The sequence below is a fragment of the Callospermophilus lateralis genome, unplaced genomic scaffold (genome assembly GCF_048772815.1).
Source record: "Callospermophilus lateralis isolate mCalLat2 unplaced genomic scaffold, mCalLat2.hap1 Scaffold_143, whole genome shotgun sequence".
Lineage (NCBI taxonomy): Eukaryota > Metazoa > Chordata > Mammalia > Rodentia > Sciuridae > Callospermophilus > Callospermophilus lateralis.
In genome coordinates this window covers 2158525-2230613 of record NW_027512573.1, presented here as the reverse complement: position 1 = coordinate 2230613, position 72089 = coordinate 2158525, and the positions used below count along the sequence as shown (strand labels likewise).

Below are 72089 nucleotides of genomic sequence, written 5' to 3'. Positions count from 1 at the left end.
TATATTGTACAGCACAAATATATACAATCTTCATCCGTTCACTATTTGTCAATAAAACTGGAAAAAAGGAAAAAAATGCAGAATAATTTTCCTTAAACATCCATGTAATTTGAATCCAACATAAAATCAAGTTAATGTCATGATCAAATGTACTTCATTCCAGGAATGCAAGAATGGGTGAACATTATTTAGATCAATCAATCAATGCACTTTATTGTGTTAATAAAGATAAAATTAAATATATAATTATCTCAATAGATGTACTGTCCTTTTGTCAAACTTGAACAAATATTTATATTTTAAAATTCTTAAAAATTTTGGAGTATAAGGAATATTTCTTATCAAGCAGAGAATATCAACAAGTTTTTTAAAATCATCAAATGGGGAAAATCTCAATTTGTTTTATTTTGCTTAAGGGTGTGAACAGAATGTTTTTCAGCTATTGCCTCTTCTCTTCAACTTTTACCAAAATGCTTAGCTAGTTAATTAAGGTAAAAGAGAAATAAAATCTTAAGACTAGAAATAAGTAAATAAACTTTCTTGTTTTTGAATATAATTATGTACATATAACATCTACAAGCATCTACAAATTAGAAAGTACAAGATAAAAACAAAAATATTATTTTTTATCTTTTTTAATATTTGGGGTACCAGGTGTTGAACCCTGGGACACTGAACCATTGAGCCACATCTTGAGCCTTATTTTGAATTTCATTTAGAGATGAAATCTCTAACACTTTCATGAAAGTGTTAAGGGGACACGTAGATGGGAATGGTGGGAACACAAGGTTAAGAGAATAATTGTATAAAATAAGCCCACTGTGCTAACCCTTACTAACACACACGCATTGTTTGCCTACTGCAATCTGCTTGCAACACCACCTGACTTAAGCACAAGTAAAGGTCAGTGAGTGGGTATGTGCAATTAATTTTTTCTATTTTTTTTTTAAATTATATTTGTTCTAAATCATTATACATGAAAGTATAATGCATTTCAATTCATTATACACATATGGGGCACAACTCTTCATTTCTCTGGTTGTACACAATGTAGAGTCACACAACTAGTGCAATCATACATGAATCTTTCCTACCCGCATGCCCCCTCCCCTTCCTTCATTCCCCTCTGCCCAATCTAAAGTTCCTACATTCTTCCCATGGCCCCCATCCCGTAAATGGATCAGCATCCACATATCAGAGAAAACATGTGTCCTTGGGTTTTGGGGGAATGGCTTATTTCATGTAGCATGATATTTTCAAACTCCATCCATTTACCTGCAAATGCCATAGTTTTATTTTCTTTTAATGCTGAGTTATATTCTATTTTGCATATTTGTATTTTTTAATTCCCTTATCTTTTTCTGGCTTCCTTAGAATTTTTTTTAAAAGGATAAAAACAAAACAGCATCTATTGTTTTATTTAATTGAATATATTTCTCGGGCCATGTTAGCTTTTTAAAATTATATTAAATGAGTTGAATTATTTTGAAAATTTTAGTGCTATATGATATAACTTTGTCACTTCAATTCATTCAATTTTTAAACCTTAAAGATTAAGGTTTTCACAGTATTTGGTGAAAGGAAAGTGACCACAACACTCCAAGTGACCAAGAGTTCTTTATTGCAGCAACACAAAAGAGGAGAAGAGAGAGGGAGGGAGGGAGGGAGGGAGAGAGATAGAGAGAGAGAGAGAGGAAAAAAGAGCAAGGGAGAGCAAAAGCAAGAGAAGAGAGAGCAAGAGCAAAAGAGAGAGGCCTGGTAGGAGGGAATTTTTATAGCCAAAATCTAATGGGATCTCTGGGTCTGCAAGCTGCTTTGTTGGTGTACAATGATTGGATCACACAGTAGTTGCTAAGGGTGTCATCTTCTGCCTTCAAGAAGATGGGGCAGGGTCAGATGTGGGTTTCTATTGCACCAGACTGGTGGGGGTCGAGTGTTCAGCCTTGAGTTGGGTTGGGTATTCAGACTTAATGCAAACAGGTGATAAAGGACCAGACAGAGAAGGGTTTGAGTTTGTGGGTTACCCTGCAGGTAACATTCATTCAGCCTGCCCTGCAGACCAACATAGTTCAGCCTCTTCTGCACCTAATATTTGGGATCTGGGGAAGACACGTTAGTACAACTTTCATTTGCAGATCAAGACTTGGAGGTCAAGAGAAGTTAAACAATTCATACAAAATTAAGCAGCTCATTAGTGGCAGAGTCAGAAGTGGAAAATCCACACCTGGTTTTCTGTCTGTTGTACTTCCTATAACACAACTGCATCTCCTTTTAAGGTGTCATTTGTGTCCAAATGACATCAGCATTTTTATATTATATACATTCTTTCTTTCTTTCCCTCTCTGCAGTGTTTGTACGTGGAACACCCACAAAAGGAAACAGACTCCCTCCTTCAATGTCCCTGAAGGTCCCTCAAATTTTTTCCAGTGGATTGGGCAGTAAAAGTCCCTAGGTTTTATTTTCAGTTCTTCTGCTGACTTGGTGTACAACTTTGGGGATATTTGCCCCTTGGGCCCTCCTAATGTGTTGAAGTCTAGCTAGAGACAGACTCTGTGAAAGAACTTTAATTAAGATAATCAAAATGAGATGAGCAGGATCATTTAGGACATGGTATTTGGGAAAGTACACTTATTTTTGATCCAGAAATTTGATTCGCATGCCTCTAATGCTAGTTAGGAGTACATTTCTAAACCTCTCTTACTAAGCCCTAAGCCTAGGTTTTTGGAGCACTTTAGACTTTTTTAAAAACTGTTTTGGTGAAATTGGAAAAGGAAGTGTTGTTAAAAAAAAAGGCCTACACCTGTTATGCAACTTTTCTCTACTCAGTGGGATGTGGCCATGGCCAATCTCTGAGATCAAGTCCTGCTAAAGCCTCATGAATGATCTAAGGTCATGGGAATTTACTTGTCTCCAGGAAAACTGAGTTGAGAGCTGTGAGCCTGAGACATCTTTAGGATGTCATTAGAAGGAGTGGCCTGCTTCATCTCTCCAGAAGAAGTTTGAGTAGCCTCCCTGATTAAGTGAATTTTTTTTTATCTTAGTAAGTACCTGCTTGGCTGCAAGTATCTGAAACCAATTTGATTCTGCTCAAACAAGAAAGACAAATCTAAACTCAGGATGTGGTCTGTGTAATATAGCTCAGGGAAGACACAAGGCTAGCCCAAGAAGATGTAGATCAGTGCCTAGAAAATCCCTGGGAGGGAACCCAAAAGGAATTCTCTCCACCTCTGGCTACTTTGCTGCAAGAATCAGCAAGAATAGGCTTCAGGCTCTCCAGCATATAAGTTCATGCAGCAGTCCTAAGGTTACAGGCAACATAGAGGTCCCCTTTCTCTGTTTTGATTCCAAATTTCCTGGAAGAGTGTCCTATGTGAGTCTGGTGCCCATCCACTAAAGCTTACAATAAATGGAGGGGAAGTGAAATTAAATGCACATGAGTTTTTCTATGACTCTACTCTCATTAAAGAATAAATGTGCAAAGGGGCATAGCACACATACCCATACCCTCACATATTCTCATATAGTCTAAGCCACACTCCCAAAGGTTTTAAATGATTATGACATACTTTGTTTTCAGGGTCATGCTCAGTGTTATGATTCTCAGGCAACTCATAAATAAAATTCACTGATTCATGCAAAAGAAAAGAAAATATGGGAAAGCAGGAAGAAATCTATCATTTAAATGAATTATTTAACTCAGTCAGAAAACAGAGGCTCTGGAATAGCTGATGTAAGCCTTACGGAGGACCAAGTGACCTGCTCAAACTATGAAAATAACCATTTCTAATTAGAAAATAAATAAATAAAACAAGAAAACTTCCCACTGAAGTGGGTTGGACACTCATCATGTTACTTTACAAAATTACAGAAATGATTGTAGATGAACTTTTGTTTTAAAATCAAGGGACTTAAATACACAAGGAAAGAGAGTGGGGAAGAAGAGGAGAAGTAAACAAATTTTGGAAGCTGGAAAGCAGAAGACTGTGTGCATGGCCACACACCTGGCTGAAGCTGAAGGCCAAGTACCTCTATGAGCCAGTGACAGGAGCAACCTGAAGACCCTTAAGAATGGGAATCACCTTGCTGAAGGGAGGGATGAGGGTAATAGTGAGATCAGGGCCCCATCTCTACATATGGCAGCCTCATTTTTTCTGGTCCTTTATGCCAAAAACCTGGCAATTCTTTATCCACCCTAAACCTTATGTGCAGTCCAACAGCAAACTCTGTTGACTCAATTTCAAAACCATCTTCAAAGTCTGCCTATTTCTACAACCTCCATTATGACCAGTGTAGACCCAAACTGACATTACCTCTCACCTGGATCTGTCCACTTCCTCTTCTCTCATTTCTATTGTCAATCAAGCTTTTGTTCCCACTTCTCTGCAGAACTTACCCAATAGTGACCTCCATATTGTCAAGTCCAGTGGTTAGTCTCTTTATTCTCTTTATTTGAAACATTCCTCCCTTCTGTTTTTTCAGAGTTCTACAATCTTTTCCTTTTTTATGCCAGGGAATGAACCAAGGGGTGCTTATGAACAGATCTTTTAAAAACATTTTATCTAGTGAATGGGCCTCACTGAGTTGCTTAGGGCCTCTCAAAGTTGCTGAGGCTGGTTTTGAACTTCTGATCCTCCTTGTTCAGTTCCCTGAGCCACTGCAATTACAGACAAGCACCACTGTGCACAGATTCCCTTTTTTTCTTTTTTTCCATTGACATTGCATGCTTCTAAGCTTCCTTTGCTAGTTCCCCATCAACTTGACAGCATCTATGATTCAGAGTGCTCCACATTTCAGTCATCAATTGTGTCTTCTTATTCTCTAATTGATTATATCCAAACAAATAGTTTTAAGCATAAACTAAGAACTCTAAAATGTATATCCACAACTTGGACATCTCCCCAGACTCTCCAAACATCTAACTGCTTATTTAATATTTACTTGTATATCTCATGGATATCTCAAACTTAACATGACTAAAGCAGAATTCCTTATTTCCACCCCATTCCTAACATGCTCTTCCCTAATTCTTCCCCACCTGGCTGCCATAGGGATTCTTTTTAAAAGCAAGTCATATTAGACATCACCTCTCTGTCCAAAACCCTTTGATGGTTCTATCATACTTGACATAAAAGAGCAGTGAATGATATAAATGGCTTTCTCCCAGTCTACTCCCCCAACTCTGACATCATCTCCAATAATTCTGGTCCTTGTCACTGTTTTGTAGCTTCATTGTTCTTAAATATTCAGGCATATTTCCACCTTAGGGTCTTGGACCTCACAGTCTCCTTTGCCTAGAAGTTGCTTCTTTGAGAGACTTGCAAGAAATTTTTCCAACTTTAAGGGGCTCCCATTGGCAAATCTGAGGCAATTTGTACATCATAAAGAATTATAGTTGATTGAAGGATTGTAATAGTGTAATAAAAATATATGCCTCTATTAGAAATTTCAAGAAAATGAAGGAAGAATAAAGAGAGAAATAAAAAACCTATTTACTATCATTGGAGGTTATTATTAGACAACACTTTTCTGTATAAAATATTAATTAAATATAAAGCATGAAACATTTGCCCTGATTTCTAAGGAGAAATTATAATGTAATAAATACACCCCTGTGCAAAAGGGAAGTTACCTTAAAGAAGAATGCTAGCTAATAAACAGAAGGGATGATGGAATTAGGAAAAACATTCTTTGAAACCTAATATAATGGTTATCTCAATCCAGGATCATCAATAGAGACTGAAGATTAAAGAGAATAGTGTCTTGGTAAAAATATTTTCACCCCACAGCTTACACAAGTGGAAATGCAGTTTTACACCTAATATATTTGACTGCCATTACCAAGCCAAGTGACCAACTTCGTTATCACTAGAGGCAGGAAAATCTGTATTTGCCAGAATGGTGGAAATTGAAGTATACGTCAGTATTATGAAGTATTGTTGCCAATGTGGAATAGGAAATGAGGAAGTGACAGTGTCAACCTGATTCCAAAATTTGAGAAGTGATAACATTGTCCAAAGGACATACTTGCCCCATTAGCAATGATGGTTAAGAACAAAATTAAAATATTATTTTTGTTTTCATTTTATGTGTTGTAATGTTTTTCAATTAGTTACCAAGTTGTTAGGTCAAAAATACTTGTTTTATCCTATCTATATAAAATGTTAGGTATTTCTTTTGGCCTAGGTTTGATGGAGGGAAAAAGACAATAAGGATTCCATGAACACAGAAAGTTTGGAAATCTCTGCCAGAGGGCCATCATTGTTTTAGAATTAAACATATTAGATGATATTCACTCCTTTGACCTAAAGTCATCAAAATGGTGCTCTGAATCACTGTCCCTTTCTCTAGAGGGTCTTTATTCCTGATGATTTTGACATGTACAGTAATGATCTTTTTCTACTCTGCCCCTTCATAACCTTGAATTTCTCCCTTTCAATGTCTTGTCCTTCCTCTTATCACAGTTCCAATTTCCCTCTGCAATCTTGTTATATCCACATTCTCTAAGTATGGGCTCCAAAAATCCTTTGAAAGTTCTCCCACCACCCACTGACACCATCTTTTTACCAATTCCCACCCACCCTTGGCATGTCCTCTTCCCTCCTCTGTTTAGGTTCCATGTCCTCTTCCTTCAATGCCTTCAACTTCCTTTCCCTTTTCTCTTATCATTATAGTTGCTTTGCAAACCCCTACCTTAGTCAACTCTATCTCCCTTTCTCTTCTGAGTTATACCTGAGCACCTGGACAATTACAAGACCACGTATCACTTCTCAATCCCATTCTCCCTACAGCAGCTAGAGTGACTTTGTAATGTCACTTTGTTGCTTGAAACTTCATTGGTTCTTGCCCTTAGAAAAGTCAAAACACATTAGCCCTTCATGCTCTGACCTCAATTTACCTCTAAAACTTCCTTTATTAGCATGCACCCTTCTCCACAGCCCATGTCACACTGTGTGATTCCTGAAATATTCTCTGTCTTCTCTCCCTTCTCTGCCTTTCTCTAAGTGGACTAGTCTCTCAGCCGTTACTGTGATCTCACTTTTCCAGAAAGCCTCCGTGATACCTTTTATACATGCTCCATAGATTACTCTTAGGTGGTAGTCTTGAACCTGTACTCCAGGTGACTCTTTACCTCATTTTCCTTTCTCACAACATTGAAAGATTTTTGATGACAGAAAATGTATATTATCCACTGGCACAAAAGTTCTGGCACAGTGAGTAGCATATGGAATGTACACCATAACTAGTTGTGGAATAATGCTGAATTCTGTGAATAGTATCATTTAAAAATATACACCTCTGCATGTCTGAAAGTATTCAGTCTTGGAAAACCAATTCTGATTCCAACTCCCTAAGTGTCCATGGGCTTGAGCTCATTTTCCCTTGTTATTTCATCTTGCAGCATAATGTGCAGTATGCCTTATAACAATCAGCATGATGACATGAGTTATTGTGACAACATCACCCCAGAAACTTGAGTAGTAAAAACTTTTTTTTAATGGTTCCATGCTCTTATTCTCTTTTTTGATATTTTAGATACTAGCTTGGATGTTTCCAAGGTAAGTTAACTGTCAGATATCGAGGTGAAAGGGTTTCAGAAGTCAAATCCTTATCTAGAGCTGTCCCATTAAGGATCACTGGTCTTTATGTACATATGCCCCCTTGAGATGCCAGTAGTAAATTTTAATGAAGTTCAGAAAAGAGGGAAAAGGGGAAGTTCCCTAAAGCACTCCCCTAAGGTGGGGGTCAACGTTGGTCATCTCATTTCCTTTCTTAAAAATTAGGCCTTTTTGCCTTAGATGGGAAAAATAGTCCTTTTGAGAATAACTGGAAATAGATAAATGAATGAACACATGAACATAGGTGACTAGACAAAGTTGAAATAAAAGGTTCTTCAGATATCATGAGATGCCAAAAGACAGAATATTTTGGAGCAGACAAAAAATAAAACCTCAGGAAAATTGTTCATACCAAGGACTCTAGTGATTGTATACATCTAAACATATTTTATTTCTGTACTTTTCATATTCAGTTTTTTTGATCTAGAAAGCAAGGTAGTGTCTTCCCTCCTTACTAGTAGAAGACACTAATTACTAATTACTAATTTGCCCCAAAGTGCAGATTATACCCTTCTATATTTTACAAGGGTACTACCAGGGTCAGTTAGTTCAACATTTATTTCTTGCTTGAGAAAATACAGAGAAAAAAGTCTTTGACACAAATAATAGTAAACAACACTGAAACTGAAGTAACAATGATGCAGTTTCTGTAGAGTTCACAGGTTATTTTTCAATTTCAAAATCACATTTTGCCATTTATTTTTTTAGATTTTTTTAAAGTTGTAGATGGACACAATACTTTTATTTATTTATGTGGTGCTGAGGATTGAACCCAGTGCCTCACACATGTGAGACAAGCACTCTACCACTGAGCCACAAGCCCAGCCCAAGTCTTTCCATTTCTAAATTGATGGAAATAATTCCATTTAGAGAGAGAGAGATTTTTAAGCCTCATAATGAAGCATGTGTTGTACTGTTTTTCTTTGGCATCTCAGCACATGACCTCCTGGTGTTGGAGTTGGCAAGCAGTTGAGAGCCTACTGAAATTACACCATTTGTTTTAAATTGTGGCATTTCAAAAAAGCATGCAATCTGAATTTGCTAGGTTAGAAAAAGAGTACTGAAGTTGAAGGTTTATAGCATGGCAAGGAAAAAAGGGAAAAAGTAACAAACCATATTTGAATATTTTCTCACCAGTAATTAAGTACCAGACTTGTAAATCAGTTAAAAAAAAAAATCCATTGTTTCCGAAGTACTCACAAACTCTCTTGAAATATTTCAGGTAAATAAATGAGGGAAAAATATTAAGCCTTTGGAAGGAATGTTGGCTTTATTTGGGGGCATTAAGACAGTAAAGATTATTGTTAACAATGTAGGGCCTCCTGCTGAAAAAACACTGCAGTGAAGGGCGACTGGGGGATGGCGGGGTTGGGAGGTGGTCCTTATGGTACGCTTGATTTTTGCTGGAAGGTCCCCATTAGAATTGTATTTAAGCATACATGACTAGTATATTAATTTTTTAAAACTATTTAATGGAAAATTGCTTCCTGTGTAACCCAGGTGCTGCATGTGGGAAGAAATAGCTGTTGGAGGTTTACACATATACAAGTGCAATGCGGGACTGCACTCAAAAAACCGGGAATGGTCAGTGGGCCCTCCTGGTACTGGCATGATCCCTCAACCCGAGTAGTACCTTGTGCATTCCCTCTAACCCATGTGGCCAAGGATTCTCCAAGCTCACTAATATGGGCACGTGTCTATTCATAAGTGGCCCTTTTTCCACTAGATGTCACTGCAAATCAATTACTAGTGCTGGATCCTGTACTTTTCTTTCTTTCACTTTTGTTTTTATTTTATTTTTCTAGTTACTAGAGGAGTTGAGTATTTCCTTGTATTGTTCTTTTTTCTTTGCTCGTTACTTGAATTTTCCCTTTTTTTTTGAATTTCCAATGCATTACTTTTTCTATTTTACCTGAGTTTCCCATTTCTATTGTTTATTAGCAATGTTTTCTGAAAATTCTAATATTCTAGACATTAATCTCATTCGCTTTTGAAACTGGAGTATCTACCCTCAATTTATTACCAATAAGACCTAATATTACTATTCAGCTTTTTAACAGTGTCCTTGATGGAGCAATAATTCATATTTTCACACACAGTCATCATTTTTTGTTTTATAACACCTGCTTTACAAAATTGACTTCAATGAGCTATCATTTACATACAGCAAAACACACCTTTAAAGTATAGAGTTCAAAGATTTTTTAAAATCTTTCATCCTCCATTTTCCTTTTTTATTGATTTGAAAAATGACAGCGGAATGCATTACAATTCTTATTACACATGTATACCACAATTTTTCATCTCTGTTTGTATATAAAGTATGTTGACATTCAATTCATGTCTTCATACATGTACTTTGGATAATGATGTCCATCACATTCCACCACCTTGCTAATCCCCTCCCACACCTCTTCCCATCTAGAATTCTTCTATTCCTCCCAAACTCCCCCTCCCTACCTCCCTATGAGTCAGCATCCTTATATCAGAGAAAACATTTGGCATTTATTTTTGGGGGGCGATTGGCTAACTTCACTTAGCATTATCTTCTCCAATGCCATCCATTTACCTGCAAATGCCATGATTTTATTCTCTTTTATTGCTGAGTAAAATTCCATTGTGTATATAAGCCACATTTTTTTAATCCATTTATCCACTGAAGGACATCTAGATTGTACCCTCCTCATACCATATTATCATTGTAACTGCTGTCAGTGTCTGCACTTGTGTCCTCTGCCTCTATGGCATAGCTTGCTCACCTCCACTGCAGGGGAACAGTAAGCCCACTAGGTTTTCCCTACCTGAGAGGGCAGGGCAGGGCAGCAGAGTGATCCAGGGGCTGGCCTCCTTGGTGCTCGCCATGCCCGATGCAGGAGATGGTCAGGTGAAGCCGAGGCATTGCCCCCATCCCCGCCCCCGCCGTGAGGCTGCAGGACAGGAGACCCGTGGCAGCGCCAAGCTATGCCACACCAGACGCGCAGGTCATTTTGGGCTGGGAGCGCGCCCACCGCGCTTTCCACAAGAGACTGAGCTTCTCGCAGAGCCCGGAAGTGGGGGCGGAACTAGCGCGCTCTAGAGTGCTGGAGGAGGAGGGACAGGTACACCGGGACTCGGGGGAGACCGGTAGACATTACTGTGGGGCCCCTGGACCGCCACGCTTTCCCCGGCTACCTCCCGGGAGGCAAGGGCACTTGGCAGCGGCGCTGGACCCTGCGAGTACAGAGTAGTTGGCCAGGCTTGGGCATGGTGGTCTGGGGCCACGCATAAGGTGAGCGACTTCCTAGTTGGCGGTTGGGTGGGGAGGGCTGCAATGGACAGGAATCGCCCTGAGACTCCACAGGCCCCAGCTGCGGCTGCTGCCTGCCTGAGGTGCGCATGGTGGGGAGGTCTAGGGCTCAGATGCCTATGGCAGTGCTCTCCCAACAAGGGCGTCCTGCAGCACTGGCCCCTCGGCCAGCAGCCCGTGTAATCCAGCGTAATGCGTGACCTTCCCTTTCCCCTCACTAGTGGCCCTTCCCTCCGCTCTAGCCTTGAACGCCGCCGGCCACGCGCACAGTAACCTCCTAGGTCAGGTGCCAGCCCTTGGCTGGCCCTTGAGTCCCGAGCCACTCATTGGTGCGCGTGTTTGGGCGTCCACTCCGCAAGCGCTGGCAGAATGTTGGCGGGCGCCAGGGTTCTCTGCCTGGCCTCGCGTCCACCGCTTGTCCCCGCACATCCCGGACACCCGCAATCCTTTTGGGAGAATCCCAAAGCAATTTTTTATCACTTGTGTTTCCTTGTTACTTATCTGCCCCCTAAATATGAAGCGCACTTTCCCGTAACTGTCCTTAAAAGTGCCCCTTTCACACGTGCTCACACTGTTGAAATGACTCAGCCCAGTATGGATGGAAAGTAGCATTTCTGTGTGTTTGACTGCTCTTCCTACATATTCCCAGTTTGAAAAGCAATAATCTTAACTTAGCATAGCTCCTTAATTGAACTCCCTCGTTTGATCAAAAAGTGACATATGATATAGGTCCAACTCTTTATCTTCACATCCTCTCAGGTCATGTACTAGTAGAGATGGTATGTAGATGAAAATAGTGTAGGCTGACATGCCATAAAAAGCGCTTGGAACTGTAAACTATTAGGACTTCATGTAACATTTCTTAATTCTGTGTATCTGGCTGGCCTCTCTGGCTCCTCTAGTCTCCAACAACAACCCATTTGCTCCCTTGGTAGGGTAAGACATACCTTGGCCTTGGTTCTTGCTGTGGAGTACCCAGTAACTTATCTTTTGTTGTTGTTATTATTGTTTTTAAGAGCAAATTATATTCCATGATTTTATTTTATTTATTTTTTATTTATATATGATAGTGGAATGCATTATAATTGTTATTAAACATATAGAACACACATTTTTTCATATCTTTGGTTGTATATATAGTATATTCACACCAATTCGTGTCTTCATAGTTGTACTTTGGATAACAATGATCATCACATTCCACCATCATTCATAACCCCATGCCCCCTCCCTTTCCCTCCAACAGCTCTGCCCTATCTAGAGTTTTTCTATTTCTCCCATGCTCCTTCTCTCTATCCAACTTCGAATGTTTTCTTTGATATAAGCCTCCTTATATCAAAGAAAACGTTAGGCATTTGTTTTTTGGGGATTGGCTAATTTCATTTAGCATTATCTTCTCCAAGGCCATCCATTTACCTGCAAATGCCATGATTTTAATATTGCTGAGTAATATACCATTGTGTATATATGCCACATTTTTTTAACCATTCATCTATTGAAGGGCTTCTATGTTGGTTCTACAGATTAGCTATTGTGAATTGTGCTGCTATAAACATTTATGTGGCTGTGTCCCTGTAGTATGCTGTTTTTAAGTTCTTTGGGTATAAACCAAGGAAAGGGATAACTGGGTCAAATTGTGGTTTCATTCCCAATTTTCCAAGAAGTCTCCATACTGCTTTTCATATTGGCTGGTAGTCTACCAGCTTTCCAAACTTAGGTCTGCAATTTCTTACTGCTTTGGCTTTGTCCTTGCAAATTTAAGACTTAAGACTTCTGTGCTGGAAACTTGGAAGCTCACTGAAAGTCCCTCTTCCAAAGATCCAGTCTAAAAAGCTATCTTCCCTTCAGTGGGTAGGATATTTGCTGTTTGTCAGGTATTGTGATTATCTTTTTACCCCATCCTGTTTTTCTTTGTTTTGTAAGTCCTCTAATGCTAGACTGTACCAAACACATAGAACTTAACCCTAATTTTATAGTAAATATTATGTATCTGTTAAGATATTTTTAAGAGATGGAAATCGCTCTTTTAGGATTAATTTCCATGCACTCTCAATCATAAAGTATAACTTTTTTTTAAAAAAAAGTGAAACTCCATTTCCCTTATTCCCAAATCAAAACTCAAATTCAACGTAAGAGAATTAAAGAAACCATATCCGCATCAGCAACAGTTAGTCATTGTTAATAAGTTGTAAAAACTTCCTATTTATTCTTGATAGTCTGATCTTTGATAGCTTCTGTGGCAGAAAGATAAAAACTTAGAGGAGTTAGATTTGGGTTTGAATTCTGCCTCTGTTCTGACCTTGGGCAAGTTAGATTAGTAATATTGATTTCCCCCGCCTCATTCATAGTATGAAGACATTTTCCACTGTGGGTAGCTGAGGATTAAATGGGGGGACCTGGGTACACATTAGTTACTCAATAAGTACTCCTTTGGTTTATATCCCTTTATTGCAGTTACTATCTAGAATGAGTGTGAGAGGAAAACTAATTACAGGAGGCAGTAGGTATACCTCTTATTTCCAAATAAAAGGAGTTCTAAGAAACATAATGGTTATTTCCGCCTCTGAATGTATGGGTATCTGTGACATATTATAAATCACAGGGTAGATTAAGCAGAGCTTTTTAAAAAATGAAGAAAATGCCTGCTTTGTATTTTTACCCTTCCTCTGAACCATTAACCTGGATATTAAATATGAATCTGATTTTTCCCCACAAATGCAACTGGAAAAATGGGGTGTAATCAAGAGAAAAGGATATTACTGTCTTTGAAAAAAAATAGAGACAGTGAGGTTGCACTCTCCTGTAGTATCTCATCTACTTGTAGACCATGCACAAAGTCTAGTCTTAAGTTCTGTTATCTTATGATTGGACTGTTTGATTAGTACCTTCACTTGTGTCCCTATTTCTTTTGCTCCCTGACTATCCCCACATAACAAAATGATTTATTTTTTGGATACTGGGGAATGAACCCAGGGCTGCTTTCCTGTTGAGCTACATCCCCAGCGCTTGTTATTTTTATTTTGAGATAGTCTTGCTAAGTTGCTAAGGCTGGCCTCAAACTTGTGTTTCTCCTGCCTTTGCCTCCAGTTGCTGGGATTACAGGTATGCCAACACGCTTGGTCAGAGTGATTTTTTAAAAAAACAAATTAGATTGTAATTTTCTTGCTCAAAATCCTCTGAAAGCTTCCTGTTGCATATAGAATCAAATTCAAACCCCTTACCCCAGTTTATCAAGGCATTGCCTGATTTGGCAACTGCCATCTTCTAATGTTATTTCTTGCTCTAGAACTATTCTTTACCCTGTTTCACAGGGTACTTAAACTGTACCTTAGAATGTCATCCTCGATGTTCTTTTTAGCTGAATCACCCCTTCCTCTAAATGGTCATGCCTCTTATCTTCACATCTTCTATTTGATGCAAAAAAAAGTCATCACTTAAGAGAGGTTTTCTCATCACCTCTAAAATAGAACCTGACCTCCTCTTCTGTCACTTGATTTAATTCGATTTCTCCCTAGCATTTAACACTAGGTAAAGATACATTGTTCACTTATTTATTGATCCTCCCCGCCATCGCTGTTAGATTTGTTTGCTCCCTCTTCCCAACTAGAGGGCAGAGATCTTGTCTATTGCATTATTCCTTAGAACTGTGCCTGGAATGTAATAGACCCTTAGTCAAACTTGGTAAATGAATGAATGGTATAGAGAATTTGAACATTGATTCTGGAATCAACCTGAGTCGAAATCCTGGCTCCTACATTTACTGATTGTTTGGTTGTGGGCAGGCTAGTAAATTTGAGTGCTTTTGTATGCTCATTTGTAAGATGACATAGAAGATTAAAGTAAGTGATAATTGAATTAATACCTATAAGGTGCTTCTGTGATGGTTATTTTATACTTTTCCAAAACTATTTGAGGCCTGGGCATGTGGCTCAGTGGTAGAGCATTACGGCCTGGGTTAAGTCCCTAGCACTGCAAAAGTATCTAGAATCACAGTTTCTTTATACATTCCTCTATTGAAGAGCTTCTAGGTTGGTTCCACAGGTTAGTGCTTGTGAATTGAGCTGCTATAATCATGGATGTGGATGCATCACTATAATATGCTGATTTTAAGTCTTTAGGGGTGTAAACCCAGGAGTGGAATAGCTGGCTGTTTAACATACCAAGTTTCTAAGGAATCTCCATACTGCTTTCCAGAGTGGTTCCTTCAATTTTCAGAACCACCAGTAACCCCACATCCTCAACAACACTTATTGTTGTTTGTATTCTTGAAAACTTCCATTCTGACTGGAGTGAGATGAAATCTTAGTTTTGATTTGCATTTCTCTGATTACTAGAGATGTTGAACATTTTTTCATATATTTGTTGATTGATTGTATATCTTCTTCTGAGAAGTGTGTGTTCAGTTCCTTAGCCCATTTATTGATTGGTTCATTTTTTATTTTTTATGTTAAATTTTTTGAGTTATTTATATATCCTGGAGATTAGTGTTCTGTCTGATGTGCCTGTGGTAAAGATTTTCCCCAAGTCAATATGCTCTCTTCACATTATTGATGAATGATGGGGGTCCAGAGAGAATGATGACTGGTTATCACTGGTGACCAGGGAAAACAGTGGGTTTCTAAGTTAACCTACATAATTGCACTCCCACCACAATGAGTTGATAACTAGTAACCCTGTGCTTCTGCTCCTTCCTGCCCACCAATACACACATGGAGAAGAAAGGGAAGGCAATGATGGGGGTCTATAAAAGAGCTAGACACATCCCCTCCAGAAAATACCCAGCCCTGGGGCCCCTTATTTTCAGAGAATCTGTCATTATCACTTTTCTTAAATAAAACTTACTTTCTACCCTTCCCTTGGTATTTCTAAGGTGTTTAATTTTCAACACAGGTTGAAAGACATGGAATAAACAAACTTCCAAGACAGTGTGTGACCTAGGAGGAGGGAGAAGCCAAAACTTTGATCCTTCCAATCAATTATCTCCCAGTGACAGGACAAGCCCTGGAAGGGAGATAGTCATCAATCCAAGATTGCAGTCCCTGGGAGGAGGGATATTTTCCCAAATAAGTTAACTCCCAGTGACAGTGATACTGTACATCAATTTTGTCCCCTTGTAAATATAGTGACCCCAGGAGGTCAGATGCAGACTGGACTCTGAACCCTCCATCTCTTCCCTGTAAAACACTGTTTGTTTGATATAATTAGTAAAACTGTGCCGAGTAAAAACAAGTCCCAGATGGTTGCAGCCTTTTGCCCATGGCTTGTTGAAGTTTTCAAGCACTGAGACCCTCCCCCAATGTAAAATATATAAACCCACACCTCCCCCGCAACTGGGGCCATTTTTCTATCCAGAAAGTGAGCCATTTGATGCCTGACTGCTACTGAATAAAAGTTTGACTGAATTCCTGAGGTCTGCTCCATCCAGGTCACATTCATTAGAGTGCTTAAAAAGTTTTGGTTATTTTGATTTATATTGGGGAATAAGGACTAGTTCCTGATTTCCAAGATGGTATCAAAAGGAGGATTTCAGTCAGTTTTTTTCACCATCATGACTAAAATACCGGACAAAAAATTTTTTTAAGAGGAAAAGTATCTGAGGCTCAGAATTTGAGGGGTCTCAGTCCATAAAGAGCTGACTCTTTCTCTGGACCCAAAGTGGGGCAGAATATCATGGCAGATAGGTGTACAGGATGAAAGCAGCTCAGAACATGGCAAATAGAATACAGAGAGTGGTCTGTTCACTAGGGACAAAATATGTACCCCCAAAGGCATGCCCCTAGTAACCAACTTGCTCCAGCCACACCCTACCTGCCTACAGTTACCACCTACTTAATCCCTGTATATGAATTCTCATCATGATTAGTTTAAGACTCTTCAAACTCAATTGTTTTACACTTTCTTACATTATCTCACCCAGGAGCTTTTGGACGATACCTCTCATCTAAACTATAATAAGGGAGTGGAAATATACAGCAGTAGCTTCAAATGGAGGAAAAAAAATAAAAAGCTGAATTGAAATTCTCATTGCTAAATTGTAAATGCACACACTCTATGCCCAGCACTCAGAAAGGTGTTGTGAGCATTTGGAGTTTGGTTCTTTTTCTAAATGAATGTGAGGGTAGTACAGATGAAAACTGAAAATGAGAATACAGAGATGGACTCCACAGTGTCAAAGAGAAATCGGGGATAATCTAGGCCTCAAATGTGAGACATTTTGTCCGCCAAAATAAATAAATAAATAAATAAAGACATTCTTTTGTTTGTTTGCTTTAGGCTTTACTTGTGTTGTTGCTTAGTATTTTATCATTTCCTCATCTTTCTGTTTTCTGGATTGAGGAGACTGAATTTGTTGCCCAGTAAATTCCCTTGACCTAATGCAAGAACAGAATTCCTGATTAAATACACAGTCATGGACTTCCTAAAAACAGATGAAGTATTCATTTTTCAAGTTTCAGTTTCCCTGGAATCTTCAAAAACAAGATCCTGGACCCAAAAGCTGTAAATGGGTGGGGGAGAGAGAGAAAGAATGGATTCATGAAAATCATCTGCATCACAATGCACAGGCAAAATTTGTGACTTTTACTCTCACTTTTGTTTCACAGGTGATAAATATGAGGGACAGAAATATAGGAAAATACTCTGTGAAGTTAAAAAAAAAGAGTGTGGAGGGGAGAAGAAAGGGAGAGAGAGAGAGAGAGAGAGAGAGAGAGAGAGAGAGAGAGAGAGAGAGAGAGAAGATGAAGTGACTGTCATGCTGGAAAGCTTGTTGACTTGAGTTCAGGGAGAGATGCCAGACTGCTGTTTATTCATTTCTCTGATGCTCTGGGTCACTTCACTTCTGTGGAAATCACTTTTCTTGTCAATAAAATGCATATTAGGAAGAAGGAAGAAGTACCATGAGATTGTCAGTGTTTTATCTGATTGATATATAGAGAACTTAAGAAATGAGATAATGAAGAGAACAGAAAGAATACAAGAAAAGCAGAGTGGTGGGCAAGGGACCAAAAAAAATTGAGAGAGAGAAATAGAGAGTCTTGAACATATGAAACTGTGGGGAGAGGAAAAGCCTAGAAATTGTTGCCACAATCCCACCAAGTAATTCTAATGTATGCTGGAGTTTGAGAATTACTCAATTTAGACAATATATGTGGAAAGATGTAAATATAAATAAGACTCTCAAATATTTTTTGTAACTTGCCTCATGAAGATTGATGTGTTTGAGCCTGTCTTTCTACAGAAAGAAGATTCTTTTTCCAGGCATTTTTATGGACTGTGTCTTGCCTTACAAGAGACATTAAAAGAAGTTATTCAGACAGAAGCAATATGATACAGGTAAGAAACTTGAATCAACATAAAAGAACAGCACCAGAAGGGATGAAGGAAGTTAAAATTTAAAAATTTTATCATATAAACCAGAGTTGATGCACACTGACATCTCTCCCAATAAACAAACAAGAAAATAATAAATAAATAAATAAATAAGTAAAAAATAAGTGGATTCCACTCTAAAACTTCCATTCTAAAAACTAGTTTTGCATTAGTATTTGATGAGAACTTTTCTTCACAGAAGTGGTCAGACTTTGTTCATATCAAACTCAAAATAAGAATATTTCAATACAGATATAAATTCTTGATCACTTCTTCAATTCCAATTGGAGAAAATGGTTTAATCAGAAACTATTGTAAAAGAAACAATATATATCTTTTGAAATTAAAATGATATAAAGCTAATAAAATATATTGTTTGAAAAATGTAAAGGTTACTAAAATAAAACTGTGAATGAAATACTAGTAATGTAAATGCATTACTATAGAAATAAACACTTGGAAATTTATTCAAAAAAGAAGTTTATTTATTTCTTAAACTCTGCTCACCTCAATGATTTAATTTCTGCTCTTTCTTAAAATATTGGGTTATTACCTAAAATTTATATTTTTATTTTTTATTCTCTGTTTGTTCATCCTTAACAAATTTTACACACAAAAAAAATATTTTCTTTATTATTTCTTGTCAATTGGTATTAGAATAGGGTTTTCAGAGAAATATGTTCATTTGGATTGAGGTGGATGGATAGATTAATACATACATTCATACCTCCATGTGTACATTCATACATATTGAGGCAGAGAATAGATTCCTAAAAATAGATTTATTATAAGAAATTGTTTCATGAAAAATTAGAGACTGTGTAGTCCCAAGATCTGTCATTTTTAAAACAAGATACCCAGAAAATTCACTGGCATAATCCAGCTTAACTTCAAAGACCTGGAAACCAGGGTAGCTGATGGTGTAAATCCTGATTGAGGACAGGGTAAACCAAATGACCTAGATCAAGCAGTAAGGCAGAAAATAGACAAATTCATTTTTTATCTATCTTGTGCTCTATCCATTCAGGAACTCTACAGATTGGATAATGTTCCCCTCACCCCCGACAGGGTATGGCCATGTGAGTCAAATGATTCAAATTCTAACCTCAAATAAAAACACCCTTAAAAGGCACATCCATAAAAAGATGACTTTATGATATTTGCCAGTGAAAGAATGGACCTAGAGACCATTATGCTAAGCAAAATAAGATAATCCCCAAATACCAAAGGTTGAATGTTCTCTCTTGATATGTGGATGCTAACACACAACAAGGGGTAGCGGGAAGGAAGAATAAAAGCTCAGTAGATTAGACAAAGAGGAATGAAGGGAAGGGAGTGGGAGACAGGAATAGGAAAGACTCTGGAATGAATCTGACGTTTCTGTGTGTATATATATAAATAGACCACAATGAATCTCCACATCATGTACAACCACAAGGCTGAGATCCTAATTAGAATAAAATGTACTCCATGTTTGTATAAATATGTCAAAATATACCATACTGTCATGTATAACTAAGAAGAACAAGTTTTTTTAAAAAGTAAAAGAAAAAAACAAAAAGATATACCCGGTTGTCAGAGGATCCCATGACCAGTCAAGTTGACACAAAAATATAACCGTCATACTCTTTATATGCATGTTTACTTACACATTACTGCTATTTAGATCTCCAATGATTTTGTCACCATGGACATTTTGACAAGTCTATGATCTTCTATCTTTGAACTCTTCTGATCTATTCTGAAAGAGACATTTTTCAAAATTAAAGTCAGAGTTGTGCACAGTGGTGCACACTTATAACCTCAGCTATTCAATAACTTGAGGCAGGAGGATTGCTTCAGTCCAGGAGTTTGGTGGCATCTTGGGCAATGAAGCAAGACATTATATTATGTTATATCACTCTTTCATCCAAATTCATGCGATTGTTCCCAAGTTTGAGTGTGGACAAAAGCCAGTCCTTATAATGGCTTCAAGTCTCCACATTGCCTAATTAAGTCTTATCTTCTCTCTTGCTCTTTCCTCATTATACTTCCCTTCTATGGCCTCTTTGTTATTATTCACATCCTATTTAGTCTTGTTTGATAATAACCACTTTCTATTTCATCTGCTTATAAATGCCACAGGCCAACATAGAGGATGATTTCTCAACAGACTTTCCCCCAATAATATCAAGAACCATTGATGATTCTTTCCTAAAATAATTACAAAAATTATACATTGATAAAACCATGATTTCCTAATTTTGCTCTTCCTTGCATGCTTATTTATTGGCCTTCTTCTGTAAAGAAGCATTCTCTAGATATCTCCTCCCTCCCCTATACTTTCAGTAATATTATGAACATTTAGCTTCTTCTTTATGGATTTAATATTTTGTAATTTATCACGTGTTTTTTTATGCTTAAATTTTCCCCAAAGGGGCCAGTATAATTTTCTACATGTTTGATTTCCTTTTACTTTGAATAATGCCTTGCATTTCAGCACAAAACAATAAAGGTGGATTAGGCTTGCCTAGAATCATTAATTTCTCAAGAGCCTATAATTCACTTTAGAAAGAAATGATGCATAAGAGTCACTATTTAGGTACTACCTGTTCCATTACTGTCAGTGTTTATTCTTATACCAGCTATTTATTATAACTTGTTTGCAAATTTTTTTCTCATTTCTCATTTTTTAATGTCAATGTATATATATACATTGGACTGTGTATATATATATATATATATATATATATATATAATTATAATATATGTAATATATGTCAATAATATATATATATATATATATATATATATATATATATATATATATATATATATTAGGTACATATGTATCTGTATGTGTATACATATATAGTATATATATATAGTATGCAATGCATCTATATAAGTACCTGTATTTCCAATTATAGTTACTTATAATTAAGGTCTCAGAGTTGGGATATGCACAAGTTCACCTATAATTTCTTCTTGTATTTATGTTTTTTAAAAGACATTTAGATTTTTATATCCATTTGAAATTTATGCTGCTGTTGGGCATATAGATCCAATTTCATAGTGATACTAAGTGAATAGTTAATTTTCCAGTTTCATTTATTTTAATTTGAAATGGCACTTTTAAAATTATATGTGCTTATATTTTATTTATTCCATTAGTCTGTATGAATGCTTTTTTATATAGCACTACAGTACTCTGGGTGGTTTATTGAGGTATAATTGATATTTTTTTATTTGATGACATATAATTGACAAATATTTTTTTATATTCAAGATATACTGTAAAATGCTTATATAAATATACACATAAATAAATTACTGAACTATCAACATCATACAGATTTCTTAAAGGTGTTTTTGTTAGAACATTATAATTATACAAATATTGGGGTACATTTTTACAAAATCATACATAGATGGAATATAATTGTTTCATTTCTATCCCTCGTACTTCCTATTTTCTTCCTTCATTCTCTCCCTCTGTTCCCCTTCCTCTACTCTACTTACCTTAATTCTTTTTATTTATTTTTTAAATTGGTGCCTTACAGACATACCAGTGAATGTGAAATTTGCTGTAATATATCCATACATTTGCATAGCATAGTTTGGCCAATTTCATTCCTCATTTGCTTTCTTTATTTCTCCTTTCTTTCTTCCTCCTGCTTTGTCCCTTTCTTCTCCTGAAATGATCTTCTTTCTGTTTTCAGGGATCCCCTCCCTCCTTTTTCCTTATTGTGTTCTAGCTTCTGTATGTGAGAAACATGCACCTTTGGCATTGTGAGATTGGCTTATTTCACTTAATGTTATGTTTTCCAGTTCTATCTACTTACCAGCAAATACTATAATTTAATTCTTTGTGGTTGAGTGAGCTCCATTGTGTGTATATATCACATCATCTTAATCCATTCATCTAGTGTCAGTTATCTATAATTTGGCTATTGTGAATTTTGCTGTTATGAGTATTAAAGCACTTGCACATGATAATGCTAATTTTAGTTCTTTGGGTAAATATGGAGGAGTGGCATAGCTGGGTTATATGGTGGTCAGTCTTCCAAATCTAAATTCTCTCTCTCTCTCACTCTCTCTCTCACTCTGTCTTTAAAAAAAAAAGAAGAAATCATTTATTTGGGGGCTCATGATTTCAGAAGTCTTAGTGCATAGATAGCTGGCTCCATTCCTAAAGGCTCAAGGTGAGGCAGAACAACATGGTAGAAGAGTATGATAGAGGGAAGTGGCTCACGTGATGATCAGAAAGCAGAGAAAGACTCCACTTGCCAGATTCAAAATACATATACTAAAGTCACACCCCCAATGACCCACCTCATCATTCCACATCCTACCTGTTTTCAGTTACTTCTAAGTTTGTCCCATCAGGGAAATTAATTCACTGATTGAGTCAAGGCTCTCATAACTTAATCATTTCTCCTTGAAACCTTGCATTGTTTCACACAAAAACTTTTGGGAAGCATCTCACATCCAAAATGTAACTGCCTGTTTGCAAACTTTCTAGCAGTTGCATAATTTCTGGTCTAAATCTTATATCTTCGATCTACTTTGAGTTGAATTTTGTGTAGGGTGAAAGATACGAACCTAGTTTCATTCTTCCACATATGGATATCCAGTTTCCCAGCACTAATTATTAAAAAGATTATCTTTTCTGCAACATTTTTTGGAACCTTTGTCAAATATCAGATGCCTATATTTATGTGGGTTTCTCTTGTGTCTTTTATTCCACTGTTCTTTAGGTCTGTTTTGATGCTAACACAATGAATGTTGGTTTTGTACTTTAGTATAATTCTAAATAGTCTAATAGAATAATTCTAAGTAGTTCTTTAGTATAATTTGGCATGGTGCCTCCAAAATCATTGTGCTTGCTCAGCATTGCTTTGAGGTCTTATTTTTTTCCAAGTGTATTTTAGGACTGCTTTTTCCTTGTTATGTGTAGAATGTCATTTTTGATAGGAATTTCATTTAATCTTTATAATCTTTTTTGGTAATATAGCCATTTTGACAATATCAATTCTGTTTATCCAAAAACAGGAGGTTTCTCATATTCTAATGTCTTTAGTTTCCTTCTTCAGTATTGTATTGTTTTCATTGTAGAGTTATTGTACCTCATTGGTCAGATTTATTCTCAAGAATTTTATTTGATTTTTTGAGATTTTGTGAATGTGATAGTTTTTCTGATTGAGGTTCAGTACTTGTGTATAGAAAATTGATTGAATTTCTTTATGTTGATCTTGTATTCTGATAATTTGCTGAATTTTTTCACCAGCTTTAGAAGTCTTCTGGTCAAATTCTTTGGGTCTTCCAGATTTATTATAATTTCATCAGCAAAAATAACTTGACTACTTTTTTCCCATTTATATTCTTTAATTTTCTTTTCTTAATACTCTGGCTACTTTGAATAAGAGTAATCAGAGTAGACATGCTTGGCATGTTCCTGATTTTAGAGTAAATACTTTCAGTTTTTCTACATTCAGTCTGATGTTTGTTACATGGATTTGTTACATGGAGTATTTTTAATGTTGAGGAAATTTGCCTTTATCCTCAGTTTCTCCATTATTTTACCATAAATAGGTGCTAGATTTTGTCAGATGTTTTTCTGCATCTATTGAGGTGGTTGTGTCATTCTTAGTTCTATTTTTGCGGTGACTCACACTTATGCAACCAAGGTTGCATCCCTGGGATGAAATCCAATTGATCATGGTGTACTGTCTTCTTAATGTGTTCTTTAATGCAATTTTACAATATTTTATTAATGATTTTGTCATCTATGTTCGTCAGAGATATTTATCTGAAGTTTTCTTTCCTTGATGTATTTTTGTCCAGTTTTGTTAACAGGGTAATACTGGCTCAGTTAATGAATTTTGGAGTGTTCTCTCCCTATTTCATGGTATAATTTGAGAATGATTGATATTAAATCTTTAAAGGTCTGCATGAACCTGACTGAGAATCCATCTGGTCCTAAATTTTTTTTTTTTGTTATTGTTGTTGGAAGGCTTTTTGATCTAATTTCCTGATATTGATCTGCTTAGTTTTTCTGTATCTCCATCGTTCATTTTGGAGAGGTTATATGTGTCTATAAATTTGTCAGTTTTCCAGATTTTTTAGTTTATTTGAGTACACATTTTTAAGGTCTTTTTGTTGTTGTTGTATGTTTTAATACCTTTATTTTTATTTATTTATTTTATGTGGTACTGAGGATCAAACCTATGGCCTCATGCATGCTAGGCAAGTGCTGTACTGCTGAACCGCACCCCAACCCTTCAGTACAAATTTTCAAATAGTTTCTAATAGTCTTTTGAACTGTTGAAGTGTCTGTGGTGACATCTCTATTTTCATCTGTAAATATTTTTATTTGGGTCTTCTCTCTTTTTATTGGTTTGTTTGGCTAAGGTTTTATCTACTTGTATATCTTTTCAAAGAACAAACTGTTACATTGATCCTTTGTGTTATTTTTCCTTCTCAATTTCACTGATTTTAGTTCTGATCTTACCTATTTTCTATCTTCTTCTGATTTTGAAGTTAATTTGTTCTTGCTTTTCTATGGCCTTGTGGTATCACATTAGATTTTTTAGAGAGATCTGGTTTTTTAAATGTAGGCATTCAATGCTGTAAACTTTTCTCTTAGAACTGCCTTAGTAGTATCCCAGACTTTTGATATGTTGTATCCTCTGTTCTCATTTGTTTTAAGATTTTTTTTATTTCTTCTATAATCCATTTCTCATCCAAATGTGTATTATTTTGTTCTCAGGCATTAAAATGGTTTCTGTATCTTTTTATTGATTTCTAATTTCATTCTATTTTCATCTGATAGGATGCAACAAATTATCTCTATTTATTGTATTTTCTAAAACTTGCTTTGTGTCCTATGACATGGTCTATTTTAGAGAAGGTTTCATTTGCCAGCAAGAAGAAAGTGAATTCAGTGGTTCGTAAGCAAAATATTCTATAAATGTTTGGGTGACCTGTCTATCTATTTGTGCTGAAATCATCCATTATTATTGTTTTGGGGTCTTTTTATTCTTTATATTAAGTAGGGTTGTATTTATGCATGTATGTATACTTACATTTGGAGCATAGATATTTAGAATCATTATATCTTGTTGGATAATTCCCTTAGCCAATATTAAGTGACTTTATTTCATTTCTGAGTAATTTTAGCTTAAAGTACATTTTTGTTAAGTAACAGCATAGGTACTCCTGCTTGCCTTTGGTCTCTATTTGCATGTTGTAAATGTTTACATCTTTTCAGCTTCAGCCTATGGACGTCTTTGCATGTAGGTAGATTCTTATAAACAACATATGAGTAGATCTTGTTATTTAACTAACTCTGTCATCTGTGTCTTTTTATTGGATATTTCATATCTTTTATATTCAGTATTATCACAGAAAGATATTTTTTACTTCTTGACATTTTGATATATTTCACGCAGATACAGTTGTCCATTTTTTGTCTACTCTTTCTGAGACTCATGTATATGTTGGCACTGATTGTTTTTCATATATTTAACTTAAAATAGTTCATTGAGTATGTTTTGTTGTCTTGGCTTGATAATTATGAATTCTTGTAATTTCAGTTTTTGAGGCTGGTTTTCATTTCTTCTTCAAACTTGAGAAGTTTTTCTGGATATAGTAATCTTGGTTGGCAACCATTGTATTTCATTATTTGGTATATATTGTACCATGCCCTCCTAGCTTTTAGGGTAAGTTCTGAAAAATAAGTAGGAATCCTAATTCACTTACCTCTAAATTTGACCTGTGGCTGTTCTCTTCCAGTTTTACAGCGTTTAGCTTTATTCTCTGTGCTAGGCATTTTAATTTTAATCTCTCTTGTAGAGGAACTTTTCTGATCTTGCCTATCTGGGTTCCAAATGCTTTCTGTATTTGGATTTCCATCTCATTCTTAAGGTTTGGAATTTTTTTCTGACATTTTATTAAACATATTGTATGTTCCTTTAGTTTTTATTTTGGTGTTGTCTTCTATGCCAGTTATGCTTATGTTTTGTCTTTTAATGTTATTCTATATTTCTTGAGTAGTCTGGTCATGGTTTCTTAACATAGTTTCTTTATTCTCAACATGATTTTCAATATTATCTACTTTGTTTTTAAGGCCTGAGTATCTGTCTTCTATACAGTCTAATCCATTGGTGCTTCTTTCAACTGAATTTTTAATTTGGTTTATTGAGTGTTTTGTTCATTTCCAGACTTCCTTTTTTTCTTCTTTATCTCTTCATTGAAATTCTGTTTTACTTCCCATAGTTTTTAAGTTCTTTTCTTATATCTTCTTTTAGCTCATTGAAAAATTTAAGCATTAGCTTTCTAAATAATTCTTCTAATGTTTCCTCCACAATGGTGTTCAGGGGATCAGTTGTTGAAGTGTTGTGAACTGTTTAAAGTGGCTTTTAAATTTCTTTTTCATATAGTCTGTTTTTTTCATATAGCCCTCACATCTGCTAACATAATTACTTCTTCTATTTTCATGCCAAGGACTACTTAGTGAGCTTTCTCTCAAGTGCCCCAAATACCAAGATTGATACTCCTGGTCTATTTGTGTACTCTTTTGTTAATAATGTCAGCACCACCATGAGATAAAGTACTGTAACTGCAATCACTTAAAGCAAATTCACATGCTAATGAACTTGGGGAAAAAACTTACTGAACCATCCTACACATTTTCTCTATTATGGGTTTAAAATTTTAGTAAAATTATTAAATCAGTTGATAAAGTACTTATTTAAGCTAATAAAATTTGCTTCATAACTGTTTAGGGACTGAAAATGGGTTCAGAAAAAAAGTTGGGTAAGAGAGAAACACAAAGAGAAAATAAAAGACAGAAAAGAATATTGCAAACTAATATAAAAACAAGAAAAAATGTGTGGGGGAGGGACTTGAGGCAGGAGCAGTTATTGTGAGAGAAAAGAGACTGAAAGGAACAAGTGTAAACCCAAGCTAGAAAAACAAAAACAGGAAAAATTATTTCAGTTAATCTTTAGAATATTAGAAGAACTACAATCAAATGCATTGAGGATTGCAATATCAAAAAAGAGAGAAACATCTATCAATTCAGTATGAGCAATAACAGCTGTATGATCAAAATTGACATTACCTTTACTTATGATAATCTCAGGTGTTTGGGGAATTTGCTTTTATTTGTTCTTTTTATATATATATGTGACAGTAGAGTGTATTGTGGCTATTATAGCAACATGGAGTATAACATATTTGGTTTCTATTTTCGTGTTTTTACTTGCTGTGGACTTACACTGGTCATGCATTCATATTTGATTCATTCCACTGTCTGTCTTATTCCCATCTCCCCTCTGTATCCTTAATTACCCTTTGTCTAAACCAATGAACTTTTATTCTTTCTGGGGAAATTTCTTTTTGATTCTTTCTGACTTGGATTTGATCAGAATTTGGGTCCTTTGGAAGACATTTTTCTGGGTATGGAAGTCAAAGCAGTTCACCTGTGATACAATTATGTGAGATCCCCTCCATTCTTTTGTGTATGTGTATTCTTCCTCACTTTCTGTTGGGTCAGTTAAGATGATGCTTAATTATTTGTTAGTTAGCAAACATGTATTCACTCTTGGGGGTTGTGGTCAAGTGTGCCCTCCTGAAGAAAACTCCTTGTATCCAGTGCTGTCAAATCCAATGTGGGCTTCCCCATCTATATCTGAAAGTGTGAGATTGGTGGGGGCCTATGTAAAGGTATTATATTGACTGATGTGGTGGTAGATAGTTCATGGTAAGTGTGGGACTATTGTTTCCCTTGAGAGAGCACATGTTACACGTGTGTGGGCTTGTATCTGGGTAGTTAAAGTGATTTAGGTCAGCTCCATCTCACTTGCCTTAGCACAAAATATATATATTAAGTTATGAGAAGCAGTTTAAAGCAAAGAAAATGGTTCCTCAAGACACACCACAAAGCTCACATTCCAAGGTAGTATTTCTTATCTTCAATATTCTCCCTAAGAATCTTATAGCACCTCTGGTAGCAGCACCTGGGCCTTCTGTGTACAGGAGATAGAGATGGAGTATAGAGACCATTATCATATCGTGTGTATGTGTGTTGAGAATAAAGATGTAATCTCGGAATATTTTAATCATATAATGGATTAAATAGATTGGCCATTATATACATTGAGTCTCCAAAATTTATTCATTTTATAACTGCACATTTAATCCACTTAACTAACATCTACACTTCCATCCTCAACATCCCCTCCCACCCTTTTATTCTCATGTGCCATGAGAGAGTAGCTGGGGATAGGAAGAGGGCCAGGATTAGAAGGGCTTAACAATTGTTCCCTGCTATTCACATTAAAGATAGGACTAACTTTTAAACCATTTAGGAGTAAAAAGTTTTATTTCTGTTCCTGTGCCCATATTTGGGGATAGGGCTATTGGGAGATGGTGGTTTTGGATAAAGATAGACCAGTTTTATATTTTCTCTGCACTTTACTTTTTGGTCCAGAAGTGAATGCACTTAGCAGTTGGTCTTTGTAATTTGTGGTTTGGGTTGTGTATATTTTCTCATTTCATTGGAGAGGAGCTTTCTTTATTTTTCATAGATTTTTTAAAAACATCTCTTCCTAGTAAAGAATAGATTAAAAATACACAGATTCTATCCTTGTCAACCAGAGGTTTCTTATAGTGAATGTTTTGCTTTAGATAATGTATTGTAACCTTATACTGAATGTCTTGCTTTAGATAGTGTATTGAAACCTTATAGTGAATGTCTTGCTTTAGATATTGTACTGTAACCTTATAGTGAATGTCTTGCTTTAGATAGTGTATTGTAACCACTTTAGTACTTTGCTAACATAGCTACATTAGTATATAACATTTTATTCCTGTTTCCTGTAAAGAAAGTTCTTAGAGAAAGTTGCTGAGAAATGCAAAGATACTTTTTAAAACCATTTTCCTTTATATCAAAGGTGAAAATTAAAATTGAAGTATAAATTCCTCTCTCTCTCTTTTTTTTAATCGGGATCTTGAGTTTCCCAGACTGGTCTTGGATTTCTGGGCTCAAGTGATATTCCCACCTCAGCCTTCTGAGTTGCTGGGATTATAGGCATATATCACCGCACACAGATAAAATTTTCTTTTTTATAGAAAGGTGTTTTCTGCTGGGCAAGGTGGCACATGCATGTAATCTCCATGACTTGGGAGGCTGAGTTAGAAGAATTGCAAATTCAAGGTCAGCCTAGGCAACTCAGAGTGATTGTCTCAAGAAAAAAGTTTGCCAATGATTCTTCTGAGATTCTAATTTAATTCACATTAGATATAACAACTTGTTTGTATCTCTGTAAGTAGAGAATTTTATTTTCCATATATTTTGTTTTCAGGTACACTTTCAGTTGAACAATTCCAGTTGTGGTCATGGGTCACCCATTTGTAAAAGTATTGCAAGGGCCATCTAGTTCTTCTACAGAAACACTAACAAATGGTAATGAAATTAGAGTGAGAAGTATTTTGGATGTAGTAAGAATATTGAGTTTTGATTTGCTTTTTTAGCTGCTTTTTTTATTATGACCACAATTTGACTTAAAAGTTGTCATTTTACTTTCTTTTATATTGGCACATATTTTTGAAAAAGCAAGCAACTTCATTTTTATTAAGGCAATAAGACTTGTAATGTTCGAGATTATTCTGGAAACATTGACCTCTACATTACTTGATCTTATAACCAAGGCAATAAGATTGTAATGGTCGAGATTATACTGGAAACATTGACCTCTACAGTAACTGACCTCTATAGTTTAGAATTGGTGCTAGAAGATGGTGTTACTCTACTTGGCTCCCTCATGTCAATGTAAATAGATGATGAGATGCAGAAATCTTGAAGGCTCAGTTGTGGATCTTAACTGTTAAAGGCCCAGTGGACATAACTAACTTCATGAGCACCAAGACATGAGTCAGAAAAATTTTATGTTCATTATGTTCCTGGGGGCAAGATAGAAGGACAGCTGTTGAAGATATTTGATTTGTTCAACTGCTCCCATCTGACCCTTGAAAAAGAACCTGAGAACTGAGAAGCAGAAGGCTGGCATCATTGCCATGAAAAATCACAGTTTCTCATCTACTTTTCAGATCTAAGGTGGTTCAAATCTAGAGCCCAGAATGGAAAGGAGGGGCACCGTGAATCTTCCTCACAGGGGGAGTCATTTATTATCACTTAATAGTAACTGCTGAGTGAACAAAGGTGAATACTTAGCATTTCTAACCAAGGATAGAGGATATGCACTAAAATGAATTCCAAAGGGCCCAGTCATCCTTGTTGTGCATTGATTAGTTTATTTGTTTTCCCCCCTTTTTAAATTTGGGGTCCCTCTGTGTTGCTTATGCTGTTCTTGAACATCTGGGCTCTAGTCATCCTCCAACTCAGACTTTCCAGTAGGTGGGACCACAGGCACCACTACTATGCATAGCTTAGAGAAAGGATTTATGCAAGCCTCATGATAATGGAGACCTGACCAAAGTCTCTCTCACAGTATGCAAAATAGGTCTTCTTATTTCTACTGTTATTGCTTCATGAATACCTGTTACAAGAGCCAAGCAATCTTCTAGAGGGCCTAGGCAAACTTTCCTTCCATCACATTGCCTGAAATTATGTTGTGTGCTCAGGTCTTAACCACCGCTGAAATGAGAAATAAAATGCTGTGTGAGAATTAGTCAGTGCCCACTCCTTGGGGCTGACTGCAACACAAGGATGGTGGACCTGGGCTTAATCAGGATGAGGAGGGCAGGAGTGGTACAGGATGAGGCAGGCACTGGTTGGCAGATCAGCAACAACTATACAGTTTGAATGATATTAAAATTGAAAGGGAAAATGATAAGTGGGTAATAATGTTATGGTTGGGATCTGAAAAGTTCTAGAAGAGCTCATGTGTTGAAGGCATGATCCTTAGTTCAGCAAAGTTTCAAGGTGGGGTTTTTAGGCAGTGATGGAGTCATGAGAACTCTGATCTTACCAGTGGATATATCCAGCAAATGAATTAACCCATTCGTGGCTAAATAGACTATGGGGAGATAAGCAAGCTAGAGGAAGGAGATCATTGGGGTAATGCCATGGAAGGGTTTATCCTCTCCCCACTCTTTCTCTCCCTCCCTCCCTCCCACCCCTGCCCCTCTGTTCTCTACCTCCCATGAGCTGAGCTGCTTTCCTCCATCGCCTTCCACAATGATATTCTGCCTCACTTCAGGCCCAGAGCAATGAAGCTGGCCCTCTATGGATTCAGTCCTCTAAAAAACAGTTAATCCAAAAGATGGTTTTCCTCCTCTAAGTTGTTCTTGCCTGATATTTTGGTGCCAGTTACAAAAAGCTGATTAACACACATGAGAATTATGGATATCATTAATGAAAAATGCATGCTTGAGAAACAGTAAGACCACACTTCAGTATCATTCAATAATAGAAACATGCAAATGGAATCAGTACACACATGACTCAAAAAACACCAGTTTCACTGAGAGTCGACAAAGTTTCTCCTGCAGGTATAACCTGGTTTACAGAAAGCCATCAGTGCCACCCCAGTTTTGAGGAAACAGGCACTCAGATGGATTGTTGGTAGATACACAAGTTGGTGGCCAGCTAGCCTTTATGTTGTTCCTGGTTTGTTTTTGTAACTGAGGTGAAATTCACAAAATATAAAATTAACATTTCAAACAGTTGGATCATTTCAGTTCTATTTAGTGCATCCATGGTGTTGTAAACCTTACCCCTAATTGCACTGCATTTTCATCATACTAACATGAAACCCCAAGTCCATTAAGCAGTCATTCCCTATCATTCTCTCCCCAGCCCCAAGCCCCAGGAATCTACCTTCAGTCTTGATATATTTACCTAGTCTGAATATTTCCTATAAGTGGATCATGTGCTATTTCATGTAGATCTTGTGATATTTCAAGTCTAAATTCTTTTCTTACCATGTTTTTTGGAAGGCTCATCAATAGTGTAGCATGTGTTGATACTTCGTTTCTTTTTATTGCTAATAATATTCCATTGTGTGCACTTGAGTTTTGACCCACTGTTTTCACTTCTAGTCATTGTTCCAAAACAATAACTATACATTTGTGCATTGCATACCTATCAGCATCTTTCCAGAGATGTGTAGATGGCCACAAGATGAGACTGGAAAAGTTACAATTTGTATTTTGATGAGGTTCTATAAAGTTGTCAACAGTTATGTCATAAGGGATTATTTCATTACACTCCTTGTAGTACCTGGGACTACAGTTGTGCACCTCTGTACTCAGCAAATTTAAAATTTTTTATTGGCTTGTTTTACTGTTAAATGCCAGGCACTTCAAACAATGCAAGTACATAGCAGGTGCTCAATAAAAAACTGCATTGAGCTAAGTTGGAATCCAGGGGTACAGTGTGTGCTTAGCCAGAGAAAGGATCTGGGTTTAATTCTCAGCACTGCAAAATCGACACAACCCAAAACCCTCAAGCAAACCCAAAATCCAATTGCATGTGTGCAAAAATAGACAATGAACCTAAGTCCTGGCAGATATTCAGAAATTTCCAGTTACTGTATTTTTCTTCTTGGGAAATCCTACAGTATGTATGTACTTGCAACTCTCTCTTGGACTTCTTATTTATGCAAATGGAAACCTCATGCCCACCTCAGTCACTGCTGTTCCCACTGCACTGGCCCTTAGTTGTCAATCCTGCTTTTACAGTATAGGTGCAACTTGCTCTTATATCTTGCTCCTACATACTGCAACACTTGTGGGGGTTCACTCTCATCTCTCATCTGGATGATGGCAAGAATTTAACTCCACTCACTTCAGTCCACAATTCATAGTTCATCTCAGAATCAGAAGAGGGCAGAACAAGACAGGTCGCTTAGTAGGCAGGAACGAAGGGAGAGTAAGAAGATGAATGTGATTGCCCAGATTTGGAAGTGAAAGCCTCCTTATACTCTGTGCTTTAGGGGTCTCATTTGCTCCTTTTATTTCTTTTCTTTTGATGTGCTGGGGTGGGGCCCAGTTTCCTGCACAGGCTAGGCAAGTTATTCACTTCTGAGGTACAACCCAAGCCATCCAAATGGTCTTCAACTTGATACATGTTGTTGGACATAACATCACTTCAACACTAGGACCATTCCAGTGGTCTCTTCTACTTCAGTGATAGGTCTTCACATGGCCTCAGGTTCACAGTAACTTAATGAACTTCCACTACTCCCTTTGAATTCTCTACAACACTCAACTTGTCACTGCAGCTTTTAATTCTCCTGGACTTTTTCATCTTCAGAATTTGGCCTAAGTTCTGGCTATTCCCTCTTCCCACTGTTCAAGGAACTGAACTATTACTGTTCTTCCAGGTGCAGCTCCAGCTGACAGCTATGAAATTTATCCTGATTGCCTGCAAGAGAAACTATCCCCACTTCCCTTATTGCCCCCTCAGAACTGACATGTTTCTCACTTTCTTGCCAAAGATTTTTACTTCATTTTAAGAGGGAAGATGGGGATAAGAGGCAAATGGCTGAATCAGCTGTTGTACTTCTGCAAAACTACCAGATGACAGTGTAGTATCAGTGCTAGGAGCTTCAGGACAGTTGGATTTCAGGGCAGATAGCAGGCCTTGCTGGTGAGGTTGGACAGGACTGGATCTAGGTCATCAGAGTCCCCACTGTGGGCTTTCATGATAATGATATTTTTTCTTTGTCCATTTTTTGAATGTTTTTGCTGGAACCCAGGGACTGGTACATGCTAGGCAAGTGCTCCTTCAATGACCTACATCCTTAGTCCTAGGGCTGTGATTCTAACTAAGGCGACAATTACCTAGAAAGTATTCTGCCTGAAAAAAACCACACGTTGACTTCTGCAGTTAGACTAGGACCTTGGACCTGTGCACTTTGAAAGAGTTTCTCACATAACACCACCAGTGTGCACACTAGTGAGAACTGCTGCTCTGTCTTGCATGCCAGAGTAGTGCAATGTTAACAAGCCCTCTCAGTCTCTAGCTTGAATGCTCACCTTGAGCTCAGGGATTCTCCTGCAGAGGCAGCAGTGATGGCAAAGGGGAGTCCAAACATAGACTGGGAAGAGAGCACAGGGATTAGGATTAAGGCAGTTTAACAAAGTCTGAAAACAGATACAAAACAGATTGCACAGGTAAGGTGGGAGGCAACTCAGCCTAACTACAGAAGGGACCTGGCCCAAGTCCTATCTAAGTTGCCTCCAGTTTGATTTGAAGACAGTCATTTAGTAGTCTCCAGGCCTCAGTTTCATCAGGAATAAATGAAGTAAAGAATACTTTGATGTTCTAGTCTCTGTTTTTCTTTCTCCTCCTCCACTCCTATATCCCTCACCCCCACAGCATGTGCAATGCTGGGGAATAAACCCAGGGCCTCAGCCTGTTGAGAAAAAAACTCTACCATTGAGCTACATTCCTAGCCTATTGCTTTTACCCAAGAAGAATGGTTTCAACTGGACTGCTGATATTTTCCACCAGAGGATTGTCACTAACAAAATAAGCAACTTCTGACCTGGGTGTGGTGATCCTAGGCACTCAGGAGTCTGATGCAGGAGGAATGCTCATTGAAGGCAATGCTCAGCAACTTAGAGATAGCCTGTCTCAGAAAACAACTTAGTGAGAGCCTGTAGCTCAGTGGTAGAGTGACCCTGGCTTCAACCCATACTACAAAACAAAAAGTATCTTTTTCATTTAGATAGAACAAGGACTGTTTTTCCCCGAGACAGCAGGGATAGTCCCCTAGTTATTTTCATCCCTCATTAAATTATTTATTATTTAACAAGAATTCATAATTGGAAAAGTATTATTTAAAATTAAAAATACAATGTACAGTATGAAACTCTCAAAGAGAATTTTTTTCACTTGATTTTCCCTAGAATAAAGCAAGTGATGAAATCATTAGTCATTGGGCTTACACAGATATTACTTTTGGCATATATAGCCCTATAATCCCCACATCTTAAACAACATCATTGATAATAAGATAGATGATTGTAAGACACAACAATATTCTGATTTATCCAAGAGAAATCCTTTTATATTTGCTTGTGTCAACTCTAAGAAATACAGTAAGCCATTTGGCTAATTTACAATGAAAATTTTATTCTATTTAAAACTTTATAATTCAGGATACTAAATTTTTTTGCAGTACCTTCTACACAGATATTTTGAGTTCCTCTACATTTTGAAATAGCTACTTGTAGCTCTATTTAGAAAAGTCTAAAAGAAGATGTATGATAGGAATGAGTCAATATTCCATTGGATGAAAATTTATGGATATATTTTATGAATAAATTATTGCCTACATTAATATTTTTCAAAACTCAATATTAAAATACTTCATAGTTGACTCTAAATTGTCTGTCAATAATAATGTGTCATACAAAAATAGTATGATTTATTAAAAGAGGTGCTGGAAGGCTAAACAGAGTCCATGAGAGAAAGAAGTGAAGGGCTACAAAGGAAGATATGAGCAGAGGTGGTGGGTTAGTACACAGATGAGAGGAAGTTGTGGAGATCTTCATAAGGGATGAGGAATTGGTAGAGAGTCATACAGAGTCGGGGGAGAGAAGATTGTGTAAGTATACACAAGAGACAGTGAGAGGAAGTAGTAAAGGGCTACACAAGAGAAGATAAGAGCAGGTCAGGAGGAGGTATGCAGGAGGAGCTAAGAGGAGAAAGTGAAGACTACACAGGAGGTCACATAACTTGGTGGAGAGCTACACAAGGACCACAAAAGGAGGTGCCAGAAGGGTGCACAGATGAAAGAAAATGGCTAAAGAGAAGATGAAAGTTGATGGTAGAGGACTACATAGTGAACCATGAGAGGAGATCCTGGAGGACTGCACAGTGGAGAAGAGAGGAGATGGTAAAGAGCTACATATGGGACTGTGAGGGTAGGCGGTGAAGGGCTAAACAAGGAGCTGATGAGGAAGGTGGTGGAAGACCACCCTAAAGTACAGGAGAGAAGTGGGAGCAGTTGGTGGAGGAAGACACCAGAGTTGAGACATGTTGGTTGTTAACTACAGAGGAGGGGACGAGAAAAGATGGTGGAGTGCAACAAAGAGGCCATGAGAGATGATGGCCAAGCACTATTCATGAGCCCTTGAGAAGAGGTAATGGGAGGGTTACAGGAAGCATTGAGAAGAGATGATAGAGGCTTCACAGAATTCTGTGAAAGGAGGTGCTTGAGGGCTACCCAGGTGAAAACGAGAGAAAGTGGTGGTGGGCAACTTAGGTAGACAAGTAAGAAGGAGGTGGAGAGCAGCACAGTAAGGATGAAAGGAGGATGTCAAGGGCTACACAGTGTCTGTGAAAGGAGGCAATGGAGGATGCACAGAGGCGCTGTGAGACATGATAGAGGGTTACACAGGGGGCTGTGAGAAAAGTGGAGGGCTACAGAGTGGAGCATAAGAGGAGGTGGTCAAAGACAACAAAGTGTGGTGGAAAGTATCTCAGAGTCACGGAGCTCTGAGGAAATCTTGGTCTGACCCTGATTCTGACCTCTGTTGTCTATCCATAACTATAAAATACTAACACAATGCTTTATCTCCTAAGACCACAAACTATGCAATTCTGTTTAATATAACCCACAAACCCTGCTGATAGTCTAGCTATTGCGAATTGTGCTGCTATGAACATCGATGTGGCAGTATCCCTGTAGTATGCTCTTTTGAGGTCTTCAGGGAATAGTCCAAGAAGGGCAATAGCTGGGTCAAATGGTGGTTCCATTCCCAGCTTTCCCAGGAATCTCCATACTGCTTTCCATATTGGCCTCACCATTTTTCAGTCCCACCAGCAATGTACAAGAGTACCCTTTTCCCCACATCCTCGCCAGCACTTGTTATTGTTTGACTTCATAATGGCTGCCAATCTTACTGGAATGAGATGGTATCTTAGGGTGGTTTTGATTTGCATTTCTCTGACTGCTAGAGATGGTGAGCATTTTTTCATGTACTTGTTGATTGATTGTATGTCCTCCTCAGAGAAGTGTCTGTTCAGGTCTTTGGCCCATTTGTTGATTGGGTTATTTGTTTTCTTATTTAATTTTTTGAGTTCTTTGTATACTCTGGATATTAGGGCTCTATCTGAAGTGTGAGGAGTAAAAATTTGTTCCCATGATGTAGGCTCCCTATTTACCTCTTTTATTGTTTCTCTTGCTGAGAAAAAACTTTTTAGTTTAAGTAAGTCCCATTTGTTGATTCTTAACTTGTTATTAACTCTTGTGCTATGGGTGTCCTATTAAGGAATTTGGTGCCCGACCCCACAATATGTAGATCGGAGCCAACCTTTTCATCTATCTGACGCATAGTCTCTGATTTGATATCAAGGTCCTTGATCCATTTTGAGTTAACTTTTGTGCATGGCGAGAGGAGGGGATTCAGTTTCATTTTGTTGCATATGGATTTCCAGTTTTCCCAGCACCATTTGTTGAAGATGCTATCCTTCCTCCATTGCATGCTTTTAGCCCCTTTTAGAGCACTTTTTCTATAAAATATTTTGTGATTCATATGGATACACACATATGGGTATTATTAACTATGGTACTTTCCTATTTTGGCAATTTTTTATAAAAGTATTATTTTTAAAAGATTCTTTTAGAAATGATTCTTAGGCAAACATAAAGAAAACAAATGTTCAAAGATTTCATTTAATCTATTAAGCAATGAGATAACCACTAAAATGCACTATAAATTCAAGGAGCATTCAAAAAGCTAGGTTATTCACAGGCAAAGAAACTATTATGATAAGAATATTATAACATAATTAATATAAAACAGGCATACAATCTTGAGTTATCTGCTCTATCACACAGAAATTATTTACAATAATATCTGACAAAGATTCAACAAGAACTTCAGTAAGTCTGGAACCTTTATTTTTGTAGTAAATAATGAGATGAACTTAGATGATACTTAAGTGACTCTTGTCTCCAAGTAGAAACAAAAGAATATACTATAATTATTTTAATCTTATTTTTGAGTTTCTAATAATTTTGATAGTTTCCCCTCACTAATTCTTAATGAATAAGGTAAATAATTGCATTGCATGGAAGGTAGGGAGATATAGTGAAACATTTTTTTTTTTCAGAATTATAATAGAGTCATCAAAAATTATGTGCCATTATAGCCAGGTGCAGTGTCACACATTTGGGAGGCTTAGGCAGGAGGATCATAAATTCAAAGACAGCCTCAACAATTTAGGGAAGCCCTAAGCAACTTAATGAGACCCTATCTATTAAGCAGTCTAAGAATGTCACAATAAATTATTACCCACAAGTAATTCTCATCCATGCTCCCTTGATTCTTCTTATCAGGTTAATTCCCGGCAGCAGACTCAACAAATAAAAGTAGGTCAAAGTCAAAGAGGTAAAGTCTCTTTTCTGTTGATTTTTCACTTTAGATCATGGCTGAGGGAAGTATCATCAGATCAGGGACCCGTGCTTTGTCTGTAGAGTCGGAGACAGTGAGTACCCTCAAACCCATCTCCCCATTTCTTCCCTAACATATCTATTCTTACCCCTCAGTGACAGTTCACAAATGAGAAAATTATTTTTATTATTTCTTTATAACAAGAAGGAAGACAATAAAGAAAATAAAGAACTTTCTTATCATTCTTTGTCATTTATAAATTTACAATGGTCCATAGATATGTTTGATTGGCTATTGGTATCAGACACTGTTTTAAGCTACACTATTTTTTTCACTTTAGTTCATCTCTTTTATTTGACAGTAAAATAAAAACATTTTTAAAAATATAAGCATCTTTCCATTTTCTCCCTGAAAATAAATGTATACTATTCATGTTAATATTGCAGATAAGGAAAGACAACTATTATGCAAAATTGGAAGAATGGTGATAGATTTTTTTTTTCTTTTCTGTAACAGACCTTCAGGGTTTACTTCATGAATAACTTGGGGTAAGGAAACCAAGATTGTTTACTATTCTAATTTAATCCATGTGAAGGATTAGACCACTGAAAAGAGAACCCATGAACATTCTAGTAATTAAAACCTAACCTAAGGCAAACATTTTGTCAGCCTCCACCTCACCACATAGCTAAATTTAACAACTATTTGAATTTGTTCTGTGTCTAATGTTTTATTTTTGTGGTTCCTCTCCCTACCAAGTTGGAAAATAAAATATCAATTATTTATCAGAAAACAATTTTAATTATATGTTGTAATTATTATTAATTATGCAACTGCTCTTCACTTCAGAATCATTGAAAAACCCAAATCTCTATAATTAAAGAACAAATTTGTTCACCACTTATTTTTTTATTATTTATTTATTTATTTTTATTCAAAACATTACAAAGATTTCAGAATCACATCGGTTACACATCCACATTTTGGTAGCAGAATACAACAGTTACTATTATGGTATTATGTAAAAATGTTCACCACTTATTTAATTTTGACTTTTTAATTGCTCAATTTGGATTGGCTCCTATTCATACATTTTTTTACACTATTCTGCACAGCATCCAAATTTCTAATTTCAGAACTATTTTTAAAGTCTGTATAAAATTCAGAATACATATTTAAAATAACAAATCCTTCACAAATGTCAGTAATAAATGGCTTAATTTCTTTAAATTATTCTTTGCAAAAAAGATGTCTACTATAACTTCTCTTTCTGATTTTATGACATTTCAGTCTACTCCACTTTCTGTTTAGCTCAGGACACAGAAATGGAAGAGCTGAAATTTCCCTTCTTTTAGATGGGAAATTTATTTCTTTTTCAAGGTCAGAACTAAAACTTGATCTATCTAAATGAACAATGATATGAATGATATAGCACTGCCAAAGTAACAATAGAAAAACCCCAACCTTAGAGTTTTGCTGCATAAGCACCTCACAGTAAAAAAACATTAAGTTAAAGTAAAGTTTACATAGGGTTGAAAAGAATCTCTATTATCCAGAGAGTTAAACAGTTTTAACTGAGCATCACCAACAGCAGGGCTTTAAGTCACTTTTGAAAAAATAAATTTTATCTGTATATATTTAAGGTATACAATATTATGTTATGGGATAATGTAGATAACAAACTGGTTACTACAGAGATGGAAATTAGTATATATATTATCTAACCTGCTCCTTCATTTTATGTGTATGTACCAAGGGCAGCTACAACCTACTCAGTAGAAATACAAAATACAGTATAACATTAATAACTATAATATTTATGCTGTACCTTAGATAATTTCATCCTAATAAAATACTTTATAAAATTTCCTGAGGGATATTAGACTTAATTTTTAAATACTTATAGTCAAAAAGGAAAATTAGTTGTAATTCCTTTATGATTATAACATCCTGATCCTATTTATTTTCAGTTTGAACAATGTCTAGAGATTCTGTTTTTCTGTGTGTATTCTAATTGTACCAAGAATATGTGACAGGAGAACTTGGAAAGACAGACTTTGAAGGCTTCCAACTGGGTATCTGAGTATAGGATGTGGAGATAAAAAGGGAAGATGTGGAACAAATGACAGATAGTTTTTTGTCCTTTTTTTGTGAACCAATAATCCAAAGTCTTTTTTATCATTAAACAAATTCCTTAGTTTTTCTTTTTTAAATTACTTTTATTCAACTAAATGTAGGTCATAAAGTCAAGTCAGCATTGAAGCTTAACAGAAATATTGAACTGGCACCGGTCTGCGCAGGTGCAGTGGGAGGCCCGCCATCCCAGATTAGGCGGCTCTGCTGGGAGGTATATTCTCTGGGCAGCCACCAGTCATGCAACCTACGCTGGGACTCCCTGGTTAGGCTTTGCTTCATTAGGCAGTGAAGGTCCCAATGAGAACTGCTACCAGCACTTTGGTAGACAAGTTGGAGGCTTCATTCCATGCTTACTTTGCTTCTCTTCTGAGTTAGGATTATGTGAATGGCATTGATCAGGAAGAAATTGGAACTGGTGTTGATCAGTGTATCCAGAAGTTTCTGGATATTGAAAGACAGAATGCTTTTTTTCTGCAAAAAAAAAAAAAAAAAATTGTAGCTCTCTGTCCAGAAACCACAGCAAGCTATCAAAGAGGTTGTCTCAGGACTAAGGAATGAGTTGCAGTGGAAAGATGTACTGGTGCAGAAGTACTTGACACAGCTGAGGCATTGGCAGCAGGTGCTAGAGGTCATCAGTGTGCAGCACAAAAAGCTAGCCAAGTCCCTTAGGGCTCCTTGGCCTATCTGGAGCAGGCATCTTCCAAAATCCCTGCACCTCTGAAGCAGACGTGAGAGAGGTCTGGCCTACAACATAGCCTTCTGCAAACAGTTTCTCCAAACCTCTCTGTGTATACATGCCATTTTAGAAAAACTATCTGCCAGAGAATGAGTTGTTGTTAATTTTATTTCCACTGAAAAATTTCCCCAATTTTTATGACCTGTTAAGTACTTGAGTACTTTATAAATGCCAATAGCTTGCTAACGAAAGTGAGGTTGCATTTTGTTTGTTTTGTCCACAGCAATGTTTAGATTATTAGTTTGATGCAAAATTTTTTTTCTTGTTTTTAAAATTTTATATAGCTTTTATCCAGTTGTTAGTTTGTTGTGATCTGAGGGGGGATATTTAAATACTCCTAGAATTATGGGAGAAGGAATTTGGTTTTAGGCCTTAGAGAAAAATATGTAAATTTGCTGTTTCAAGACTTTGAACTACCTCAAGAAGCGGAATCTAATGCAACATTTATAATGCTTCCATAGCAGTACAGAGTGCAGATATTTTGTAAATCTGTCAGAAAAAAAGGGTTAAGATAGGCTAGGTTAGCATAGTAATATTACAGTAGACCCTTAAGTTGATGCTGCCTTTGTTATGTGTTCTGTGATGTTTGCTTTTTTAAGCAAGCTGTATTAGGAGCTACTTCACTTCCAAACAGAGCATGTGGATCCTCTGTGGGAAGGTGTTTTGCCCTCTTGTTAGCAGAGGTTTTCTTTTCTCTGTTTCATGCATCTCACAGATTATATCACTTCAGCCAGGACAAACACTCCTCTGACTTCTGAATAGTCAGTATGTCTGTGGCTGTGTCTTGGTTCATTTTGTCCATTCCAACATTGAAGATTTCTCCCATTGCGCCTCAGTATCCCCACTCATGTTCCTGGTGTGGCCTGGATGCCACCTGGTCCACAAAGCCTCCACTCCATTCCAGGGCACAGGACTTTCATTCCTTTTACTTTCTTGTGAATTAGTGAGCTGTATCTGTTTTTATGCTCCTTGCTGCATTATATTCTCATGGGAAATAGGCATTACTTCCTTTGAATATACAGGAACATGTATATTATATGATACTTTGTACTCACTTTGTGTACACATATTACTCATTTAGTTTGTGAGCTGTGAGGTTGATACTTGGTTTGTGGACCCAGGACCTCTGATAACCAGCCTGAAGCCAGCATATTTCCCCTTGGTTGGAATATATAGGTCAAAACAGTTATTTTTTACTCATAAGGGTTTTAGCCAGGTCACCTCATGCTAGTTAGAAGCTCTGATTGGCAGCTTTAGGTTTCTTGATTAAAAACCTAAATAAACACCCAGCATGATGGCACATACCTATAATCCCAGTGGCTCAGGAGGTCAAGGCAGGAAGATAACATATTCAAAGCCAGCCTCAGCAAAAGCCAGGTGCTAAGCAACTCAGTGAGATCCTTTCTCTAAATAAAATACAAAATAGGGCTGGAGATGTGGCTCAGTGGTTGAATGCCCCTGAATTCAATCCCTGATATGCCCCACTTGCACCCCACCCCAGATAAATTAAGTTGAGGCAGTCTTTCAATGATAAAAGTGTTTTTAGTTAAAAAATCAGAAACTGTTCTACTTGGTGCTTAATGAAAATGTTTTCAATGAATACATATACAAATTATTGTCATTTCTTTATATTAATTCAGAAGTTATCTGTCAAATAACGATTTTTGAATATTGTCAAAAAACTCAGAAATGTTGCATCAGGCCTTTTGTTTATCCTAATTTTAATTTAAATAATTTGTTAATTTATTTCTCTTAATTTAAATTTTAGTATGCTTTTAAAAATGCTATCAGAGTACTTACTATCTATCACTTCTGGTAGACATACATTAATAGGATTTGTAAGAGCTTAAAACTGCCATGAAAAGTCGAAGATCTACATATTCTCTTAGGAAATCTAATGACAATTTTTTTTTTCTTTTTCTCTTTTTAAATTACACAATGGCATGGAAAGCATTACAATTCTTACTACACATATAGGGCACAATTTTTCATATCTCTGTATATAAAGTATGTTGATGCCAATTTATGCCTTTATACATGTACTTTGTTGTTGTTATTTTGCATTATAATTCTTAATACCCATATATACCACAATTTTTGTATCTCTGTTTGTATATAAAATATGTTGACACTCAATTTGAGTCTTCATACATGTACTTTGATTACTATGATGTCCATCACACTCCACCATCCTTGGTAATTCCCTATCCCCTCCTTTTCCCTCTCAACTCCTCTGCCCTATCTTGAATTTATCTATTTCTCCCATGCTCTTCCTCCCTACCCCACTATGAGTCAGGCTCCTTATATCAGAGAAAACATTCGGCATTGGTTTTTTTAGGATTGGCTGTTTTGGTGTGAATATCATGCTGTTTTTGTTACTATTGCTCTGTAGTATAGTTTAAGTTCTGGTATAGTGATACCACCTGTTTCACTCTTCCTGTTTATGATTGCTTTAGCTATTCTGGGTCTCTTATTTTTCCAGATAATTTTTATGATTATTTTTTCTATTTCTATGGGGAATGTCATTGGGATTGTGATCGGAATTACATTAAATAGGTATAGTGCTTTTGGAAGTATGTTCATTTTGATAATATTAATTCTGCCTATTCAAGATCAAGGCAAATCCTTCCATCTTCTAAGGTCTTCTTTGATTTCTTTCTTTAGGGTTCTGTAGTTTTCATCGTATAGATCTTTCACCTATTTTGTTAAGTTGGTTCCCAAATATCTTATTTTTTTGAGGTTATTGTGTATTGGGGTAGTTTTCCTCATTTCCTTCTAAGAGGATTTGTCACTGATATACAGAAATGCTTTTGATTTATGGGTCCTGATACTTTGCTGAATTCATTTTCTAGTTCTATAAGTATTCTGGTGGAGTTTTTTTTTTTTTTTTTTTTTTTGTGTGTGTGTGTGTGTGTGTCGGTGGGGGAGGTCTTCTAGGTATAGAATCATATTGTCAGAGCTAATTTAATTTAATTTCTTCTTTCCCTGTACATATCCCTTTAATTTCTTTCATCTGTCTAATGGTTCTAGCCAGTGTTTCAAGAACTATGTTGAATAGAAGTGGTGAAAGAGGACATCCTTGTCTTGTTCCAGATTTTAAAAGGAATGCCTTCAGTTTTTCTCTGTTTAGAATGACGTTGGCCTGAGGCTTAGTGTAGATAGCATATTCAATGTTGAGATATGTTCCTGTTATCCCTGTTTTTTCTAGTGTTTTGAACATTAATGGGTGCTGTATTTTGTCAAATGCTTTTTATGCATCTATCAGATGATCATATGATTCTTATCTTAAGTCTATTGATGTGATGAATTACATTTATTGGTATCTGTATGTTGAACCAACCTTACATCCTTGATTTGAATTCCACTTGATCATGTTACACAATATTTTTGATATGCTTTTGTCTTCGATTTTCCAGAATTTTATTGAGAACTTTTGTATCTATGTTCATTAGAGATGTTGGTCTGAAGTTTTCTTTCTTTCGTGTGTCTTTCATGGTTTTGGAATCAGGGTGATATTGGCTTCATAGAATGAGTTTGGAAGTACTGCCTGTTTTTCTATTTCCTTAAATAAATTGAAGTGTATTGGTATTAGTTCTTCTTTGCAGGTCATGTAGAACTCAGCTGTGCATCCATCCGGGCCTGAGTTTTTTTTTTTTTTTTTTAGAATTCTATGGCTTCTTCTACTTCCTCACTTGATATTGGTCTGTTTAAGTTGTGAATATCTTCCTGATTCAATCTGGGCAGATCATAAATCTTAAGGAATTTATTGATGCCTTCAATGTCTTCAATTTTATTGGAGTATAAATTTTCAAAATTCTAATTATCTTCAGTATTTCTGTAGTGTCTGTTGTGATATTACCTCTTTCATCATGTATGCTGGTAATTTGAGTTCTCTCTCCTCTTCATTAGGGTGGCTAAGGGTCTGTCAATTTTATTTATTTTTTCAAAGAATCAACTTTTTGTTTTGTCAATTTTTTTCAGTTTTTTTCTTTTGTTTTGATATAATTGATTTCAACTGTAATTTTAAATATTTCTTGACTTCTACTGCTTTTGCTGCTGGTTTGTTCTTCTTTCTCTAGGGCTTTGAGATGTAGCCTGAGTTCATTTAATTGTTGATTTTTTTCTTCTTTAAAGGAATGAACTCCATGCAATGAGCTTTCCTCTTAGTACTGCTTTCATAGTGTTGCAGAGATTTTGATATATTGTGTCTGTGTTCTCATTTACCTCTAAGAATTTTTAATCTCCTCCTTAATGTCTTATGTAACCCATTGTTTATTCAGTAGCATATTGTTCAGTCTCCATGTGTTGCAGAAATTTTTATTCTTTATTTTGTCATTGATTTATAATTTTTTTCCATTATGACCTGATAAAATGCATGGTAATATCCGTACTTTTTTGTATTTGCTAAGAGTTTCCCTATGGCACAGTATATGGTCTATTTTTGAGAAGGATCCATGTGCTGCTGAGAAGAAAGTGTATCTGCTTGATGCTAGTTGATATATTTTATATATGTCAGTTAAGTCTAAGTTATTAATTGTGTTATTGAGCTCTGTAGTTTCTTTATTTGACTTTTGTTTGGAAGATCTCTCCAGTGGTGAGAGCGATGTGTTAAAGTCATCCAAGATTATTGTGTTGTGGTCAATTTGACTCTTGCACTTGAGAAGAGCTTGTATGATGAACATAGCTGCACCATTGTTTGGGGCAATTTATGATTGTTATGTCTTGTAGGTGTATAGTTCTCTTGAGCAGTATGTAATGTCTATCTTCATCCTTTTTGATTAACTTTGGCTTGAAGTCTGCTTTATTTTATGTGAGTATGGAACCCCCTGCTTGCTTCTGCAGTCCATATGAGTGATATAATTTTTCCCAACCTTTCACCTTCAGTGTGTGTATATCTGTTCCTATCAGATGAGTCTCCTAGAGAAAGCATATTTTGGGGTCTTTTTTAAAAAATCCAATCTGCTAGCCTATGTCTCTTTATTGGTGAGTTTAAGCCATTAATATTCAGGGTTACTATTGAGACATGGTTTGTATTTCCAGCCATATTTGTTTATTTTTGTTATTTAACTTGACTTGGTTTTCCTCTTTGATTAGTTTTTCCTTTAGGGTACTTCCTCCCTCTGCTGATTTTTACTGTTGTTTTTTGTTGTTCTTCGTGGGATATTTTCCAAGGATGTTTTGTAGTGTCCGTTGTCTAGCTATAAAATTATTTTAACTTTTGTTTGTCATGGGAGGTTTTTATTTCATCTTCAAATCTAAAGCTTAATTTTGCTGGATACAAAATTCTTGGTTGGCACCCATTATCTTTCAAAGCTTGATATATGTTGTTCCAGGATCTTCTAACTTTCAGAGTCTGTGTTGAAAAATCTGCTGTTACCCTAATTGGTTTCCCCCTATTTGTAATCTGGTTTCTTTCTTTCTCAGCTTTTAGACATTATTATTACTATGTGTGTGTGAGTGTGTGTGTGTGTGTGTGTGTGTGTGTGTGTGTGTGTATATATATATATATATGACTGCATTACCAATGTGATTCTGCAACCTATACATATATATATATATATATATATATATAGATATAGATATAGATATAGATATATAGATATATAGATATAGATATATAGATATATATAGATATAGATATAGATAGATATAGATAGATAGATAGGTAGATAGTTAGATATATTCTCTATCTCCCTGTTGAGGTGATCTTTTGCTTCTTGGATTTGTTTATGTAGCTCATTGTCAAAATGATCTTTCACTGCCTATATTTTCTCTATTTTATCTTCCTGGAGTTCACAAAACATTTTAAACATGTACATCCTGAACTCCTTCTCTGTAATTCCTTCTTCTAAGGCTGCCAATTATTCTAATCATGTGTGGTGTCTTGATTTGTTTAGGACCCTTTCTTCCCTTGTCTTTTCATGTTGCTTGTGTGTGTTCCTTTCCAGCTCTGTGAGTCTGGAGTATTATTGCTGTTTATTATCAGGTTTGTAGTACTCTTATAGGGTTCCAAGATGTCACCTTTGTAGGGAGAGACAATGTTAACAGATCCTAATTTCAACAATATACCACTTATGAACAATTTGTTGTTGTTAAGACATTTACAGTTTAGTCTCAATGTACAGAAATGTTGTATTCAATTATTATCTAAAATATAACCAGTAATTTTGTAAAAAGATTTACAGTTTCTGAAGGTGGACATTGAACTGAGGGTGGGGTGTAGGATGATATGCTGAGGAAATAGGATGAGATGATATAAAGTTAATATATCTTAGGAAGTGTGAAAGAAATCTAATGAAGAGGGTTAGTAGCAAGAGAATAGAAAGGAAGTAATTTAGGGTAGACAAGTACATGGGAAGACAGAGTACATAAAACAAACACACATATGTATTTTGAAAAATACAGGATGTTAAAATAGTAAAATTTGGAGGGGAAAAGAAAAAATGAAAGAAGAAAAAAGGGCATATACAACACTTCTATATTATATTATTCAGGTGACTCAGTCTTCAAAATCCTATTTCATGCAAAGTTTTTGGTTTCACATATATTGGGAATGTGAGGGCCAGAGGATAGAGGAGTAGAAGAGAAAGAGAAACAAATATTCCAAGAAAGAAACCAGAGTTCTTGCTAGTTTTAGAGATGTGTATCTTTCATACTTCTCTTCTCATCCAATAGGTGGCGTTGTCTATTGTAAACTGGTTTCTCTGCCCTCAGGGTGTTGTAGGTAACCAGGGTGGGAAGATTTGTCCTGGTGTAGGGCACCTGAAAACAGGGAGTGCCACCTGCCAGACCCTGCAGGGACACTGCACCTCACGGGTCTCTTTCTGGGACCACTGATATGTCTGTGGTGCCCAGTACTTTCTCCCTATCTTGCCTGGAGATTTCCCAGGTCCTGGTCTCTCTGTTAGGCTCCAAACATTAGCCCCATCTCCCTCTCCCTTAGCAGTTCCCAATTGGGGAACTTCTCACATCGGGGCTTCGGGGGTGGCTCCCTGGTCACACTGCACATCTGTGTTGAGCAGCTACTGTGTTGGGTTACCACCGCTGGGGAAAGGGGGAGGTTGCAAACCTGGTACCTGGCTGCTGGAGATCTTATCTGGGAGCTGCCCCCACCTAATATGGTGAGAATGTTGAGCCAAGGTGGAGGCAGTCTGCTTCCAGCACCGGCTGGGGTGTCTGGTAAGGTGGGGGGAGAGGGTGATGACATTGTTCTGTGGGTAGGTAGTAGCTGAGTGACCTCCATGGGAGGTGAGCAAAGTCTAAGAGTTCTGCAAAGGTGCTGATAGGTGATTCTGCTAAGGTGCCAACCAGCCCTAAATGGGATAGAACTTCAGGCTTTGGGTTTGGGGAGGCAGGAGTCAGGAGTCCTACTTGAAAGCTGAGGCCCAGCCCTGTGCAGAGTCACAGCTGCTGGTGATTTCTGTGGAAATCAGCTGTGTAGGGGTCTTCTAACACTCTCAGAGATGCAGTATTCTGACTAGGTGAGATCTGGATCACGGAGCAACACAGACTGCTGCCTCCCTCTGACCTTCCATCTTTTTGATATCCTTTTGGGGAGAGCAGATTGGCCACAAGGTCAGGAAGTATGTGACTATTACTACTGCCATATCTACTCCTATTCAAACACTGTTGAGAAGTGAAAGGAGATTCAGAAGGGGTTGAATACTGTGATCCAGGATCTCTACACTGTGCTTCACAAAACTGAAGATTATTTAAGGCAAGTGCTGTGTAAAGCTGCTGAGCCAGTGAACAGCCACATAATCCAGGTGAAGAAAATGAAAGCCATTTACCACATGCTGAACATGTCCAGCTTGGACTGACAAGTGCCTCATCCCCAAGGTCTGTTGCCCTGAGGGTGATCTGCTTGACCTGCGCAGGGTGCTAGAGGAGGGCTTGGGAGAGAGCAGGGATACCATCTCCTCATTTATGAACACAATCCCCACAAAAGAAACACCCTCAACCCTATTATGGACCAACAGATTCATCCAGGGATTTCAGAGCATCATGGATGCTTATGGCATTGGGAGCTACAGGGAAGTGAATCCAGCTCTTTTCCAACATCACATTCCCAGTTTTGTTTGCAGTGGTGTTCGGAGACCTTGGCCTCAGATTTGTGATGTTCTTATTTGCCCTCTTATTGGTAATAAATGAAAATCATCCTGGACTGAACCAGTTGCAGGACATCTTGAGGATGTTTCTCAATGGCCGATACATCTTTCTGCTCATGGGACTGTTCTCAGTGTACACAGGCCTCATCTACAATGACTGCTTCTCCAAGTCACTGAACATCTTTGGCTCTCAGTGGAATGTGTCTGCCATGTGCAGATCCAGTCACACTCAGCAGGAGCCTGAGAAGATGGCTCTGTGGAACGACGGTGTCCTGAGGCACAATAGGGTGCTGCAGTTGGACTGAGCCATTCCTGGAGTTTTCCGACACTCTTATCCTTTGGGGATTGACCCAATTTGGAACATAGCAAACAATCACCTCACTTTCCTAAATTCTTTCAAAATGAAAATGTCTGTGATACCTCATCTTTATGACTGTCTATAAGTGGCTCATGTTTCTGGCAGTAACTTACAAGGAAGCTCCCAGCATTCTGATTGAGTTCATCAACTTGTTCATATTCCCAGCAAGTGGATCAAGTGGCCTTTACCCAAGGCAGCAGCAGGTCCAGAAAGTTCTGCTGCTCGTCACAGTACTGTCTTCTTGGGAAAACCAGTTTTCTTGTTGTGGCTACACAATGTGCAGAGTTGGTTACACACTTGTAAGGAAAAATAGTGAGGAAGTTGTTTCTCTGCTGGGAAACCAGGATATAGAAGAGAGAAATAACCAAATGGAAGATGGATGCAGAGAAATGCCATGCAAAGAGTTTCATTTTGGAGAAATACTATTAACACAAGTAATTCACTCCATTGAGTACTCTCTTAGCTTCATGTCCAACACTGCACCCTACCTGTGGCTCTGGGCACTCAGTACTCATGCACTGCTCTCTGATGTCCTGTGGGCCATGCTGATGTGACTGGGCCTACAAGTGTACACCATCTACCGTGTCTTGCACTGCTCCCAGTGATTGCTCTCTTTGCAGTTTTGACTCTATTTTCATCCTCTTGATCATGGAAGGGCTTTCTGCATTTCTTCATACCATATGTCTCCACTGGGTAGAATTTCAGAACAAATTCTACGTTGGTGCAGGCACCAAATTTGTTCCTTTCTCATTCAGTCTAATTTCATGGAAGTTGAGTGGCAGTGACAACATGGCATGATCATATTGCTGTAACCAATGCTTTCAGAATTATGGAGAATATCATGCAGAATTTCAAATATGTCAAATTTATGATAGGAAAAGTTCTGTCTTCATTGATTACCTTATGCTGTAGCCAAATAATTCTGTAAGATATACCTCTTCTTCATATGTTAAATATTTTGTAACACTTATCAATTTCAGATACATAATTTTTTGGTTTTTATTACAAGCAAGTGTAAGGTCATGCCAAATATTATACTAAAGTTATTTGTTTCTAAATACAGGATTGGGGGAAAGAAGCCAATTTTGGAAGGCTAATTGAAAATGGTTCTAGATACTTGATTCCTTTTAAACCTTATTTTAAAAGATACAGAGTTTATTATGTCAATAAATAAATAAATATATATAGTTTCTTTCCACCTTCAGATAGTAAAAAATGAAACCATAAGGAATAACTTATAAACACGTGGTCTCAATAATTCAACTAGAATGAAACTATAGAAGAATTACTTTTAGCTGAAGGTTACCCAAATACCTACCCCATCATCACAGTAAAGGAGAGTGGGGTGGAGCTTCCCCAAGAGCAAATCACTCCTGGTAATTGCTAACTCTAAACCACTACTCCCTATAGTATCAGGAGGAGATTAGGTGAAAACAAGCCACTGACTTTCTATCTCAGTCATGAGAATGGGTAGAATTGTGAGGAAATGCACCAGCCAGGGTGGACATTTCTGTACTATAGATCAGAATATAGGATTCTGCATTCACAGGCCCTACAATTGCAAATAGCCAACAATTCCTTAGATACAGCCACTACACATAAGCCCCTGCAGAGGAAAGTTGTTACTTTACAATTTACAGTCCCCAGCCACCATCAATTATACTACAGAGCGATAGTTAAATGTGTGTGTGTGTGTGTGTGTGTGTGTGTGTGTGTGTGTGTGTATATATATATATATATATATATATATATAATCATCAAAATAGGCATGAATTCCAATGGAATAGTATAGAATACACATAGACAAACTCACATAGATACAGTCATCTAATATTCAACAAAGGTGTCAAAAAGTAACATTGAAGATAGGCTTTTTAACAAATGTTGTTAAGAAAACTGGATATTCATATGTAAAAAAATGAAGTTAGATCCCTCTCTCTCACCCTGCACAAAAAGATGAATAAAAAATCTAGGAAATAGACCAGGATTCCTGCAAATGCTTAAAGAAAACATAGGTTCAATACTAAAACATATTGGTTCAGCTTCCAAATTCCTTAACAAGACCCCTCCCAAAATCTCAAAAAATAAAACCAAGAATCAATAGTTGGTATTCCGTCAAATTGGTAAAGCTTCTGCACAGCAGAGAAAACAATTAAGAACATGAAGAGAAATCCCACAATCAATAAATGGGCAAAAGAACTAAACAGACATTTCTCAAAAGAAGAAATACAAATGGCCAAAAATACACACACAAAAAAATGTTCAACGTTTTTACCAATCAAGGAAAAGTAAATCACAACTACATTCAGATTTCATCTCACTCTAGGTAAAATGTCAAATGCAAAGAATATGAGTAATTATAAATGCTGTTAAGAATGTGGAGGACACTCATATGTTGTTAGTGGACTAAAAATTAATATAAGCACTTCGGAAATCACAATGAAGATTCCTCAAAAAACTAGGAAGCAACCACAATACAACCCAATTTTCCCAGTTTCCTTGGTATTTATCAAAATAAATTAAAGTCACATATTCTAACATTGTTTTAGAGGCTACATTATTCAGTAATAACCAAGATGTTTCCAGTCCAGGATTCCTATCATAGATGAATGTATAAGAAAATGTGTATATACACACATATGGAGTTTACTCAACTTAACAGAATATAATTACTCTTATTCTTTGCATTTGCATTTTACTTATAGATGATGGAAGTAGGGGAACATCATGCTAAGCGAAATAAGTCATACTCTGAAAGTCAAAGATTGAATGTTTTCTCTCACATGCAGAAGCTAGAGCAAAATAAGTTGAAAAATGGGGAGGAGAGATTCAATTATAAAAATGGGGAGATCTCAGTGGAGTAGGAAAATGCAACTGAGGGGCAGAAAGTATAGAAGGGGAAAGGAAGGAATTGCAGAATAAATTTGGTCAAATTATACGTACATATATGAATATACTTCACCTTTATGTATATCTTTAAATAAATAAATAAAAACAATAAGTAGAGAGATGACCAGTAAACTAGAGAAATGGGAAGAGAAGAAGAGAAAAGAGGATTTAAATGGGGCAAATTGTACTCCATACACCTATAAATATGTAAAAAAGAACCCCACAAAAAATAAAGTTAAAAAAGACCAGCATGGAACTGGTATAAAAATAGATACATAGACCAATGGAACCAAATTGAAAGGCCAGTACAAACCTGCACATAAGAGGTCAACTAGATTTGACAAAGGCACCAAAAATACACACTGCAAAAAATAATCAATTTAATAAAAGTGTTTGGGGAAAACTGCTTTCTACATGTAAAAGGAAGTGAAATTGGATTCTTATCTTACACCATATACAAAAATAAGCTCAAAATGGATTAACAACTTTAAACTATAAAACTCCTAGAAGACAATATAGAAGAAAATCCCATGCCATTGGTCTTGGTAATGAGATTATTGCATATGATATAAAAAACACAGACAATGGAAGCAAAATTAACAAGTGGAAGGGCATCAAGCTAAAAAGCTTATTCAGAGAAACAATCAACAGAGTGAAAGGGAAATCTATAGGAAGGGAAAAGATAATTGCAAACCATATATCCAAAAAGATGTTCGTATCCAAAATGTAGTAGTAATTTGCACAACTTATTAGCAAAAACCAAAATATTGTAATGAAAAATACATCAAAAAGAGATGTGTTCACAAGAAAGGCAGAAAAAAATGGCTATGAAAATGTGCTCAACATCACTTAGTCACCAGGGAAACACAAATAAAAACCACAATGAGATGTCACCTCATACATTCGAAAAACCACAATGAGATGTCACCTCATACATTCGAGGATGGCTATCATCAAAAATTCAAAAGATAGTAGATCTTGGTGAGGATGTGGAGAAAGGTTTATCCTTACACATTGTGGGTGGAAATGCAAATAGTTATAACCAGTATGGAAAACAGTACAGAGGGTTCATAGAAATTAAAAACAGAACTACATTATGATTTAGCAACCCCACTTCTGTGTATATATCCAGAGGAAACAAAATCACTCCCATTTTCACTGAAGCATTTATCACAACCACCAATATATGTAAACAATCTAAGTATCAGCTAACAAAGGAATAAATAAAGAAAACATGGTATGTTTATATACAAAGGAGTATTATTCACCCTTAACAAGAGAGAATGCTGCTATTTGTGATAATATGGATGAAATAAAAAAATAAATAGTAGAAGTGTGTTTATCAAAGATTATGTAGTGGTAGAAATTGTGTAGTTATAGAAATGAGGAGGTATTGATCAAAGGAACCAAATTTTCAATTCCATGATGAATAAATAGAGATGCCCTACTGTATTGCAAGCTGATTGTACTTGATAATTACATATTATATACTTGTAATTTGCTAACAGAATGAATTTTAAGTATCCTAAGCACACATGCAAACACTCAGATACATAATTATGTGAAGTGATGGATGTGTTAATTAGCTTAGTTGTGGTAATCATTTCAAATGCATCTATATATTAAAATATCATGTTGTACACCTTTGATTTATACAATTTTAGTTAGCCAAATATATATCAATAAAACCAGGAAAAAGAAAATTGTAGATCAATTTTTCTCAGTAACTATATGAAAATTAAATCCAATTTGGGATGGGGTTATGGCTCAGTGGTAGAGCACTCACCTAGCACATGTGAGACACTGGGTTCAATCCTCAGCACCACATAAAGATAAATAATGGTATTGTGTGCATCTACCATTAAAAAATATTATTTAAAAAAAATCCAACATGGAAAAAGTTCATGACATAATTAAATGTCAATTCTAGGAATCACCCATAGATTAATGTTTTTAAATAAGTCAATCAGTACAATTTCTTGCATTAATAAAAATTAAATTAAAAGAATATTTCTTTTTCAAGGATAGTATGTGTGCCAATTATTGCCACTTCATTACAACTTTTACCAGAGAGTCTAGATAATTTAATAACACAAAAAAGAAATATAACCATAAAAGTAGAAACTAATAAATGTTCTTGTTTTCAAATAATGATTATATACATATAAAACTGTAAAAACCTACAAATTATAAGCTACAAGATATACATAAATATAAAAATATTGAATAATGAGTCCATAAATAGAATTATATACATCCAAATACCTAATTTAGAGATGATAATACAGAGCACTTGAAAAAGTACATCTTTTTCAATAAATTGTGCTGGATTACTTGAATTTCTGCAGTAGAAAAAAATTTGTGATTCGCTAACTCACATCATATATAGAAATAAATTTCAAATGTATTATCATCTAAATGTAAATTATAAAGCAATAAAATAGAGGAAAACTAAAAAGTAATCTTCACTAGTTTGATGTAAGCAAAGACTTTTCAATAACATAAAACTAGGCCTGTGCCTGTAAGGTAGGCGGACCTATGATGCACCAGCAGAGCAGGAGCAGTGGCCCGCCAGCATGGTAGACACATTGCCCCGGTTGGGGGAGGTGCAAAGCCAACGCCCGCGCCTGTAAGGTAGGCGGACCTGCTACCGACTGGAAGAACAGGCCCAGCAGCCTGCCAGAGTGGTAGGCACATTGCCCCAATTGGAGGAGGGGCAGAGCCGCCGCCCATGCCTGTGAGGGAGACTTTGCAACTATACAAGAGCAATATAAATATATAGGGGGAAAATTTCAATAACACAACTGTTTCACCAAGCAGAAAGAAACGCGAGCAGTATGAAAAGACAAGGAAAGAAAGGACCACAAGCAATTCAGGTCAACTCATTGTCAGAAGAGGTAATATCTGCAGCAGATGGAATGTCAGATAGAGAATTCAGGATATACATGCTCCAGATGATCTGGAGTCTCAAGGAAGACATTAGACAGCAAAATCAGACAATGAAAGATAACTTCGACAATGAATTACATAAAGAAATCCAAAAAGCAAAAGATCAACTATACAGGGAGATAGAGGTTATATAAAAAACAAACAAACAGAAATCCTAGAAATGCAGGAAGCAATAAACCAACTTAAAAACTCAATTGAGAATACTACCAGCAGAGTAGAACACTTAGAAGATAGAACATCAGACAATGAAGACAAAGTATTTCAACTTGAAAAGAACATAGACAGCTCTGCAAGACTGTTAAGAAGCCTTGAGCAGAGCATCCAGGAAATATGGGATAACATAAACAGACCAAACTTAAGAATCATTGGGATACAGGAAGGTATAGAGGTCCAAACTAAAGGAATGAGCAATCTCTTCAATGAAATAATACAAGAAAACTTCCCAGACTTGAAGAATGAGACAGAATCCCAAATCCTAGAAGCCTACAGTATGCCAAATGTGCAAAACCATAAGAGATCCACACCTAGACACATTATAATGAAGATGCCCAACATACAGAATAAGGAGAGAATTTTAAAAGCTACAAGAGAAAGGAAGCAGATTACATTTAGGGGTAAACCAATCAGGATAACAGCTGATCTCTCAACACAGACTCTGAAAGCTAGAAGATCCTGGAAGAACATATTTCAAACTCTAAAAGAAAATGGGTTCCAGCCAAGAATTCTGTATCCAGTGAATTTAAGCTTCAGAATGGAAGATGAAATTAAAACCTTCCACAATAAACAAAAGTTAAAAGAATTTGCAGTTCGAAAACCATCTCTTCAAAACATCCTCGGCAAAACATTACAGGAAGAGGAAATGGAAAATAACAATGAAAACCAACAGTGGGAGGTAGTACAGTAAAGGGGGGAAAATAATCAAAGAGGAAAAACAAATCATGTTAAGTAACATAAATAAACAAATATGGCTGGAAGAACAATCCATATCTCAATAATAACCCTAACTGTTAATGGCTTAAACTCACCAATTAAGAGACACAGGCTAGTAGAATGGATCACAAAAAAATACCCAACAATATGCTGCCTACAGGAGACACATTTGATAGGAAAAGACATACATAGACTGAAGGCAAAAGGTTGAGAAAAATCATATCACTCATATGGACTTCAGAAACAAGCAGGAGTGTCCATACTCATATCAAATAAAATAGATTTCAAGCCAAAGTTAATCAAAAGGGATAAAGAGGGATACTACATACTGCTCAAGGGAACCATACACCAACAAGACATAACAATCATAAATATATATGCCCCAAACAATGGTGCAGCTATGTTCATCAAACAAACTCTTCTCAAGTTCAAGAGTCTAATAGACCACCATAGAATAATTATGGGAGACTTCAACACACCTCTCTCACCACTGGACAGATCTTCCAAACAAAAATTGAATAAAGAAACTATAGAACTCAATAACACAATTAATAACCTAGACTTAATTGACATATATAGAATATACCACCCAACATCAAGCAGTTACACTTTTTTCTCAGCATCACATGGATCCTTCTCAAAAATAGATCATATATTATGACACAGGGCAACTTTTAGAGAGTATAAAGGAGTAGAGATAATACCATGCATCTTATCTGATCATAATGGAATGAAACGGAAAATCAACGAAAAAAGAAGGAAGGAAAAATCATGCATCACTTGGAGAATGAACAATAGGTTACTGAATGATCAATGAGTTATAGAAGACATCAAGGAGGAAATTTAAAAATTCTTAGAGATAAATGAAAACACAGACATAACATATCGGAATCTATGGGACACATTGAAAGCAGTTCTAAGACGAAAATTCATTGCTTGGAGTTCATTCCTTAAAAAAAGGAAAAATCAACAAATAAATGACCTCATACTTCATGTCAAAATCCTAGAAAAAGAAGAGAAAAACAACAGCAAAAGAAATAGAATGCAGGAAATAATTAAAATCAGAGCTGAAATTAATGAAATTGAAACAAAAGAAACAATTGAGAAAATTGACAAAACTAAAAGTTGGTTCTTTGAAAAAATAAATAAGATCGACAGACCCTTAGCCATGTTAATGAAGAGAAGAAGAGAGAGAACTCAAATTACTAGCATACAGGATGAAAAGGGCAATATCACAACAGACACTTCAGAAATACAGAAGATAATTAGAAATTATTTTGAATCCTTATACTCCAATAAAATAGAAGATATTGAAGGCATCAATAAATTCTTAAGTCATATGATCTGCCCAGATTGAGTCAGGAGGATATAGAAAACCTAAACAGACCAATATCAATTGAGGAAATATAAGAAAACATCAAAAGACTATCAACTAAGAAAAGCCCAGGACTGGATGGGTATACAGCAGAGTTTTACAAAACCTTTAAAGAGGAACTAATACCAATACTTTCCAAGCTATTTCAGGAAATAGAAAAAGAGGGAGAACTTCCAAATTCATTCTACGAGACCAACATCACCCTGATTCCTAAACCAGACAGACACTTCAAAGAAAGAAAACTACAGACCAATATCTCTAATGAACCTAGATGCAAAAATCCTCAATAAAATTCTGGTGAATCGCATACAAAAACATATCAAAAAAATTGTGCACCATGATCAAGTAGGATTCATCCCTGGGATGCAAGGCTGGTTCAATATACGGAAATCAATAAATGTTATTCACCACATCAATAGACTTAAAGATAAGAACCACGTGATCATCTCGATAGATGCAGAAAAAGCATTTGACAAAGTACAGCATCCCTTTATGTTCAAAACACTAGAAAAACTAGGAATAACAGAAACATACCTCAATATTGTAAAAGCAATCTATGCTAAGCCTCAGGCTAGCATCATTCTGAATGGAGAAAAATTGAAGGCATTCCCTCTAAAATCTGGAACAAGACAGGGATGCCCTCTCTCACCACTTCTGTTCAGCATAGTTCTTGAAACACTGGCCAGAGCAATTAGAGAGACGAAAGAAATTAAAGGCATAAAAATAGGAAAAGAAGAGCTTAAATTATATCTATTTGCAGATGACATGATTCTATACCTAGCAGACCCAAAAGGGTCTACAAAGAAACTATTACAGCTAATAAATGAATTCAGCAAAGTGGCAGGATATAAAATCAACACGCATAAATCAAAGGCATCCCTGTATATCAGCAACAAATCCTCTGAAATGGAAATGAGGACAACCACTTCATTCACAATATCCTCAAAAAAAAAAAAAAAAACTTGGGAATCAACCTAACAAAAGAGGTGAAAGACTTATACAATGAAAACTACAGAACCCTAAAGAGAGAAATAGAAGAAGATCTTAGAAGATGGAAAAATATACCCTGTTCATGTATAGGCAGAACTAACATCATCAAAATGGCGATATTACCAAAAGTTCTCTATAGGTTTAATGCAATGCCAATCAAAATTCCATCAGCATTTCTTGTAGAAATAGATAAAGCAATCATGAAATTAATATGGAAAAATAAAAGACCCAGAAAAGCAAATACAACTCTAAGCAGGAAGTGTGAATCAGGTGGTATAGCGATACCAGACCTCAAACTATACTACAGAGCAATAGTAATAAAAACAGCATGGTACTGGTACCAAAACAGGCGGGTGGACCAATAGTACAGAATAGTGGACCAATCCACAAAACTACAACTGTCTTATATTTGATAAAGGGGCTAAAAGCAAGAAATGGAGGAAGGATAGCATCTTCAACAAATGGTGCTGGGAAAACTGGAAATCCATATGCAACAAAATGAAAGTGAATCCCTTTCTTTCGCCATGCACAAAAGTTAACTCAAAATGAATCAAGGAGCTTGCTATCAAATCAGAGACACGGCATCTGTTACATGAAAAAGTTGGCTATGATCTACATACTGTGGGTCGGGCTCCAAATTCCTCAATAGGACACCCATAGCACAAGAATTAATAACTAGAATCAACAAATGGGACTTACTCAAACTAAAATGTTTTTTCTCAGCAAAAGAAACAATAAGAGAGGTAAATAGGGAGCCTACATCCTGGGAACAAATCTTTACTCCTCACACTTCAGATAGAGCCCTAATATCCAGAGTATACAAAGAACTCAAAAAATTAAACAATAAGAAAACAAATAACCCAATCAACAAATGGGCCAAGGACCTGAAGAGACACTTCTCAGAGGAGGACATACAGTCAATCAACAAGTACATGAAAAAATGCTCAACATCTCTATCAGTCAGAGAAATGCAAATCAAAACCACACTAAGATACCATCTCACTCCAGTAAGATTGGCGGCCATTATGAAGTCAAACAACAACAAGTGCTGGTGAGGATGTGGGGAAAAGGGTACTCTTGTTCATTGCTGGTGGGACTGCAAATTGGTGCAGCCAATTTGGAAAGCAGTATGGAGATTCCTGGGAAAGCTGGGATTGGAACCACCATTTGACCAAGTCCAACCTTCTTGGACTATTCCCTAAAGACATCAAAAGAGCGTACTACAGGGATACTGCTACATCAATGTTCATAGAAGCACAATTCACAATAGCTAGACTGTGGAACCAACCTAGATGCCCTTCAGTAAATGAATGGATTAAAAAATGTGGCATTATTATACGATGGAGTATTACTCAGCACTAAAAAATTACAAAATCATGGCATTCACAGAGAAATGGAGGGCTCTAGAGCAGATTATGCTAAGTGAAGCTAGCCAATTCCTAAAAAACAAATGCCAAATATCTTCTTTGATATAAGGAGAGCAACTAAGAACAGAGCAGGGAGGAAGAGCATGAGAAGAAGATTAACATTAAACAGGGATGAGAGGTGGGAGGGAAAGGGAGAGAGAAGGGAAATTTTATGGAAATGGGAGGAGACTCCCATCATTATACAAAATTACATATAAGAGGATGTGAGGGTAAAGGGAAAAAACAAGGGAGAGAAATGAACTACAGTAGATGGGGTAGAGAGAGAAGATGGGACGGGAGGGGGAAGGGGGATAGTAGAGGATAGGAAAGTCAGCAGAATACAACAGACACTAGTATGGCAGTATGTAAAAATCTGGATGTGTAACCGATGTGATTCTCCAATCTGTATATGGGGTAAAAATGGGAGTTCATAACCCACTTGAATCAAATGTATGAAATATGTCAAGAGCTATGTAATGTTTTGAACAACTAATAATAAAAAAAGAAGAAGAAGAAAAAAGAAGTATCAATTTTCTATATACCACATATAACTTAATTTCCACTATATATATATACACACACATAAATATATTCACATATTATGTGTATATATATAAATATATGTGTGTATATACATGTATAATACATACATAATTATGTATATATACACATAATTATGAGTATGTATATACTAGAATATATAGAGAAATTAGTATATATATGGAAATAGTATATATAGTGGAATATATATATATATATATATATATATATATATATATATATACATACATATAAAGTGGGAATTAAGTTATAGGTAGTGTGTGTGTGTATTTATATTTGTGACTAAAAGTGCATGCAAACACACATACACACATATTTATTTGTGTACATATATCTGTGTGTGCATATTTTTCTTTATTCTTTTAAAAATATATACATAGAGTCACAGAAGTTTTCCTTTTCTGCTCTTAGAGTAACATAAATTTGTGAAGATTATTTGCAAATCAATAATTTTCCATACTGAGGAAGATTGGTATTAGTTCTTGTTTTATAAGTTTGGTAGAACTTGGCTGACAATCCTTCTGGTCCTTGGCTTTTCCTTGTTTATAGGCATTTAATTACTACTTCTATCCCTTTGCTTGGTATTAATCTCTTTAGGTTTCTTTACCCCATGGTTCAATTTGTTTCAGTAATATGAGTCTAGAAATTTGTCATATCTTCTAGATTTTTTTGTTTATTGGAGAATAAATTTTCAAAATAATTTCAAATATTCCTGGATTTCAGAAGTGTCTATTGTATCTCCCTTTTCAACTCCAATATTGTTGACTTGGGTCTTCTGTCTTTTTTGGTTAGTTTGGCTAAGGGTATGTCATTTTTTTCAATGAACCAACCCTCAATTGATTCTTTGTATTTTTCTTGTCTTCATTAATTTAAGCTCTCATCTTAATTATTTCCACACTTCTATTTGTTTTAGGGCCTTGAGGTATAACATTAAAGTATTTGTTTTTTAATATAAATATAAATGCTTAATGTACCATCTCTTGATATTTATCCAAAAGAAATAAAATCAGGATATGGTAGTGATATAGGCACATTAATAACTATAGCAGCGTAATTTACAATAGCCAAATAATGCAACCAGTCCAGATGCTCAGGTGAACGCATAAAGGGAATGTGGTGTATATATACATGATGGAGTTTTCCTCAGCTATAAAGAATAAAATTATGGTATTTTCCAGTGCATAGATGAAACTTATGAAATAAGCCAGACTCAGAAAGTCCAGAGTTGAGTGTTGTCTCTCATATGCAGAAGCTAGAGCAAAATAATGGGGGCAAAGTACAGGAGATGCAACACCATGAAAATTGGTGAAGAAAATGGAATTGAGGAAGGAGGTTGAGTGATTGGGAAGGGATGGAAAAGGGGAGGAATAGCAGAATGAGGTCTACCAAATCATGCTGTATATCTGTGTGAATATACTATAGTGAATTTCACTGTTTATTTTTAAGTATCAATTTATATAAAAAATCAGGTCAGGAAAGGCCAGTGAAGTAGAGGGATGGGAGGAGAAGCTGAAGGAGAAGTTACTAAGAACCGAAATGGAACAAATTATATTCCTTGCATATGTGATTGTCAATATTGATTGCACTATTATGTATAGCTATAATGTACCAATAAAAAAAATTTTCAGTTGGGCATGATGGTGCACACCTGTAAGCCCAACAGCTCAGAAGGCTGAGGCAGGAGGATTGTAAATTCAAAGCCAGCCTCAGCAAAATCAAGGCAAATTACTCAGTGAGACTGACTCTAAATACAATTTAAAAATAGGGCTGGGGATGTGGCTCAGTGGTGGAGTTCCCCTGAGTTCAATCTCTGTACCCACCCATCCTTCTCCCTGCCAAAAAAAATTTTAAAAATCTTTCCATACTGGGCTTTTCTGTATTACCAACCAAATAAAATTTAATACTTGATTTTCTTCATGAAGCCATAGCACATAATCAAATTAAATGAGAAAAGAGAATGCATTAAGCATTTTAAAATTCACTAGAGAAAGAAGTCTAGGAGCCCTTATACTTTGCTGTTATACCTGTATATAACCACAAATATGCCAAAATGATGGAGAAAAGTCTAATTATTTTCCCATCACTACATATAAAATCTCTCTTTATCCTCACCCCACGTAATTATTCTTCTTCATAAAAAACTCTGCAAATGAATTGTCCAGACTTCTAATCCTATATGTTGCTTGACTTTTCTCTCACAATTGCTCTATGGGGTATCCCCACTACAATTCATCCTTTAAAAACCAAGTCATTAATTATCTAATTTGCTAAATCAAATTGCCAATTAACAGAACTCATTTTACTGAATCTGCTATTGGTGTAAAACAGTAGATAAGAATTTTTTCCTTGAAACATGTTCCTTTGCCAGTTTCCAGAGTGATCTTAAAACATATTATCAATCTACCTTACTGAATCTTCCACATCTCTTCAAATTGATAATATCATAAGACTCCATGGCTCAGACTGGGATGTTTTCCATTTTCCACAAACATACATTCCCTAAATTTATCCCAAATTTATATGTCTACCATAGAATTTTATCCAAACTATAGGGACATATATTTCACTACTGACAAAGCATCTATGCTTGAATTTTTAACAGAGATCTCACACATCACTTCTAAAACCATGATATGCTCTACATGATGGCTCATGCCTGTAATCCCATAAATTTGGGAGGTTGAGGCAGCAGAACTAAAAGTTGTGAGTCCTTAAGCAATTTAGTGAGAATTTGTCTCAAAATAAAAACCCAAAAGGGATGGGGATGTAACTCAGATAAAGAAACCTTAGGTTTAATCCTAGGTACCAAAAAAATAAAAATATAAAATAATGATCTTTGGACATAGATGGTTATTAAATGCTTGTCATATAGCTGGATGAATGAATGGATGCTTTAAACATTAGAGAGAGAGAGAGAGAGAGAGAGAGAGAGAGAGAGAGAGAGAGAGAGAGAAGAAAGAAATTATGAAAGCATAAAATAAAGATGAACATCTGTTTTTAAGAAGAAAGAAGAAAACATAAGAAAAAAATCAATATTTAATAAAAGCACAAAATAAACCAATTTTTTTTATTTGTTGAAGCTCGATGATGAGGAGAAGCTTAATAAACTAGTCTCTAGTTTCAGTTTTGTTTAAAAAATCTCCCCAAAGTATTATTAAACAACTTTTAAGAATATGTATTTGAAATCATTTTTTAAAAAGTTACTTTCTTCTATAATTTGAAAGATTACATTTTTTAGTAGGGAAATGAGAAGAAGGAATATTTTTAATTTTTTTTTTAGTTGTAGATGGACACAATAGCTTTATTTACTCATTTACTCATTTTATGTGGTGCTGAGGATCTAACTCAGTGCCTCATACACGTGAGGCAAGTGCTCTGCCACTGAGCCACAACCCCAGCCCAGAAGGAAGTTTTTTGACCAATAAGAAAATAATAAAATCCTGACCCTACCATTTCATAACCAAAAGATTAAATTAAGAATACATTTTAAAAAGGAATTAAATTAACTCTTAAACACAAGTAAATAAAAATCGAAACAGAAAAAAAATCACTAATAACTTCTTCCACTTGACAAATATTTTAAAAATGAATCCAGCAATATGTTAAGAAGAAAGTAAACAGAATCTCAGCAATATTTGTGGCAAACTAATATTCTAGATAACAATTTTTAATTTTACCATAAACTTTGCAAAAATGAATATATTTTACACCAAAATTCTTCTACTAGAAAAATTAAACTAATCAATAAAATAACTTTTAAAACTGTATAATAAAGGAAAATTGAAAAACTGTGTAATAAAGGAAAATTGAAAAACAATCCAATGTCTGCTCATAATAAATTGACTAAATAACTTTTGTAAAAATATTATATTGTAACTTAAACTGATATTGCAAATAAACAATTGACAATAAATGAAAAACATTCACAATACTGCATGTTACAAAAGAGTAAAAAGAAGCCTGTGAATAGAATTGCCATATTCCCAAATATATATGATACTCCATAATTTCATAGAAAAAATGTAAATGATAACACCAATAAAGAGAAAAGGATATTTTCTCTAGCCTGTGAGATTATAGGTAGGTCATCATTATGTTATCTATTTGCTTTTCTCCATTTTAAGTTTTCAAAGGAAACTTTATTATAAAATTTTGTACTATGAATAAATATCTTTTAGAGAATAAAAGTTAAACAGTACATTTTTAAGAAGTCCCATATCTTTTCATAAGTATAAATTAAATTTTGACTTGTGATACTATATTACTATGTTAAATATTGAAAACACAAAATTCTTCATTTACTGGGGGACATTGTAGAGGCTTAGTACCTGGGAACTATGAGCTGTTATTCCTGTTGAAATGCCTCCTAACACAGCCAGAAGCTTGTTTCTCTTCTCATACCTACAGTCATAATTAGGAACTGGAGGACTCTCTCCTGAAAGCAAAGACATGGAACTCTCCATGGCCTTTATCTCAATAAAGTCAGAAATCCATATTGAAGAGATGAAATTCCAGAGACAAATTGCACAATATATTCAGGTCCTTGTTGATTTTTTCTACAGCAAAAGCCATGGCCAGCAGGTGCTGATAATGCTTAGTAAGATCCTTAGAAGGCAAAGATGCAGAGATAGTCTTCCTTTTATTTCTAAAGTAGATAAGTCAAAAAAACACATGACAATCTAAGAAATAACTAAAATATTTGCTGTAGAAAATGTTGAGAAATTGGCTGCCTAAAAGATATTAACCTGACAGTCTGATGATTTACAGTCAGATTTACAGTTTGGGCTTTTTTATGTGCAGCTTGAGGCAGAGCAAGTAAGGTCAGAGATGAAGTAAATGGAATTAAATTTAGAATTCACATTTTCCTGCCTTGGATTATGTGATATATTTCTGGAAAATATATTTTACTAAATTACCCATGGCAATAAACAAAAGTAGTTTCCAATAAACCAATTTAAATGGATATAAGTCAAAAAAATTCTCATCACCATGTCCTATAACTTTAAACAAGGTAAAATAATTCTCAGCTCTTGATTGCTTTTTAAACCTTCTTATGCACTTCATGGAAGTCAAATACTTACACAAGAACATAATCTGGCATATAAAATTTATCTTCAAAGACAAATTGGCTTCTGGTGTCACCATCAGTCACTCTTAGGAAAAAAAAAGTCCACCAGTAATGAAATCCCCATTTTGATAGTAGCCAGGAGAAGCAGGTTTCATTAAATAATGAAACAATAGAATTTTTGTCCTGAGATACAAAGAGGAAAACAACCAGCAGAGAAAAAGCAACAGGTAATTTCATATTAACATTGATAAATATTAATAGAATTATAAACCTCAAAAATATACTTTGTTGAGAATCTTGTCAAAAACTAATCAATGCTTAGAGTGCTTAAATAGTGCTCAAAACATATGCCTCTCCAATCAGTGTGGGGCAAGGTTATAAAGGATTTGATTTAGCCTGATGTTCATATGCTAATATGTAAACATCCTTTGGTTTGTGGGATTATTTCCAACTTTCGCTTGTTCAGCCTACATCTCTTGTCCCATTTAGAGTTACTATATGTCTCTAAGGGATCAAAAGTTTCTAACTTTGCACCTGGTATCCATATTCTCATAAGAAAAACATTTAATTAAAAACAAATTTTAAATAACAGAAAACTCCTAGTAATTTTATATTCTCAGTAGATTCTAGAAAGGCCAACGTAAGTACAATAGACTATATGCTGAAATTTTGTTGCCATGAGTCAAGAAGCTTCATATAAATAATGCTCTTATGGTTATCAAACAATTAACAAAGTAGGAAGTCACAGAGATAAAAAGAAGGGTATGCAAGGGTACAGTCAAGTACAGATGCTTCATTAGACTCCTGTATAACATTGGACCCTTGTATAATGTTGGACAAAAAAGGAATTACCCAATGTATATCTCTACAAAAACAAGCCAAAATATTTTCATTAGATAAAATCATTTCTGATCATTTCACAGAGCCAGTTATTTAGTTATATATGTCTAAAATGTTCAATTGTATATACTTATGGGGTATAACAGGATTTTTTTGTATGTTTGTTCATGGTACTAGATAAAACTCAAGGGTCCTCTGCCACCAAACCACATCCACAGACATTTTCATTATTTTATTTTGGGAGAGGGTCTTCCTAAAATGTCCAGGCTGGTCTTGAACTTGAAAACCTCCTCCCTCAGTCTCCCAAGATGCTGATTTATAGGCATGCTCCACTGCTCCCAGCTTGGAATATTTTGATATATGTATGCATCATGGAATGATTAACTTTTCAATTTTCATATAGTCTTTTCCCTAGCAGCATAATTATTTCAAATTGATTTACTCCACAGAGAAGAAATCAAGGGAATATTTACAGCTAAGATCTATTATGTGTGAGAATCTGTTTATAGCCTTTGATCTAATAACATGTATTCATAACTACAAACTAAAATGTACATCAGATATTATTTTTATTTTCTTCCAATCAAAGTGATCTATATTATCAAGTCCTATCCAACCCATTTTGTTTACTATCAAAAAGAGGGTAATATCCTCTCTAAAATTACACACACATTTCATTGCTTGGAAAATTAAGAAAAACCTACCTTTATCCATATTCCATCTTGACTTCTTCTGATCACCATCTCATTCAGGTGATAGGTGTTCTCTGAAGGACAGTGCTGCAGATTTTGAACCAAGTTTGAGTAAAGGAATCTGCCAATGCTGCCATTCCCAGTACTAAAAGTCCTGCTTTTCCAAGTTTTGCCAGGGGTACATTGATAAGGTATTCATAAATTATGACCATACAGCATTTTTTCAATGTATAGAAAGATGGTACGCCAAGTTATATATATCCATATTCTGAATAATTCTCAGAAATTTTGTATCTTCTGGCTCATGAAATACATGTAGTCATGTGTGTAAATCTAGTGGATAAAATTACCAGTTGTGAAATTTTTAATTTACTAGATGTTATTGAAATAATTTCTAAATTGCTTGATTATCTAATAGTCCTTCTAATACTTCAAATATATACCTCTAATTCTGCTGCTAGATCATCTTTCTTATCCTAGCATTAGCCCACATAAATTATTGACAGCACCTGGTAATAATATAAATGCAAATCCTGCTTTGCAAATTCTCTTAGAAATTCTGAAATTTACCCATATTTTCATTTACCCACAGTTCAAATGATCTTCCAGAACCATGTTCATTTCTCTATTCTATGTCTGTGTTTTTATTTTGCTTTCATTGGGCATGCGTCAACCCCTAAAAGATAGATTATACAATTTATAATGTATATGAGGATTTCTTATAGATCTTGCAAATTTATATCAAGAGTAAATATAATTGCTATTGCTGATTATACCATTATATCATTTTACTCTTTTCATGACTAAATTTTATTTTAAATGTTTCAGAAGCAAATAAATAGGGTAATTACTTTCCAATTTACTGTAGAAAAACAAAAATTTTTGTGATCTTCACTGGATAAATTTTAGAAGTGGCTTTGAATTTTTATTCCAAATCACATCACTCATTATCTTTGTCAACATATATAAAAAACAACTAAGCTTTTTTTGAATTATGTATGGCCTTGCTTCACTCTTCACTTGTGAGTAAAGAAGAACAATTTAAAAATCACAGAATAAATAAAACTTAAAGATCTTACCATTTCTGATTGATGCTTTTTGTTGGTGGTGGTGCTAGGGATTGAATCTAGGACCTTGTGCATGTGAGGTAAGCACTCTACCAACTGAGCTATATCCCAAGCCTGATGCTATTGCTTTTGTAACTAATAATTAATTACATGTTGTGAACAATTTAGTTCTTAATTTTCTTCAGATTTTAATTTTTAATAGCTTTGGTCAAATGTAGTCATCATGTTTAAAATACTTCCACATCAAAGAGGTTTTTTTTTCCTTTTTAGTTTAATCAAAAGAAAAATAAATTCATTGGATCACAATACTTCTTTGCAAAATCATCAAAAAGTTATTATTTTATTTAGAATTAAGTAAGACATAGATGTTCAACAGGATTATAGTCCAGAAGAGACAAACAGGTTTTTTCTGATGGTGACACTTGCACCTTCGGTAACTCAAAAAAGCTGTCTGTCTAGGATTGGAACTCAGCATGATCTGCAGACTTACTCTTTCAACTTAAAAGAATTTTTCTACAAATTGTTGAAAATTTTTCAAAAAATTAAATTGTTGTTAATTTTTTAAACAACAGAGACATATTATTCATATGTCTAGTTGGGTGTGCATTCCACTCTTATTTGGAATACTTTATCTCATTCCTCTTTACTTTGTAGCTCTATTATTTCAGTTTCCACTTTATGTGTGGAGTGATACTTTTATTTAGTGAAATATTATTTTACATCACACTGAAACACCTAATTATTTTCTAAATATCCAGCTTTTCAGTAACATTAGAAGTTGTTTTTCAGTAAAATAACTTTTCGTTTGTGCTTTGGCATGTAAGGAAATTTGAAATTATTACTTTGTCTTAACAGGTTTAAACTGAACAGAGAAATCAGCAAGCTTCTTAAATCCAATGGAGAAGCAAGTCAAAGGGCAAACCCTTGTTCACAATATTTCAGAGACCGAAAGACAAATACAGAGAATTATATCTTCTTCTAGCAGAAACTTCTTCTAGCCTCAGTTTCCCACCAAGAGGAAGAAAATGGAAATGTAACAGCAATGGTCCAGTCCAGATGCACAGGATCACCAAAGACAGATCCAATCACACACCTGTAGAATTTTTCATCTTCCCCACATCTTACCACTACATTACTAGAGACACATATGTTTAGAACCTTCTTTTACACCATACATCATGTCTAGCTATCTAAAAAATTATAAACCAGAAAAAGGCAGAAAACATGGATTTAAGAGACAGAACAGCATCAGAACCAGTCAGATATAGCAGGGATGTTGGCTAATCAGATAGGGAACTTAAAATATCTATGATTAATATGCTAGGGGACCTCAGACAGAAAACTTAAGACAACTATGATTAATATACTAGGGGACCTAATGAACAGGCAGCATGCAAGAACAAATGGGCAATTTAAGTAGAATTATGAACTTTCTTATTAGGAACCACCCCCAAAATGCTAGAGATAAAAATCTCTATAAGAAAAGTCATAATGCCTTTGATGGGCTTATTAGTAACCTTCACATTTTTGAAGAAAGAAACCCTGAGCTTAAGAATATCTCAATATAAAACTTCAAAACTGAAAAACAAACAGAAAGAAAAGAAAAGAAAAAAGAGAATATTCTAGTCTGTGAGTCAACTACAAGAGTTGAATAACTATTATAGAAAGAGAGACAATAAATATTTGAAATAATAATGACTGAGAAATTCCCCCAAATTAATGTCAGACACACCAAAGTACAGACCCAGGACATTCAGGGAAAACCAAGCAAGCAGACCAATGAAAATAGATGTGCACACACACTCATACACACTTGCACACATAAGCATAACATATTCTAACCACAGAAAATCAAAGGTAAAGAAAAATTCTGAAAGAAGACATATAGTATATACATATGGTAGATATATTATCTTTACCATATATAATAAAATATAAACATATTTAATACCCAAATGATGTTAAACATTTTATATATACATATATGTGTGTGTGTGTGTGTGTATATAATATATATATATATATATATATATATATATATATATATATATATATATATATATATATTATATATATCAAACTATGTAGGTTAGTTATATAGTATAACATAAATATGTATATATATATGTTAGTTAAATATGTATGTGTATATGTGTGTGTATTATATATATACATATATATTAATATATATATATACACACACACATATATATATTACCTTTACATCACTATAACAAAATGCCTGATACACATCACTTATCAAGTAAAGACAGGGTTATTTGGGCATGGTTTTGCAGGTTCAAGTTCAACATTGTACAGCCACATACATGGTTTGGATCTCAGGTGAGAATGACATATTATTCCAAGATGTGCCACTATTCCCTTTAGGATATATCCCAATGATCTAAGAACCTTCTACTAGGCCTCATTTCTTAAAGATCCAAAGCACCTACCTATAGCACCACCCTGGGGACCAAGCCTTTACATTATAGACCTCTGGAGAACACTCATATAAACCATAGCATTTTGCATATATAATTTTAGAATGTTTTTAATATATATATATATATACTATAAAAGGAAGAATATAAAGCAAATTTCCTAAACTATTGAAATAATACAAAGTCCCTGTGGGACAAAAGACATTTTCTAATACATGGAACATCTGCATCATCAAATGTGGGGATTACCAACTCATGTGTATCATACTTCTACTTCTTTGCACTTGGGAAATTTTAAGACAATGGAGACCAATGTGCTCATGTTCTTATTCTCCTATCTTTAAGAAAGGAAATGGAACCTATCAAACTAACATTCTGGCGAAGCATTACATTCTAACATCCAATAAAATTGCTTCTTCAGACATGTAAATCTATCTCTCATAATGTAGGTTACAATAAGTAAATAAAATTTCCAAGTGTATCAGAGCAATAGAATTAAAATACTTGCTCTCTCTGAGGCCTAAGGATTTGTTTCATATTGTAACAAATTGAGCTGAATTTCAAAGGAATCATGTCCATGTTGCATGAGGTTGATCAGCTAAGGTGGGTCTGTGAAATAAACCATTGTTGACATTGGATAAAAGGGATGCAAATACTCAGCACTACCATCTCAAGAGGAAGGAAGTAAAATGATAAAAGATGGAAAAATATTCTTGTTGCTAAGTGATAAATACACCCACTATATGCCCAGCTCTCTGCTAAATCTGTGAGATTTGGAGTCCAAGCCTTCTTTTTCAGTTATCAAATGTATGGGTGATACAGATGAAAACTGAAATTTTGAATGCAAAGATGGACACCACAGTGTCAAGGGAAAATTGGGAATGAGTTAGGTGTTGAAAAAATGAGACTTTT

The 72089-nt window shown here is 35.7% G+C and overlaps 2 pseudogenes; both read left to right on the top strand.

Moving 5' to 3' along the window:
* The first annotated feature begins 38665 nt into the window (after nt 1–38665).
* On the top strand, nt 38666–41499 carry LOC143387874 (mediator of RNA polymerase II transcription subunit 28 pseudogene; annotated as a pseudogene).
* Nucleotides 41500–48744: 7245 nt separating this feature from the next.
* Nucleotides 48745–50523, top strand: LOC143387897 (V-type proton ATPase 116 kDa subunit a 2 pseudogene; annotated as a pseudogene).
* The last annotated feature ends 21566 nt before the right edge of the window (nt 50524–72089 follow it).